We start from the raw sequence: 72,089 nt of genomic DNA on the forward strand, positions 1-72,089 counted from the left end.
CTATTTTGGTATTTTTTAAAGGGGGTAAGCTTGTTATTTAAGTTAATTTTTGGATTAAAATAAAATTATTGAAGGAATTTTTGGACTAATTTGGGATTTCTTGAAAAGAAATGAATTTAAGAAAGCCCGGGCCAGGAGTTGTGCTAGGCAAATTCTTGAAGGATTAACAGAAGGACTATTTATATTAAGCTTTTTTTTATATTGAGAGTTTTGTAAAGATTTGGTATTATGTTAAATTGTTATTGAATTTAGTTGTGCGGATAAGATATAAAAGGATTCGAAAAAAGTTCAATTAATTTGCATTGATAGTGGTTTTGGATTATTAGTTGGATGGTTCTGTGGCTATCCTGTAGTTATGCTTCGTATATATATGTGTTGTTTTTCATCAATCTTATTCCTTAGATATTAATTTAAAATGTAGCATCCCACATTGCTTCCTTATTGACTAAAAATAGAATTTTAAACACACCTCTCTAGGATTCTAAATTGAATCTTTCCTTTTATAAAATAAAGGCATGTAGAAAAAAACAAAATAAAATTCCTCATTACTGAACAAACATAGCAATTCAAATCACACAATCACCTTCATCCTTATTTCAATCTCTTAAAGAAGTAAATATTCAACCTCACTTTTCCATTATTATGTCATATTTTGGAAAGATTTTGAGTGTAAAAAAGAGTTAGATGTTTGCAAAGCTATTTATATTAAGTTTCTTTTGAGACTTTTTTTTTCATTATCGCTTCATTGCTTTGGCTAATGATTTATAATTTATTTTGTCTTTACTGCAGTTTTTTGTGGTGAGGCTCTTAAACCTTTTCTTATTCTCAACATATCTTTTTGTTGCTTGTTTTCTTTTAGATAATCTTCACTTTCTAATCTTCAATCTTCCATGCTAATTCTCCCCTTTGCACTAGCATCTATGTATTTTGCAAACTTGCTGACCTTTTTTGTTTCTATGTTTTTGTTGAGTTAAGTAGTGGTTTTTCTTTTATTTTTTTTATTATTTTTTTTTTCAGATGTTAAGTAGTTTTGGCAACCTTTCTTTTTTTTAGAGAATAACATCCAATCATGTTTTATTTTTCCGTTAGAATATTTCTAGAGTCATAACGATACTTTAGCTCTTTTTCAATTGTTTTGAGAGTCAAATTGTGACTTAGAAACTTTTAGGCACTCTTTACGCAGTCTTAAGGATTTTCTTGATTTTTTTATTTTCACTAAATCTTACTCAGTTCTTAGTTTCTTTTCATCGATGAAGTAGGATGGATATTTAAAATTTTGTTCAAAGAAGCTGATGAAGGGAGAGGTGTAACTCAATTTATTTATTCTGTTTAACATATGATTTTGCATCCATGATTTAATTGATTCATGGTCATGTTTCTCATTTGTTTGAGATGTTTTCTTTATTAATCATCTCATTGCCTTTAGATAAGGTAGACCAAAATAGCAAAGGAAGTAGATGGGTGTCTATAGCAATCAAGTGGACAAAAGCAAAACCAAGACAGAGTAACCAAATTTAAACCTACCGAGTGACCTTGCATTCACATCATATGCTTATGCTATAGTTACTTTAATATTTGGTTTTGTTGAAATTTGATATTTCCTAATCTTTTTGTTGCCTCATATTTTTATTTTTGAAACTTGAATTCTCTTAATGTAGAACAATTTGTGTTCTAGTTATCTTATTTTTATTAATGTTATTTGGTAGGATGTTGCAAAATTGGCCATTCATTTTTCTTATTCCATGAGTTTACAATTTTAACAATATCCCATTAATAATAGTTGTGCTATTGTAGATCATTTATGTTGGGATGCTTGGAGGATTTTGTTAGCCAATTGTTGATTTAAGTTTTTACTAAATAGATAAATAAAATAGTAGGAGATTGTTATCGTATCTCTAATTATGATCTTTTTATACAACAAATTTGTCTAGGTTAGTTTAGATATTTTATAACAATTGAAGGAACACTGAAATTTAAATGATTTCTTATTGAGTGAAACTTAAAATGATAATTAGAGATTATATTGCTTGCGATGAAGCGTTTTGATAACTTTCTTAATTACAGGCTGTATTGCTTTTGTTGAAGCCTTTTAGATCTCAATGTCAATTCCACCTCAAGAGATAATTTCATCACCAAATTCTCTCCCATTGTTTAGCTTAACTTGACTCATGATCCAACTTTCACTTCATCCAACTCGAGAACTCAAAGCTCTTTATCCATAATTTCAATCCAATTTGATTCAAAGATGGAAGCTCAATTCCATGATGACATAATTTTGAATGCTTGTAAATTTTGTATTTTGTGAACTTATATAGTTGCAAATTATATTTGGTGTAACTTTATTGTTGGATAATTTCATCATTGTATAATGTACAAATGGATTACAAATTTTTATTATTAAAAAAAAGTCATGATATTTGATGCATTACCAAATTTTTCATGTGTGTACTTAGCTAAAAATAAGTAATTCTAATGTAAATTGATTGTGAAATTTTGATGTGTAAGTTTGTTGTAGCATAAAATTAAACCTATATATAGGATATAATAATAGCATTAGGAAAATGACACTATATGTTAAAGATAGAATTAATAAAAAGTTGTTATATGGTAAAGATAGCACTAAAAAAAAGGTTATTATATGGAAAAGATAGCATTACGAACAAGCTATTATTCATTAACGATAGCCATAATAACCAAGGCTGAGAAATATTTTTATAGCAATGTATATATATGCTATATCTTCTTACTCTATTATAGCACTCGTTATAGCCATACAAAAACGCTATAAAAAGTCTTAGACTTTTAATAATATGGGTTGTTAGGACCTTCGAAAAAGGCTATAAAAGGTCTATCATATCGGTTATTTCTTGTAGTGGCTAATCCCTATTCCAATATATTAAACATCTGCTATCAAGAAGGAAACACAATTCTGCTTCTTACTGAACCAAGAAATCCGGTTATTCCCAAGAAAGAAATAGCCTATTGACGTACTCTTTCCATCCTCTAAGTTGTTTGCCCAATCAGCATCACAGTGGTCAACTAATGAGTTACTTGTGTCAAACGTATACAATAAACCATATTCGCTTGTGCCATTTATGTACTTGATTATTGTTTTTACACTAAGCAAATGACTATTTCTAGGACAAGATTATCTGGCACACACACCTATAGTAAAAGTAATGCCTGGCCTGCTGGCGCCCGATGAAGCTTCTGTATAGGCTCTCACCGACCTAAATTCCACTTGAGTCTTTTGACATTTTCACATGAGTTAGAGTAGGAGTTCTTTTGACACTAGCATTTTCCAAGCCAAACTTCTTCTCTAAATTTCTGGCATATTTGTTTCGAAAGTTAGAAATTCCCTTATTCATTTGCTTTATTTGAAACCTTAGAAAATAGAACGGTTCTTCTACCATGCTCATCTCGAATTATTCCTGCATTTATTTCACAAAGAGCTCGACCATCTCTTGTGACAACTCTTCGAAAATAATATCATCAACATAAACTTGAACAATCACAAAATTCTCATGAAATTTTATTTACCAAGAGTCTTATCAACTCCTTCTCGGTTGTACCTATTGTTGACAAGAAACTGGGTTAATCATTCATACCAAGATCTGGATGCCTGCTTGAGGCCATAAAAAGCCTTGTTAAGTTTATACACATGGTCAGGAGGAATAGGATCCACGAGTCTTTGGGATGAACAATGTACATTTCATCCTTTAGACATCTATTTAGGAATGCACTCTTTACATCCATTTGATATAGTTTGAATTTCAAAATTGCAAGAAATATCAAGCAAGAGTCTAATAGCTTCAAATCTTGCAACAAGAGGAATGTTTTATCAAAATTCATGCCTTCTATTTGAGTTTACTCCTAAGCCATTAATCTGGCTTTATTTATAGTGACATTGCCATTCTCATCTGTCTTATTCTTGAAAATCCATTTTGTGCCAATTATATTCATAGATTCTAGTCTAAGAACAAAAGTCTAGACATCGTTTCTCATAATTGTCCAAGCTTTTCTTACATTGGATTAACCCAACATTCATCTTCAAGAGCTTTTTTTACATTTCTTGGTTCAACAGGGGAAGTGAAACAAATATTACTGATCATCTCAAGATAGTTAACTTTATCTTTCTTTCTGGTTGTCACCCCTTCATTAAGATTATCAATTATGTTACTAGAGGGATGATTCTTGCGAACCCTACTGGAGGGTTGCCTGTTACTATCCTCCATCTGCTTAGAAACATCCAGGTTGTCCTCCATAAGGATTTTCAAATTCTTATCAGATGGCATGTCAGACGAGATGTTAGGGACAACAGTATTGACAAGAGGAGTAGTGCAAGAATCTTTTTCCTCTACAAAAGTAAAACCAAAAGAGCTAGCATCATCATCAATTATAACGTTAATGGAATCCATTATAGTGCATGTTTGTTTATTGTAGATATCATAAGTTTGACTATTTATGGAATATCCAAGAAAAATCCCTTCATCCAACTTGGAATCTCATTTCTGTCTAGCCTCTTAATCAACGAGAAAATAGCAAGTACTTCCATAAATATGAAAGTATTTCATAGTCGGTTTCATTCCACTCCATATTTCATAAATTGTGCTAGAGGTTCCTAGTCATAAAATAACTCTGTTGTGTAAGTAACAAGCTATGTTCAGAGCTTCTGCCTAAAACTAGAAAGGTATATGTCCGACATGCAACATCGTGCAAGCTATCTCCTAAAGAGTCCAATTTTTCCTTTCCACAACTCCATTCTACTAAGGAATGAGGGGCTGAGAATTCGTGGTGAATTCCAGCTGACTGGTAGAACTGAGTAAATTGAGAGTTTTTAAACTCCCTACCATGATCACTTCTAATTCGTATCACATTCATACTTTTACTGCATTGTAATTGAAGATAGTGAGCTAGAAAAACAGAAAATGTATATGATTTATCACGAAGAAAATGAACCCAGGTGTACCTGGAGAAATCATCAACAACAACTAAAACATATTGCTTGAACCCATAAGATCCATATGAAGAAGTTCCAGAACATAGGATGAACCCGAGTGACCTGCCTATTTATGAGGAGTATGAGTTTGTTTTCCTGATTGACAAATTCCAATTGTTGTAGCTAAAAAGGGGAGTCCAGATATAGCATTTTTGCTAAAAGCCTTATATATAGTTTTCATGCTCACATGCCCAAGGCATTTATGCCATAGGCTAGCTTCATCTTGCCTAGAGAGATGGAAAACCTGTGAAGAATTTTCAGAACTCCACAGATAACAGTTATTAAAAGAGCGTGTATAGGTCATGACAAGAGCTTTAACATCGTATGTAACAACACAATCATCTCTGGTAAAACTCACATTCAGCTCTTGGTCAAGATTTTTCGTAAGCCCTTCAACAAACATTACATCATTCCATTGAGGAAGACTCGAGTAATTTAGTTTCCCTTTCCGTATGATCTTACCACAAGCACTGTCACCGAAAATGACCTTTCCTGCATTGATAGATTTGAGATCAGACAAATAAATCTTTTCACCAGTCATATGACGAGAGCTTCCATTATCAAAGATTGGTACTCCTTTGGCATAAGATTTGAGGGAGGTCAAAACAACATTGCATCTATTCTGAACATTCTTCTCTTTCCAAACCTGTTTTATTTTTTCTGGCTTTGACGGTAATTCTAAGAGAAGTAGGAAGCCTATATCGGATAAGTGGGTCTTTGAATAACTTTCAATAACTTATAGCAAAAAGGACGTTTATGTCCTCCATTGTCACAATAGTGAAAAATCCACCTTTGTATGAACATCCAGTTGCCTTTCCTAATAGAATTGCTAGAGGAAGTACCTGTAAAACTATAGGACTCTAGTTCTTGAGCTTTAACTAACTCAATCTTTTGTTTCCCTTTAGTCTGATTATTATGCTGACTTCCTCCTTTTGAAAAACCAAGCCCAGAGTTGTCACCAGCTATCTTTCCTTTTGTCGAATTTTTTTCTAGAGACTCAATACCAGCACTTAACATTCTAACATTTTTTAACACGAACTCCTTCTCAACTTTAATTTGAGAAAGTTCTCGCTTCAATTCTGCAATAGTAGACATAAGTCTGTGATTGTCAACTATCAAAGTTTCAATTCTTTCTTTTTGCACATCAATGGCTTTCGATCGTCTTGCCATTTGAGAAACAGAGCATGATAAGAAGGATCTATAGACCCATGACTTGCAGCATTGTAAGCCTTTTCAGTATACACGTCATAATCAGAAATGTCTCATGAAGGGGTGTTAGAATAAGTCTTACTAACAAGTGCCTTGACATCTTCCTCTAAGTCAATGTTGTCTTCTAATTAAGCATTAGATAGAGTTAAAACATAATCTTTACTCTGTTTCTTCAGAAAATTAATACATTCAACCTGGATGTGACCATAACCACCCCACTCTTTGCATCTGATATACTTTTCTTTTTGAGGCACGAAAGTACCTGACTTGTCAATTTTCTACTTGCTATTTTGAAGTCTTAATTTTTTGGGAGGAGGCGAACAACTAGACTTGTAATTGTTATAAGTGGCAAACCTCTTACTGAACCTTTTGAGAACACGATTAAACTGATTTGAAAGTAACGATAAAGATTCAGCAAAGGAGTCATCTAACTCTCTATCAGGACCAACAAGCTCCTCTTTACCTAAAGATTAAAGAGCAATACCCTTATTCTTCTTCTTGATCTTTCCATCTAGAGATATCTCGAACACAAGCAAGGAACCAAATAATTCATCTACTCTTAACTTTGTTATGTCTTGAGCTTCCTCAATAGTAGTAACTTTCATATCAAATCTCTTAGGTAGTGACCTAAGCACCTTCTAGACGAGTTTTTCTTCTGAAATTTTTTTCTAAGAGCAAATGACTCGTTTGCAATATCTAACAGCCGAACATTGAACTTAGCAATGGATTCTTTATCATGCATTCTAAGGCTCACAAACTTCGATTTCAACAACTTCAGCCTTGACATCTTGACTTTAGAAGTTTCCTCATGAGCAACGGATAAGATGTCTCATGCTTCCTTAGCATATACATAAGTATTAATTAGTTTGAATATGTTGCGGTCTACATCATTAAATATGGCGTCCAAGGCACAAGAATCCCCAACGAAGCTTCATCTTCCTCTGCCGACCACTAAGACTCTAGCTTCAAGATTTCTTTCCCATCATCAACTTTGATGGTGGGATGAGACCACTTGGTTACAATAACATTCCAAGATTTTCTATCAATTGACTTCAAAAAGGCAGTTATTCAAGCTTTCCAATATGAAAAGTTCGTTCAATTTAGAATTGGAGGACGAGTGGTAGAGCCACCTTATTTGATCCCATCCATGATTGAAATACCTGAGGTAAAAGTGACTCACTTTGATACTAATTGAAAAGATGATAGGATGACTCGCCACTCGATATATGGATGTTAAATGAAAAACACTGACAACCATTGAAATAACGAAAATACTAACAGCAAGTAAACAAATAAAGATACAAAGAAGATGGTAACCAAATTCGGTGACGAACCACCTACGTCCGGGGGTCAGTGTGCCCAAGAAAGATAATCCACTAATATTAAATAGTTAAGCAGTTTACAACACAGTACTTATCTGTAGTACATAACCATTACAATGACTCACATAGAACTCAACTCACTGATCACCTAGGCTCCCCCTAAATGTGAGACTCCCTCTCAATTGTACTTAGGCTCCTCTAAGTTTGATAATATTAGTGTTAACCATCTTGGCTTCTGATGATGAGTGAGAGTCCTCTCACAATGATATCTTTCTTCAAGTCAGTGAACTCTCTCCAATGATAAATCTTAGGATCCCCATAAGATGGAGAACTCCTTCTCTAAAGTTGAGTCTTAGGCTCCCCCTAAGACTAAGAATCCCTTCTCTGGCAGTAATGGCTTGGGCTCCCCCTAAGACCATGATTTACTTAAAATTTTGTATTTCAATGGATGAAGAACTTGCACAACGGAATAATGAGAAACAAGCAAGAACACAACATTGCACAACAATTGTCGTCGAATAGAACACATCTTGCTTGATTAACAAAAGCGACAACCTTAAATGTTCAACATAAATCTTCTTAAATAATTGAATCCAAGAAATGAAACAAATTTTTATTTGGAAAAAATAGGTCTCGCCTCAATAAAGGGAAAAATTGGATGAAAATTACAGGCAGATATTTTCAGATAAGGAAAATATTCTACAGGAAAATAAACTGTTGTCTGAAACAGATGTTAAGACTTCATTTGAGACAGAAAATTATAAAACCAACTAATCAAATCTCCAACTTCGTTGAATTAGCAATTCAATTATATACGAGATTGATAGTTCAAGCATCATGTCAGTTAAGCTATGTTCATTTTGGCTTACTCTTTTTCTTAAAATAAACATAGTATTATACTTTTCTTCATAAATTTATTCTCTAAATTCTCAAATTTTTCATGAATTATTTTATATCACAATACTTTTCTTTTTTTTATTGTTAGCTATGAGATGATGGCACCAAGTAAATAGTATTTTATACCCCTTAATATGGATATGGACAATTGACATCCATAAGTCGGAGGTTTAGAGAGACAAAATTTAAAAGTTATAATTATTTGGAGGGAAACTTTGGTATAGATAATTTATAACATGCAATAATGATGAGGACAAAATGGTATCAATCTCAATCCCCAAGTGAAATTGATTCCTTTTGTGAAGTTTTCTAGAAAAATCTCCTTTTTGCTTAATATCATGGTGGTAATCATTTGAAATAACAGAAGTGAAAAAAAAACAAACACATTTTAAGAACAATTTCAGAAGCAACATAGGGAATTCGTTGCAATTTAGGTTAATGATTCTGATTTTAAAAGGGTTAAAATTACTTTTTTTTATTATTATTAAAAATATTCTTAAATATATTTTCAATTATTTAAGATTAATTTTTATGATATAAAAATTACATTTAAATAAATTTTAAATGATTAGAGACGTATTTAATAGGAATATGACAAATAATTTTAATAATTTCATAATCACTCTCAATCATATATTGAATGTCTACACGATCTAGACTTTTCTCGAATTATTTGGTTGATAGTATTGCTCTAAACTTGACTTTTATGTAAATACTCTATTATATAATTCTTACCCACGTAATAAAGTATTATTTTTTAATAAAGATGATGGATGAGGTTAAAAAAAAAAACATGGGTTTCTTCGGTGGGATTTAAATATGAAAAAAACAAAAGGAAAAAGCAAATTTTAGTTACAATTGAATGTTTGTCGCACACTTCACGTAGGTCGGAGATTTTGTTCATGAACAGCATTTAACTAGGAGTCTTAGGAAAATCCACAACTACACGTCAACATCATTACCAATGTTCCATAGGATTTATCAAAATTCAATATTTTAAAATTTAATTTGAAACTCCCTTTTGGACTTAAAGTAAGGTTTCTTTTGATTAGACCCACAAGTTAAAGCTTCGAATTGTTAAACCATAAATTTGTGCATAACACATTACTAAAGACAATGGGCCTTCTCACAATTAATTTCCAGATAATAGTTTGGTATGAAATAATTTTTTTTTCTTTGTCTAACCATCCATGACTTTGTTTCGGTTTAATGGAGATGTTGTTCATATATATATATATATAATGGTCTTATTGCTACGTATACAGAATTTTAATTGCATTCTCAATATACATTTTACTATGCATTCTCAACCTAATGTGTCTCAATAGTTCATATAACTTAAAGTTTTTTACGATTGCGGAATTTTACCATGCACATTTATTTACATAGTTTGTAACCAATTTGCTATTTATCATGTATTTTCAACCTGTAAAATGAGAAATTATTTCAGAAGACTATGACACACGCATATGATAAATTAACAGTTTTAAATAGTTGCAATTATTAATATGTATTATAGAATGTGGTTGTTCTTCTTGCCAACAAAACGTAAGTTTCAAGTACACAAAAGGCTACTTGAATTGGGCTTTGGGATTCCAATCTTGAAAAATATTATTGGGGTCATTGCTCAATGTAGTAATCTATAGATATGTCATTCATAATGGTTAATAAACAACTAATTAACAAATACCTTCCTCACTAATTTTTTCTTTTTTTTTTTTTTTTTTTTTTTTTTTTTTTTTTTTTTTTGAACAAAATACTAGAACTCAATTTTCATATTTGAATATCATCTTTGAAAAGAACCAATAACAGCACATATAAAATAACGCATGCAAAGTTCTAATACACATACCGATTAAACCCTAAAAACATAGATAATCTCAAAACATGATCATCTTACCAAATTAAGAACTTAATTCAGAGCACTACAATTCCTCCTAATCTCCCCTTCAGTTCCAGTCAAAACCTTCATATTCCCCACCTTCACCATTGCCGCCACAAAATCCGCCTTCCAAAGGCTCGGACTACTCCGATACTGCCTCACTGTCGCTGCCGTCAACGGGTCATCTTCCATCGCCTGATCGGAGCTCAAAACCCCCATCTTCCTCTTCAAATTCTCATAAAACTGAACGTCCAACAAATTTGGTGTCACATTGTCCAAATCCGCCGTCCGATCAAACTCCCCTTTAGGGCATTGGGTTTTCAAAAATGCTGCAAATTTCGGATCCAATGATGGATCCGTCTCGACCGTCTCATTGAACGAATAAAGGCGGTTGGAGAAAGCCCCACACGGCGTAAATCCGATGGAGTGTGCCCCGGATAGAGCCACCATGTCTTTTAAGGATAACCCTCTTGATTCAAAGTGTTGTTTGAGGTGAGTGATGTTAGGTGTTATAGGAGGAACATTGGTGAACACAGCAGAGCCGTTGGAGACTCGACCATCACGACGCCCGGCAGGGACAGCGTAGGAGAATCCACCGGTGGCGAGGATGCTGTCACGAGCGGCGAAGGCTAAGATGTCGGAACAAGAAACCGTTTGGGGACATCGAGATTCGAGTTTGGATTTGGCATTGTCAATGATTTGGAATCCTCGGAGTAAAGGGTTGCCTGGACTATGTCTTTCTATGTCAAAGGAGCTGGTAATGCCTGGGATTGAATCTAGAAGAATGGAACCATCGCAGCCCTGTGATTTTCATAATAATATATCAAATATCATGATATACGTGTAGCTTAAAGCACAAGTTTTTCTTCTTGAGTATATGTAAGAACATGATAGTTTAGTGCTGAGTATTTTTTCAATTTAATTAATTTCAGGCTAAAAAAACTCTCTCTCTATTTATGGCTGTCATTCTTGTGCACGAGCCATACTAATCTTCTTTCTGTTATGGTTTCAATTTTAACGGATGTCCCAACCAAAAAAAACAAAAAAAACTCTCGACCTTCAAATTTGTAAGAATTTAATCTTTGAATTTTGATAATTAATAATATAGTGCTTATACATTAAAAATTTTAACAATGTAATCCTCACATAAAAATTCCATCAAAATTAAGTGTCAATTTTTATTAGATATAGATTGAGTCTTTATAATTTATAACTTAAGATTGATTTATAACTAAAAAAATAAGCGAGGTGAGAGAATCAAACTTCAAATCTCAAAATTGATAGCATATGTTTATGATAATTAAGTTATTTTCGGTTATCTTTTTATTTTCTATCTTGAAACTAATGATATATTCACAATCAGAGGGAAAAATACATCATTGATTTCGTTCCAATGTCCTGAGTCTAGTTTTCATTTGGTCTCTAGGTTTCAAAATATTACACTATTAGTTCTTAAATTTTGAACAGAGATTAAAATGTCAATATCGATATTCAATAAAATATCAACAAATATTTCAGTAAGTCAAAATAATAAAATAACATAAGTAAATTTAAGATCTATTGAGAGGGCTGGACCTAAATTTGGACCATTAAAATAGTTTTTTTCTTCTTTAAGCAAGAAACGTAAGAGATCATTAGATGTACCTTAATATCTCAATTAGTTGACACATCTTTAACACTATCGCATACCGATTAAAATACAAAAACTAAAAGGTATGATTCTAATTAACCTTTAAAAAAGAGAAAGAAAATGGCGATGAGAGCATAAACACATACCCCAACAATGCAATCGTGGAAATACAATCGAATAATGCCAGCAGCTTGGCCAGGATCCTTAGCCACAGCTTTAGCAACAGAATTTCTCACAATTTGTTCTGCAGAAGGACATGTTTTACTATAAAACCCCACACTTAACCCTTCATCATCACCTTTTGTGACCCCAAAAATGGTAATTAACCCAAAAATTGTCCACCAAAAATAACCCTTTTCCATTTTTTTTTGTACCTAAGAATTCCCTTTCGACGAACAAATTAAATGCCTTATGGCTTATACCTTATTAGTTATATATATACACGCACACACACACACTAACACTTCATTTGTTCGTGTAAATAAAATATTAGGTTTTTATGATATAGGTAGATATATATTTTATTTAATTTCCATCATTGTTTTGTAATGGTTGTATTATAGCTTTCATATTCATAATATTTTCTTCTTATTCATTTGATTTTCATGCTTTCCCATGTCTCAATTTTTGTCTTAATAATTTAGTTTCTTAATTCAACCGTCCATGTTATACATAGTGAGTAAATTTTCAAAAAATGAGCCAAATTCAACTCGACATAATTTGATGGAATATCAATTTTGATGTTTTTTTTTTTTTTTTTTTTTTTTTGAAAAAAAACACTTAAGAAGGAATTCGAATATAGGATGGTATGGTGGGCACAACCAAGAGTCTGGATGCTCATTTACAACCTAGTCAAGGATGATTTGTGATATCAAATTTGATGCTAGAGGTTCAATTTTTCTTTTCTATACGTTGTTAAAAGTGAAAAAAAGTATAGGAATAAGCCACAATAAGCACAATACAGCCAACAATTGTAGATGTAGGTAGGAGTTAGAAATTTTACCTTTTAATATGTGAAAAAGGTTATTTTATTCATCTTTAACTAAATGAGGTATGCACTAAAGCGACGTTTATCAATTCATAATAAATATTGGCATAATCTAATGAAATTTCATTGATGGATCAATCATAATGGCCTCAATCGTAAATATAATTGGATTACTTTTGATTGCGTTTACTTATAATTATGAATTTGTCACATTTACCGATTACCGTTACCATTTGACCCTGGTAAATATAACAATCAATGTGCAAATTCATAATTCCCATATTGTTACAATGACAATATATGTAATGGTGATGGTAACAATAACCGTAAAGATAGTGGGTACCACGTAATTTTCAAACACAATCAGATTGAGCATCATTCATTCCTCAATTAGATTGCATGTTTTAATTATAGATTTATAGGTGGATTTCACATTTTATTACGATTACGGAATATGAGTAAACGATAACAAATGTAATCAAATGAAGTCCATTTTTCAAATTACTACTTGATGGATTACGTTTCAGCTGAGTAAACATGACCTAAAATGGGTATGACTCGACTAGCGTAAACTTGTAAAATCAACCTTAAGATTTGACATTCGAACCTCCCACGGTCCCACCCTACGTGACACATATTCTTGAAGAAAAAACTAAATGTGTTTTTTTTTTCATTCAACAACATGGACGAGTAAGCCTTTAATCTCTAGGTAAAAGTGTTTGACACATTCGTATAGATTGAAATGTGCGTCAACAATTTCTATGACTCAAATAAAACAAAAACAAAGTTTTATAGACCAAAATAGGATGTATATCATAAATCTTTGTTTTTAATGATCAAATCAACTGCTACGGTGTTTTAATTTGTGCTTCACTAATGATTGATTAATTAAATAGATTGAGAGTTTCCTAAGAATAAAACTACCTTGCCGGCACCATTGAATTACAATAGGATGAAACTTATAGAGATAAACAAAAGTTGATCATACAATTGATGATTTGATTTCCTTAATGCCTTAATTATATCGAATAGCTGCCATTCAATAATATTGTTCACCTCTTTATCCTTTTGTTTTTAATAACTTGTTCTTTGCTTTTTGTTTAATTTCGTCAACCAATCCAGTATTTATTAGCTTTAATTAACTAGTTTAGGCATTATAACATCAACTAATAAGTTAGAGGTTCAAATCCTAGCCTAACATATTATTGAAACTAATGTAATCTAGGGTAGTAAAAAAAAAATTATTAGCATGTATATGACATTAACCACGTCAAAGGGCAAATCGAGAAAATATACTTTGGGGGCTAAACGAATACTAATTGGTCAAATTACAAGTTTAGTTTTTAAAATTTTAGGAATTATGGCTAATATGCTTTTTTTAAAAAATAATAATTTTGTCTAATAAGTTGTTGAGCTTCAAAAATATTATAAAATGTTATTAAACATTCATTTTTGTCATGATAAATCTATGAAGTTTTAGTAATAATTAGAGACAAATACACTTTTAATCTCTAAGATTTGGAGTTGGTGTCTATTCAGTTCATAAGACGACAAAAGCTAACATTTCAATCCATCTATGTTAATTAATTTAACCGTTAGTTGACTAACGAAAAAATGATGTGACATACTGATTTAGCAAATTTTAAATGATGTGGAAATTCTATTCATTTTATTATGGTTAAGTTTGCACGTGACTTTTCTATTTTCATTTTTAAATTTTAAATTGATAAAATTCTCTATCTCATTTAAAATTTGTCACATCATTTTTTCATCAATCAACTAATGGTTAAATTAACATGAATTCATTCACTACAACAATTTTGGACTTCAATATTGATTAAAATAGTATTCTCGGATGTATAATGTCGGTTTAAATAAAACCGACATTGAAGATGGCCTACAATGTCGATTTAAAACCGATATTAAAGGCCTCCCATTATTTTTTTATATTTTTTTATTTTATCAAAATATTCATTTCCCTCTCGTGATCTTCTCCCAACTCGCACCCCTCACTAATTTACCAAAATTGAAAACCCTCGACCAGCTCTTACCCAAACAAACTCTCTCCTCTCTCAGCTGCTCGGCTAATGCCTTCAGGTGGGGTTGTTATCACTGGTGCTCTGAGCTTGTCGTGCGTTAGTTGTCCGGCTGGTCGCGTGGGTTTTGGTTGTGCGGTTGAGTATTATCCGGCTAGTTTCTTTTAGTGGGTTGTTCTCTGGCTGGTCGCGTGGGTTTTAGTTGTGCGGTTGGGTGCAGCGGGTTTCTTTCGGTGCGTTGTTCTTTGGCTTGTCGATCGCATGGGTTTTGGTTGTGCAGTTGGGTGTTCTCCCGCGGGTTTCTTTCGGTGGGTTATTCTCCGGTTGGGTGGGTTTCTTTGGGTGGGTTGTTCTCCGGCTGGTCGATCGCGTGGGTTTTGGTTGTGCGGTTAGGTGTTCTCCGGCGGGTTTCTTTCGGTGGATTGTCTGGTGGGTTTCGTGGGGTTTTTCCGGTGGATTTATTTCGTTGGTTCCGATCGTAAAGGTGGGTCACCAGCGTCATGGTAAGCTCGCCGTCTGTCAGATCTACCATCTCAACTCAGTTTGCAAAGGTCCGGTGCTCACCGGCGTTCCAATCTTCGAGCTCCGATTCAGATCTCTTCAAGTTTGTAGGTTTTTTAAGTTGTTTTGCTTGGAAAGGTATAATTTTATTTTCATATGAATTTTCAATTTAGAAATTTAAAGTTATTTAATTCATTTTATTTTTATTTTAATGATTAAGCTTATTGAAAGTTAGAAATGTTGGAATTAAATTAGTTGAAGAATATATACTTGTTTGGTAGTCTTGAAATCTGTTGATTATTGATTGGTGTGGTTCAAGTGTTACTTAGGAGTTATTTGAAATGCTTTTGGTTATGTTTGAGAGAAAAGGTGGTGAAGAAAACCGAATACAATGGTGTTGTCTAATGGAGAGCTTGTTAATGATATTTGGAGAATAAGGAAACATAAGGTATGTGAATAAATATAAGATAAAAACAAAAATGGCAATATTTAATGGGCTAAATTAATTTTATGTTTTGTTCCAATGATTAAGCTTCTTTAAATTTGTTGATGTTGCATATTTTACAATCATAATTTTATGCTTTTAAATTTTTCCTTGTTATTGTTTTTCTTTTTTATAGATTAAGTTGCATATTTTACAATCATGGATAAGTCATGGATGAAAATGAATAGAATGTCAGCTGAGTATGGTTTAGGGGTCGAGATGTTTATTAAAAATGGTCTACAACATTTAAATATACCGAATGTCATGAGTTGTCCATGTTTGAAGTGTGTGAATACAAAGACTCTAAATGTGAACAAAATAAGAGATCACTTATTTTTTAATGGTACAGATCAAAGTTATCAGATATGGATTTTTAAAGGTGAATCATTACCGATTAAGAGAAACAATGAAAATGTGTCTACTAGTGAAAGAGACAAAGTTGATGAGGATGATGTTGATGTTTTGACCAAAGCATTGGGTACAGAGGAACATTGGGGACGTGTTAGAAGAATAGGTGAGCCAAGAAATTGAAGGAGGCTCTAGTGAAAAAAATGTTCGACATGGTAAAGTATCAAGAGGAAGAACTCATAGCAGACAATCTCATCAATCCAAATCATCTATTGGAAGTGTTGTACTAAGTGCATCTAAAGAAGAAGATATTGAGAAAATTCCTAAAGAAGATTTGGAGGTAATTTATTTGTTGTGACTTTTAAATTTTAATCAGATTGTATGTGCTTAACCATGCATGACATAAGTTCTTTTAAATTTGTTAAGGGGACACCATGCCACTTGGCTATAGAAACTGTAGATAATATTGTTGCAGTAGCCACAGCATTTGATGATGATGTGTCATGCTTAACTGTTAAAGTTCTAATTGACATTATCATTGGAGAAGATTTGCCTATACCAATTCCTGTGAAGGGTAAAATAGAGTCCTTAAATCAAGCAATAGGCAACTTCGTAAAATGGCCTCGTGAACTTGTAGTTATGGTTGATGAGAAAGAAGTATGTCTCTTTTTCACTATATGAGTTTGGTTATTTATTATTTTTCCTACTTTGAATTTTTGTAACTTTGGTTATGGTAGGACCATTCAACAATTAAGAGCTTCAGCCAGTCCTCCAAATATACTGACGCCAATGGTACCATCAAACTATTGAACGGACATGCCATGTGTAACATGAACGATGTAGACATGATCTGTATCACTTTGGACAAGCATATATTTGGAAGAGACAAATTTATTTATTTAGGCCGCGATGATATGATCCAATATTGCAATATAGTTGAAATATGCTACATGTGTATTTTGACATACATTGCGTAAGTATTACTCATCTAGATTCACTTATGTATACTTTGTTTCATGTTTAAATAATAATTTTTACTTTGTTTAGGTATCTTTGGATATTGTTTAGGTATCTTTAGATGAATGTGGTCGTGATATTACGAAGAAGTTTTTTATAATTGATCAAGCAAGAATATCGCCACACGTAAAGTCTCAAGATATTCAATCCAGAAATTTAGCCAATCAACTAAAATTGGCTAATTCAGACCAATTAGTCCTTATTCTATATAATATAGGGTAAGTAAATACAAGTTCTTAAGTTATTTTTAATTTTCATTATACACGTACTAATATTTCAAAATTGTTGCTTATTATAGTTATCATTGGATATTGATTGTAATCAATCTACAAGAAAATAGTGTTTATGTTTTTTACTCTCTTTGAAGTAAGGTTCAAAAGGATTTTTATGGAGTTATAAATATGTAAGTGTAATTGAACTTTGTTAGCTCTTAATTGAAGTATTTATGTTTAAATAATGTTTTCAAACTATTTAGTGGATTGAAAATATGGCAAGCCAAGCACGATCTCCAACACCATTGGTCTTCTCCAAAATGGAAATCTGTAAAGGTAAATTTGCATTCATTTTTTAACAATTTATGTTCATTCGAACAGAAGAATAATTGTTTTCAACTTCTTTATATTCAGTGCCCTCGTCAATTAGATTATGTAGGATGCAGGTACTATGTGCAAAAGTATATACACGAAATAGTGCATAATCCTACTACTCCCATTACTAGCCTCATACATAAATTATTTATTTTTTATATACTAGCTTTAATTTAATAAATGGACGTAAACTTATGTTGAATTTATCTTTTTTTCCTCTTTGTAGTTCAATACAAAAAAATGCACATATCCAAAGAGAGATTGACGTAATTCGAACCTAATGGGCGAGTTTTGTTGGTCGATTTGTGTAAGGATGTAATTCTTTTTTTTTTTTTTTTTTTTTTTCAATAGAATGTAAATGCTAGCTTAGAATGAATGCAAATTTATCTAACCATAATCTGTTTATTGGAAGATTTATGTATAATAATTTTGTGTTCATGGGTATTTGGTGTTAAGTATTCATCGAATTACTACTAATTGATATTTATGAATGAGAGAAATGATGGCTTGGTGTAAGTATTATATGAAAGTCTGTTCTTGTTATGCAAATTTTGGTGATTAGTGTGTTTATTTCATATTTTGATGAGTATATATAATGGATTAGAAATATTGATTCTTGTTTGTGGATAAATTCATAGGTGGGAGACAAATATTGATGGCTTCCTATGTAAATTTTTTTATAGTTTTTAATAAAAAACAATGGTGGACATTTCCTGACCCAATACGAGACATATGATGTCTTTTTTTAACTTCTTGACCAAAAATATGGATTCGACAACGGAATTTTAAAAAAAAAAAAAACGGACAGATTCTGGGCTTCAATGTCGGTTTAGAGAGTTTCATTTGATTCTTGGTCTTCAGTTGCAACCGACATTAAAGGGCTTTAATGTCGGTTACAACTGACATTGAAGCCCTTTAATGTCTATTGGAAATATCATTAAATGTCTTTAATGTCGGTTGCAACCGACATTGAAGATTGTGTTATTAAAGCCCTTTAATGTCGGTTTAAAACCGACATTAAAGGGCTTTAATAACACTATCTTTAATGTCAGTTTAAAACCAACATTAAAGCCTGAAATTTTTCCAGTGATTTAGAATTACTAGTCAACAAACTTCACTAATAAAAAGAGATAAAGCAATTACAAGGAAGGTACGAAAGTCCAATTCCCAGTTTCAACTTAAGCTCCTCTAGGTTTGAGATTATTTCACTTCTATGAAAGTTCTTTACTCAGGAAATATTTGTGATACCCTCAAACTAATTTACTTAGGTTCTCCCTAAATATGAGCTCCACTCAACTTCTTTTGAACACTTCTCTCAAACAATAATGAAAAAGGTAAGGAAAATGTAGGTTCCTCTAAATAAATATTATGGTAATAGATGCCCATTAGATGCTCATGTTTAGTGTCCACTGATCCAATGTCATACCTCTATTTCCCAAATGTCTATGTAATCCACCTCCTACTTGCCAAATTGCCTATAAATAGTGGCATTTGGTAAGTTTTGAAACACACACATTGAGCAAAATCCAAAAAGATTGAAGTGGAGAAATCCATCTTTTTTATTTTATTTACTTTTGCTATTTATTTAATTCATATATTTATATATTATGTTTAATTTATTTAATATTTATTTATTTTATTATTATATTTTATTTTATTTATTTTAATATTATATTTCATTGGTATCCGTATTCCCGTTGTGCTTCTCAAGTTCACAACACGTTATCAGCACGAGCTCTTATCATTTTCCTTACTAAAGGTAGGCCCTAAATGTATATCGATTTTAATTAAATGTTGTTTTACATATTTGATATATATTAAATTTCTAATATAAATATAGTATTTTGTAATATGTTACTATGAAAATATTATAAATTTAAAATTTGTAGCATTTGATATTAATGGTAATAATTATTTTTCATTAGTGTTTGATGCCAAAATACACCGGATGCCATAAAAATGTGATCATCGGAAAATAATTTTTCTTCCAAAAGCACGTCGTAAATGGATATACTTGGGTTTCCAAGATTTTAAATCAATATGTTAGGGAAAACATTTTTCTACATTTCGAATATGCTCCTACAATAGTAATATCGAGAGAAATGTTTTAAACAGTATTCTGAACTAATTTCATTTCTTCTCTTGGTCGAACAAAATAACAAGTTATTAATAAAAAAAAATCATAAATCTTGACCAACTAGAACAACACGATTCTAGGAAGTGAATGCTATGAATGTTAATAATCGTGGTTGAGGTCATGGTAGCGGTCGAGGTCGTGACCGTGGTAGACGAAGAAATAATAATTATTTTCGTAGTGGTCATTCTAATCATTCAACTTTCAAAAGAACCACACAAAATGATGATCACAAAGGAAAAGGTCATCAAGATAAGAGTTCAAAAAGTGTTGAAAATAAGTACTTCTAATACAGAATGACTGGGCATTGGTCACGTACGTGTTGTACGTCAAAACACATAGTTGATCTCTATCAAGCCTCCCTGAAGGAAAAAAAAGAAAATTAAGCAAATTTTGCATACCAGGATAATGACATATTTGACCCATCCCATATGAAAATTTTGAATGTGGAGGAGTTCTTTGAATCTTTTGAAGAGAAAATCGGCAAAATTGCTAGAACTTCTAATGTTTCCTTTAACTTTGAAAATATCTAGACTTAATTTTGTTTTTTATTCATCGCCATGTTTTTTTCTCTTAGTAGATGTTAACCTTTGTTTATTTTAAATGTTGTTTTCTTATTTTGAATTATTTTCTTTTAATGAAAAAAACCTGGATCATTTTCATATGTTGGGTGACTAAAAAATGAGTAAAGAATATCTATGTCTGGCAGACAGTGCAACTACACATACAATACCTATAAGTAGAAAATATTTTTCCAAATTGATAGTGCTGGAATCAAAAGTCAATACGATATTAGATTCTGCAAATCTGATTAAAGGTTTTGGAAAAGAAAATATTATTTTTCCTAGATGAATAAAATTTACAATTGACAATGCTTTGTTCTCTAATCAATCAAAGAGAAATCTACTTAGTTTTAAAGATATACGTTGCAATGGTTATCATCTTGAGACTGATAAAAAGAACAATATGGAATATTTTTATATCATATCTGCTGTCTCATATGAAAAATGTATACTGGAAGAGTTGCTTGCTTTATCTTCTAGATTATACGACACTCATATACGAGTAAGTGAAACATATGCAACAATGAACCTGAAGTTCATGAATCCAGACATATTTACAATTTAGCATGACAGATTGGATCATCTAGGGTCTATGATGATAAGAAGAATTATTGAGAATTTAAATGGACACTTATTGAAGAGCCAGAAGATTCATCAATCTATAAATTATCATATGATGCTTGCACTCAAGGAAAATTAATCATTAGACCATCACCAGCTAAAGTAGGGATTGAATCATCTACATTTTTAGAACGAATTCATTGTGATATATGTGGACCTATTAACCCACCAATGGGACCATTTAAATATTTTATGGTATTAATAGACGCATCCAGCAGATGGTCACATGTGTGCTTATTATCAAGTCAAAATCTTGCATTTATAAGATTACTTGCTCAAATAATTAAGTTATACAATTAAGACCATTTTTCTTGATAATGATGGTGAATTTACATCCCAAACTTTTGATAATTATGGTGTGTCAATCGAGATAAGTGTTGAACATCATGTTCATATACAAAATAGTTTAGCAAAATCATTCATAAAACATTTGCAGTTAATTGTTAGACCATTGCTTATGAGAGCTAAGCTTCCTACATCTGTATGGGGACATGCTATTTTGCATTCGGCATCGCTTGTATGCATTAGGCCAGTAGCTTATCATAAGTACTCGCCATTACAATTAGCTTATGACCATGAGCCAGATATTTTCCATCTGAGAATTTTTTGATGTGCAGTATGTGTTCCAATTGCTCCACCACAACGTACTAATATGGGTCCTCAAAGAAGGTTAGAAATATATGTTGGATATGATTTCCTATCAATTATTAAATATCTTGAACCCGTGACGGATGATGTATTCACTGCATGATTTGTTGTTTGTCATTTTAATGAGACAAAAAGTCCAACATTAGGGGGAGGACTTAAAAAGTTAGAAAAAGAAATTACATGGAATGCATCGTTATTATCTCATTTATATCTCCGTAAATATCAATGTGAACCTGAAGTTCAGAAAGTGACTAAGTTATATATACCGGTTGCAAATGCTCTATTAAATGCAGTAAGTTATCACTAATGAGTCTGGGACACGCCGAAAGCATGATAGACCATTCAATTACAAAGATAAAAATCATCGAAAAAGAAATAGTGAATAATGACTCAGTTAAGAATATGGTTGTTCTAGAAGAAATCCATTGTATGATAGTTGTGGTACATGATGTCCTTACCAGATGCTATGTACAGAGGTGAAGTCTATAGAGTTCCTAAGGAAGAGCTTGTAATGGACCAAATCTATATAGTTTAAGTTATTACTCAACAAAGAATTTTTTCCAAAAGGATGAGATCAATTCAGAAGTAACATTTTCTTTATTATTAGAAATATAAGTACTCATAAAGATATTAAGTAAATGAGGATAATAATGAGATCTCAATAAATTATGGAACCATATATATTAACAACATTTTCATACAATATTACTCACGATATTATTTATGAAAGTGAATATAAAAAATATCGACATAGAAAGGATTGATTTATGTGGAAAGAAACAATCCAATATAAATAAACTCATTTTTCAAATTGTGAGGAGTAGTAGTCCAGACATCAAAGAATATCAAACATGTGGGATACAAGTGGAGTATTTGTAAAACAAATAGAGTGAAGTTAAAAGATATAAAGAGAGACAGATCCCATAATAATTCTCTCAATAGACTAGTATTAATTATGAGAAAACATATTCTCTAATGGTCTATATACAATACCATGAGATATTCAATTTATCTGATTGTATATGAAAAGTTTAATATAAATCTTATGGATGTATTCATACCACATTTTTATGAATCTCTTAATAATGATATTTATTTATGAAAATTCCTGAAGAGTTAAAGATACCATAATCTTATAATTCAAATATTAAAAATCATATATATATATATATATATATATATGATATTTATTTATGAAAATTCCTGAAGAGTTAAAGATACCATAATCTTATAATTCAAATATTAAAAATCATATATATATATATATATATCGTAGAGATTCTTAAAAAATATTCCTGATGAATGTGATATTATCATCTTATTCAATATTTGTTGGTATGAGGGTACAACAATAACCTTATTTGTCCATATCCTTTTATAAAGAAATCATAACCAGAGATTTACTATATGTTGATGATTTGAGTAAGGGTATACATGGGTTGGGTTGAGTTGGGTTGTGGCATATTTTTGAACCAACCCGACCCAAAAATTCAAGTTGTTCAAGTTGGCAACCCAAAATGATCCAAACATGTTCTCCAACCCAACCCTCAAAATTTGGATTCGTTGCCTTGGGTTGTTGGGTTATTGTTTGTTTTCCTTCTTAATTTAAAATACATAAATTTTATGTAACACATATCTAGTAACTAAAATCTCATAAAACTCAATTCTAACTAATAATTAAAATCTCATAAAACTCATTTCTTACATTCTAAATATCTATAGTATCTATTACAAACTTTATAAAAAATAAATATTTTCAAGAGAAAAACATAAAGAATTCACAAATTCATCAATTCTAAAATAAATATATATTTTTTTATTAGAATATATGTAATTCGCGTTGGGTTGGCTCAACCCAATTTTTTTTTTATTCCACCCTTGACCCAACCCAACAAAAATAGAAAAATTCAACCCAACCCAACCCGAAAAAGAAACTAACCCAACCTAGCCCTTATAGTTTGGGTTGGGTAGTTTGGGTTGTTCAAGTTGTTGGGTCATTTGAGCACCCCTAGATTTGAGCAAAAACTCCTAAAGATATTTCAAAAACAATAGAATTTCTGAAAAAAGAAATTGAGGTGATAAATTTTTCTTAGCTTGCAAATAAAACATAGAACAAATGGAGTTGCATCAATTTATATATTAAAGATCCTTTGAGGATTATGTACATCATTGAATACTCCTATGGTGGTTCATTCACTCAATGTGAAAAGGGTATATCATCTTATCTCAAAAAGATGATGAAGAATGTTAGGTCTTCAAGAACCATAAATTTTGAGAAATAAGCGCACTTATATAGCTTGACTAGTTTATACACTTATTTGAGAACTAGTTTAAATCGATTTATTTCATTCTAATAAATCTAATTATGATCTAGTTGGTTGTGAAGATGCAGGTTAGTTATCTAATTCATACAAGCTATATCTTAAATAGTTTACTTAGTACATGGAAAAGAAATTTTATATCATGATGATCAATGAAACAGACCATAATGACTACTTCCTTAAATGATATTGAAATTCTTGCAATTCACGAGGCTAGTCAAGAATGCGTATGGCTAAGATCAATGACTCATCACATTAGTGGAACATGTGGTTGTTCTTCTAGTAGAAATCTTCCAATGATATTATACGAAGACAACATAGCATGCATATCCTAAATTAAATAAGGATATATTAAAGGAGATAGAACAAAGCATATTTCATCAAAGTTTTTCTACACTCATGATCTTGAAGAAAATGGTGACATCACTTACAACAAATTTGATCGAAGGATAACCTAGCAAACTTATTTTCAAAATCATTACCAACCGCAATCTTTGAGAAATTGGTACACAATATTGGAATGCGGCGACTTAGAGATCTCAAAAGATGTTTCCATGAGGGGGAGTAAATATATTGTATTTTTTTAAGAGTTAGATTATATGAAATATGTACTCTTTTTCCTTCACTAGCATTTTTTTCCCATGGATTTTTTTCCTATAGCGAGTTTATGTCCTAAATCTCATGTATCTTGTGGTTTGTAAAGACAAATTACATATCTAATAAAGTAAGAGGTATTTTATTGACATTTAGACTGCATAATTCATCTAATAAAGTAAGATCCAAGGTTATCTGATGAAACTTAAACATATGTGGAGACATACAGGTAGATCATATTTAAGTGAAAACCTAAATGGTCTGTAGTATATGGATAAGGTTGGGTACCTTATCCTAGTGACACTACAAATACGACTCGCTTTGTAGATGTTACAATTATTATAAAGTGTTACAAATGATCTGATCCTGATCATTTAGGAGACATGCAAGCGGGGTATTCTATACAAAGAGTTTGTATAAGACCCGATCACGAAATGAATAAACTCTCTATATAACACCGTTAATATAAGAAACTTACATTTCACTAAGATGATCATAGGTGACTTGATTTTAATCCTGAGTGAATTGTGAACTCCTGTCTATGAGAGTGATTCTTTGATTTGTATAGGTGAGGGTGGCCAGATTAGCCGACTCAATGAGCTTACCTACCATTTTGGGAATTTTTCTGAGTGGGGAGCTGGGAACATAGCTACACAAGATGGAATTTACTCCTTACCGTCTTTGAGGGAAGTAGACAAGTTGCTCCCTTAATAGCTTATTTCGGGTCTTAAACATTAAGGCATTAACCCCTTACTGGCCCGAGAGGTGTTAGTTTATAGTTGGACTACAAACTATTTATTCATTAGAGGGATTAGTGGTACTTAAGGAGTGAGATGTAACTACAGGGATAAAATGGTAATTTAACCTAGTTGTAGTTATGAGCGATTTGTGAAGGGTTGACTCACTATTGATTGAGTATATCCGTGGACACAGAAATATATCTATTGTGCGAAGAGTACAACTATCGGTCTTTAGTGGAGTGCCTGGTAGTTAATAAATATTGATTAATTTAATTAAAGAGTTTAATTAATTAATCTCATATCATTGAAACTTCTAATCTAAAGATCCATAAGGTCCCCTTGTTAGCTCACTAAAGAAAAAGATAAATGATTTGAATTGTTCAAATCAATTGATGGAATAACATATTAATGAGATTAATGATATGGTTAGTTATAGATCTGATCTATAATTAAGAGAGAAATATTTGAATAGGATTCAAATATTAAATTGTTATGAATTTGATTCATAAAGAATTAATTAATTAATATCGAGAGATGGAGGAAAATAAACATATGATGTTTATTAAATAATTTAATATATATTAAATTAGATTTAATATTATTATTCAATTAATTAATTAATGGTTATTTAATTAAATTAGCCATAAGGGTAATTTTGGAAAGAAAAGGAGAAAGTCTCCAAATAAATTCATTATTTTGCCCAAATTAGGGTAATGAGATTTCATTTGATGAAACCATAGCTTCCAAATCATTTTCCTCTCAAAGTTTCTCTTCTCCATATTCTCTATTCTTCTTCCTCAATTAACGTATGAGAGACCACTCTTCTCCCCTTAGTTCCTAGAGAATAACGAGATCTCATTTACGGTGGTGTCTATTGTTCGTTGGAGAATCGTTCCGAAGAAGATGACGAGGAGATCGTGAAGAGTTTGGGAATCAATGAAGGTATGTGATATTCTTCTTCCCTTTTTCTCTTCTCTCTTCTAAGCATGTTGATCTAATATTTATCCTCTATTTTGTTATGTTTAGTTGCTATTTTATTTTCATTTAAACCATAAAGGTAAAATGCAAGGCGTTCACATGCTTCTGCTCGGGATTCGATCCCTTCAATTGGTATCAGAGCCAATTTTCTTACATTTTCATTCTTTATTTTTATTTTTTAAACAAAATCTAGCTTAGAGGTAGGGTTTTTGTTCTGCATTTTGAATGTTTGAGCATCAGTTTTCAATATTGGATGTTTACGATTTTTGGCAAGTAGAATTTTCATTTTAATTTGATTAAAATGTAAGAGTCAATTGTATTTTGGGAATTTAATGGACTTTGTCAACTTGAAGCAAAAATCACTCAAGAAAGGGCATTCTATCCAGCAGCGTCACGATGCTATGATGCGAGACAGAAGGTAGGCATTACAATCATTCGAGGTGGATGTGTTATGTGTGGCACTACAGATTCGCATATTTTCTAAACGCGTGTGTAGTAGGCATGACCTTGCTGGTTGTCGTGTTGGTTGTAGCTTTTACCAGGAATTTTTCAGGTCATGGATTTGAATCCTACCAAGTGTATTTTTTTTGTTTTCCTTTGTTTTTTTGTCTATATTTTTATATTAATTTAATTAATCTTAGAGTGCCAAAATTCGGTCCAATTAATCGTTGATTAATTTAATTATGCGTGAGATGTATGATTTAAATTAGTGTTGAATGGTGCATAATGTGTGCCATTTAGATTAAAATCTCACCTTAGGATAAACATGTTCATACATCATATTTAAATATAAATGTTATATTTTTTATGCATGATTGAATTAGCATGCTCGTGTATCTTAATATAAATGTTATATTATTTAGATGTATGGATATTAGCATGTTCATGCATCATGTAATATTATAATTTTTATAATGTATGATAGCATGATGGTTGATGATGCTTAATGATTGTTTAATATAAGAGTTATATTTTACAATGGAAAATAAAATGCATTGAGCATGACATTACTTAGATTAGTATAAGCGTTATATTTAAACAATGTCACAAATACAAATTTATAGATTTTATATTTCATTATTTTATAATGGTTATAAGGATAATGAAATTAGAATTAAAATCTGTAATCAAGAGTTGCATGTAAACATAGGTTCAAATTAATTTTAAATGGTTTAAAATTAATTCATATAGATGTATGTTAAACGCGTTTCTAATAATATTAGAAATAGGTTAATCTTTTAATTAGTTTTAATAGAATTAAAATGAACTCTGATTAAAAAATTAAATTTATGAAATTATTGCCCATAAGGGACCTTTGTCTAAGGAACATTATGTCTATGCTGAGGTTTTTAAGCTGACGGAAACAGAACACCTCTACCTGGGAATCGACCTGGAAGGTGAATTGGGCAAATATTTTATAAGCATGCAGTAAATGATCAATTTTGTTAAAGAGTTTAATGAATACGACCACATATTATTAAAATATTCAATATAAGCGTTATGTTGAGAAAATTAACAATGACTTAGATAAGTTGAAAATTAGTCGGATTTACCTAAGTATGAAACCCTAAAACTTTAAAATACACAATGAGAGGAAAAATATGTATATGATATGTCAATTTTTTCACTCATGTTCTCCCTAAAAGTTCACATCGTGAGACTCAAGTTTGGTCTCATGGCACCTTAGGAATGTCCCCCTTCAGATGTTGTTTGCATGGGTCAATATTAAGGTGTGGAGAGAGTGTTTATAGTAAGTGGGAGAGGAATGTGTGTCAACATGTCCTATGGTCTCCTTCATTGGTTTGTATCGTGAGACCTTCTTGCATAGCCTCGTGGTGCCCTGGGAGCGTCCTCCTTCGGATGGTTTGTGCATTAGGTCAATATTAGGGCAAACTCCAAAATAATTTCTAGATAGGATAGCTTTAGTTTTTGCCTCAATTGGCTTTTCCCTTCGGTTGGCTCATTGTGACGAAACTCTAGGATCTAAAATGAAGGGTCACACGCACAAAAATTAAGTGAGTTAATGATTTCTTGACCAAACCAATGGTAACTATTGTCATAGGAATAAAAGTTATTCTAGTGTGATGATTGGTTAGATGATTATTTAAGATACAGGTATCTTTACCTAATGCAATGCAAGTCTAGAGAACTTGAAAAGTTCAAGGAATATAAGACTGAGGCTGAAAACTTGTTAGGTAAAAAGGTAAAAATACTACGATCTAGTCGTGGTGGAGAGTATGTGGACTTAAGATTCCAGAACTATATGATAGAACATGGAATAATATCCTAACTCTCAGTCCCTGGTATACCTCAGTAGAATGGTGTATCGCAAAGGAGAAATATAACCACTTGGTTCGGTCTATAATGAGCTATGCTCAAGTTTCTGACTTGTTTGGGGGATTTGTAGTGGAGATTACTGTTTATATTTTGAACAATGTTCCATCCAAAATCGTTTCTAAAATGCCTTTGGAGTTGTGGAGAGGTCGTAAAGGTATTTTATGTCCCTTCAGGATTTGGGAATGTTCAGCTCATGTGCTTGTGATAAATTCCAAAAAGTTGACCCTCGTTCAAAATTATGCCTATTTGTAGGCTACCCCAAGGAAACAAGAGGTGGGTACTTCTTTGTTCCAAAGGAAAATAAAGTGTTTGTATTGACAAATACTACTTTCATGGAGGAGAACCACATAAGGAACCATAGACCACGAAGCAAAATAGTTTTAAGAACGATTTCTGATGATAATACTAAGACTTCAACAAGAGTTATTGAAGAGGCTAGTACATCAACAAGAGTTGTTGATTTTGGTTCATCCTGTCAAGCTAATCCATCTCAAGAGTCGATATTGCCTCGACATAATATGAATGTTGTGAACCCACATGTTCGTTACATAGATTTAACAGAAGCTCAAAAGATCATATCTGATGATGGTATTGAGGATCATTGTCTTACAAGATGTTGATAATGATGAAGAGATTAAGGCCATGAATCAAGAAATGGAGTCTATGTACTCCAATTCTATCTGAGAGATTGTAGATCAACCTGGTGGGGTAAAACCTATAGGTTGTAAGTGGATCTATAAAAGGAAAAGGGTGTAGATGAAAGGTACAGACCTTTAAAGCTAGACTAGTGGCAAAAGGTAAAAGGAGTGGGCTATGAAGAAACTTTCTCACATGTTATCATGTTAAAGTCTATTCGAATTCTCTTGCCCATAGCCACATATTATGTCCATGAGATATGAAAAGTGGATGTCAAAACTACTTTTTTGAATGGTAATCTTGAAGAGACCATCTACATGACTCAACCAGAATGATTCATTGAACAAGGTCGAGAACAAAAGGTTTGCAAGTTTAATCAGTCCATTTATGGACTGAAACAAGCATCTCGATCTTGGAATATAAGATTTGATACTACGATCAAATATTATGGCTTTAATCAAAATATTGATGAGTCTTGTGTCTACAAGAGAATCATCAATAGCTTCGTAGCTTTTCTTGTGTTGTATGTAGATGATATCCTACTCGTTGGGATGATATAGGCTTACTGACAGACATAAAGGAACGGCCAGTTTCCCAGTTCCAAATGAAAGATTTGGGTGAGGCGCAATTTGTTCTAGGGATCCAGATCATCAAGAATCGTAAGAACAAAACGCTAGCCTTGTCTCAGGCTCGTATATTGACAAGATGATTGTCAGCTATTCGATGCACAATTCCAAGAAGGGTTTATTACCTTTCAGACATGGAATTGTTTTGTTTAAGAAACAATGTCCTAAGACTCCTCAAGATGTTGAGGAAATGAGACAGATTCCCTATGCATTGACCGTTGGCAGCCTTATGTATGCAATGTTATGTACCAGACCTGACATTTGCTATGCAGTAAGGACTGTCAGTAGATATCAATTTAGTCTAGGATTAGATCACTGAACAACGGTAAAAAAAGTCCTCAAGTATCTACGAGGAACGATGGTCTATATGCTCGTGTGTGGGGTAAAGGATTTGATCCTTACATGATACATTTACTCTGGCTTTTAGACAGATAAAGACTTGGGAAATCCATATCGGGATCAATGTTCACTCTAAATGGAGGGGCTATAATTTGGCGAAGCACTAATCAAGGATGCATTGTAGACTCCACTATGGAAGCTGAATACGTAGTTACTTGTGAAGCAGCAAAAGAGACTATTTGCCTAAAGAAGTTCCTTACTGATTTATAAATCGTTTCAAATATGTCTTTGCCCATTACACTTTATTGTGATAATAGTGGTTTCATGGCAAATTATAAGGAATCTAGGAGTCATAAAAGAGGAAAACATATTGAGTGCAAGTATCATCTCATTAGGGAGATTATGCAACGATGAGATGTGACTATCACACAGATTGCCTCGAAACACAACATTGCTGATCCATTTACAAAGGCTCTCACAGCTAAAGTGTTTAAGGGTCACCTAGAGAGTCTGGGTCTATGAAATATGAGTCACCTAATCTAGGGCAAGTGAGAGATTTTGTTGGGTATATTGCATGCCATAGTTTATTGTATTGTATTTGATACTGTACATCCCACCTGTGGTATTTGATACTATTTATACTTCATTTCATTGTAATATATTTAATACAGTACAACCCATTCGTTTTAGGACAAGTGGGAGATTGTTGGATTTTATGTTCTTAATCTTATGTATCTTGTGGTTTGTAAAGACAAATTACATATCTAATAAAATAAAAGACATTTTATTAACATTTAGACTGCATTAATTCAATCTAATAAAATAAGATCCAAAGTTATCTGATGAGACTTAAACATGTATGTGGAGACATACAGGTGGATCATGTTTAAGTGATAACCTAAATGGTCTCTAGTATATGGATAAAGCTAGGTACCTTATTTTTGTGATACTACAAATATGAACTGCTTTGTAGATGTTACAATTTTTGTAAAATGCTACAAATAATCTTATCCCGATCATTCATGTGGTGACAAGCGAGCGGAGGTATTCTATAAAAAGAGTTTGTATAAGACCGGACCATGAAATGAATAGACTCTCTATATAAAACCGTTGATAGAAGAAACTTACATTTCACTAGGATGACCATAGGTGACTTGACCTTAATCCTGGGTGAGTTGTGAATGAAGGATCCAATTAAGGGTCCTTGAGTGGAAGTGGATCGTCTCAATTTTTCCAATTTTCATAGAATATTAAATTTACAGCAAACATAAACAAAATTATAACAAATAAAATAAAACATGCTAGAAAAATTAAAAAGAGAAAGAAGAAAGGTTCAGAACCGTAACCTTTGAAGATCTAATCTTCACATGAAATTCCCTCAAACGAACACCTCCACAAACGACTACCTCGGTATTCTCTAGATGTGAATCCAGGAGGAGTGGGGCTCTAGCTATTTTTGGTGAGGAAATATGAATTTAGAAATTTGAGAGTGCAGGGAGAAAGCAGAGCAAAAACCAAAACCCACCTGCATAACTTTTCCGTGTTTTTTTGGATGATGGAAGAAGAAGACCTCTCTGGAAAAACTAACTGCAGCCCCACATACGTTATGGAGTGAAAGATGGTATGAAATAAATAAATTAAATTTATTTATTTATTTAATAAATAATTTAATATATATTCATATGATAACTACCTTATCATATAATATATATTAAACTATATGTTATATCAAATATAACATATAACCTATAGCTTTAATAATGTATCATATACACTATAACCTATAGTTTCCTTTCTCTCATCAATGACTTTTAATATAAATCACGTTTATATTAAATATAACCATGTGAATCCAATTCATACAATTAATATTTGAATCATATTCAAATATTTATATCCTCTCATAAATACTTAATAATATAATGTATCAAATACATTATAGTAATTATATCATATATAATTAAAATTAAATTAATTATATCATATATAATTAATTTCCTCAATTAATTTGAACAATTCAAATTAATCCAAAAACTGATTCTCATTTCTTTCTGTTAAGACCTCATGGATCTACAGCTTGAAACTCCAACGGTACGTGAATAATTAATTAAACTCTTTAATTAAAATATTCACCATTCATTAACTGATTGGCACTCCAGTAAAGATCGCTAGCTGCATTCTTCGCACTACATATATATTTCTGTGTTCATTGGATATAGCCAATCAATAGTACGATGACTCTTCACAAATTGTTCATAAGTACAGTTTGACCAAAATTACCGTTTTACCTCTATAGTTACATCTAACTCCTTAAGTACCACTGATCCCTCTAATGAACAATAAATCATAGTCCAACTATGACTAAACCCCTCCCGGGCCAGGAGAGGGTATGACGCCACATTGTTTAAGCCCCAAAATCAACCTTTAAGGGAGTAATTTATCTACTTACCCTGACATATGTGTAGCTGTGTTTTTAGCTCCCCAATCAGATTAATCCCCAAAATAGTAGGTTTATTGAGTCAGTGATTTGGCCACTCTCACCCATACAAATCAAAGGACCGCTTTCATGAATGAACTTTAAAATATAGAGGACCTTCGAGCGAAAGCAAATCGTTCCAAACTCCATTGTGAAAGAACTCAAACATTTACAATCATACAAAAACGATTATGCATTGATCAATAATTATAGCATGCTTTGAATCAAATTACAAGGGATCGAGAAGAAAATACCTTTGAAGACCCCTTTCTCCACGTATTTCCCTCGATCGTTTAGCAATGCAGCAAACAAGCATGAATGCAACGATCAACTGGAACTTCCTCGATCACCAGCGAGTAAAACTCGATCCTCGATCGACAAATAGAACTAGACACCACCACAAGATTACCTTGGTATTCTCAATGTGAGAATCCAGGAGTTGTGGGCTTTGTAAAATTATGGATAAAGGGATGGAGGAAGTAAATGATCGAGTATCAAGCAGCACTATTTGTAAAAGAAGGAAGTCTATCCCATAAACTCGATGCTCGATTGTTTAGTAAACGAGTATCGTATAGACTCGACGCTCGATCGTTTAGGCTATGTTAAACTATCGTATAGTAGAACTCCTTTTACTCGATAGTGAATTCTGTGAGTTATTTTTCGATTGAATGATTTGAAAAACTTTTTTTCTTTTTTATCTCATAGATACCATAAAACCGTGTATAACCATCCACTAAAGTCGATTATTTAGAAAAATAAATATTAAATATCATATAATTAATAAAGTATAAATAAATACAATAACTAAGTTATCATATTATATTTATAACCTATAGTTTTAATATTGCATCATATGCAACATATAAACCATAGTTCTTTTTCTATAATATGGCATTAAATATAAATCATATTTATATTAATTCCTCCAATTTAATAATGTTACATTATATCAATTATATCATATATAATTGAATCAATTTAATTATATCATATATAATCAAATCCCCTCTTGTTAATTTGAACATTTCAAACTAACCCAAAAACTAATTCTCAACTTGAATCCATTGAGCTACCAAGGGGACCTTATATGGACTTGTAGCTTGAAGCTCCAACCGTACGTGAATAACTAGCTAAACTCTTTAATCACGATATCTACCATCCGTTAACTATCGGGCACTCCACTATAGACCGACAGTTGCACTCTTCGCACTACAGATATATTTCTGTGTCCATTGGATATACCCAATCAACAGTGCGATAACCCTTCACAAATTGTTCGTAAGTACAGCTGAGCCAAATTACCATTTTGCCCCTATAGTTACATCTAACTCCTTAAGTACCACTAATTTCTCTAATGAACAATAAGTCACAGTCCCACTATGACTGAGTCCTCTCTTCCCAGAAAAGGGTGTGGCCACTAAGTTCAAGACCCGGAATCAGCCCTTAAGGGAGAAAATTATCTATTTACCCTTGCATTAGGGAAGGAGTGAATTCCATCTTGTGAAGTTGAGTTTCCAGCTCCCCAATCAGATGAATCCCCAAAATGGTAGGCTTGTTGAGATGGTAATCTAGCCACTCTCACCCATACAAATCAAAGGACCACCTTCATGAGCAGAAGTTCACAACTCACTCAAGATTCAGGTCATGTCACCTATGGTCATCCTAGTGAAATTAAATCTTTATTATCAGCGGTGTTATATAAAAAGACTAATCATTTCGTGGTCCGATCTTATACAAACTCTTTGTATAGGATACCCCTGCTCGCATGTCTCCACATGAATGATCAGGATCAGATCATTTGTAGCACTTTACAACACTTGTAACACCTACAAAGCAGGTCGTATCCGTAGTGTCACTAGGACAAGGTACTCAACCTTATCCATCTACTACAGACCATTTAGGTTATTGTTTAAACAAGATCAACATGTATGTCTCTACATACTTGTTTAAATTTACATAAAATAACCTCGAATCTTAGTTTATTGGATTGAGTAAATGCTTATAAAATAACACTTATTTTATTAATAACAATATATTTATACAGATTTTACAAACTACAAGATTACAAAGAGATTTAGGACACCATTCCCAACACTTCATAGGCAGAAGTTCACAAACTCATTAAGGATTCAGGTCATGTTACCTATGGTCATCCTGGTGAAATGTAAGTCTTAATTATGAACGGCGTTATATAATGATACTAAACATTTCGTGGTCTGGTCTTATACAAACTCCTTTGTATAGAATATCACCGCTCACATGTCTCCACATGAATAATTAGGATCAGATCATTTGTAGCACTTTACAACAATTGTACTATCTATAAAGTGGGTCATACTCGTAGCGTCACTAGGATAAGGTATCCAACCTTATTTATCTGCTACAAACCATTTAGGTTATCACTTAAACATGATCCACCCGTATATCTCTACATACATGTTTAAGCTATAAGATAACCTTGGATATTAGTTTATTGATTTGTGGCTAATGTAACTAAATAAATAAAATAAAACATCACATATTTCATTCCATAAATAAAATGTTTGTACGTTTGAATTACCAACTATAGGACCCCACAAGATCTAGGGCAATCTTTTTATTTGTATAGGTGAGAGTGGCAAATTAGCCAACTCAACAAGCCTACCTAACATTTTAGGAATTTGTCCGAGTGAAGAGCTAAGAACACAACTACACAAGATGGAATTCACTCATTCCCGTCTTCATGGGAAGTAGACAAATTACTCCCTTAATAGCTGATTCTGGGTCTTGAATATTGAGGCATCAACCTCTTATTGGCTCGAAAGGTGTTAATTTATAGTTGGACTAGAAACTAGTTATTCATTAGGGGGGTCGGTGGTACTTAAGGAGTTAGATATAACTACAGGGATCGGTAATTTGACCCAGCTGTAGTTATGAGCGAATTGTGAATGATTGACTCACTTTTGATTGGTTATATCCATGGACATAAAAATATATCTACAGTGCAAATAGTGCAGCTATCAGTCTTTAGTGGAGTGCCTAGTAGTTAATGAATATTGATTAATTTAATTAAAGAGTTCAATTAATTAATCTCATATCATTGGAGCTTCAAATCTATAGGTTCGTAAGGTCCCCTTGTTAGCTCACTAAAAGAATGATTTGAATTGTTCAAATCAATTGATGGAATAACATATTAATGAGATTAATATGATATGGTTAAGTATAGATCTGATCTATAACTAAGAGAGAAATATTTGAATAGGATTCTAGTATTAAATTCTTATAAATTTAATTCATAAAAAAAACAATTAATTAATTTTCAGAGGTGAAGGCAAATAAACATATGATGTTTATTAATTAATTAGATATATATTAAATTAGATTTAACATGATTATTTAATTAATGATCTAATTAATTAAATAATGATTATTTAGTTAAATTAGCCCTAAGGGTAATTCTGGAAAGCTATGGAGAAAGTCTCTATATAAATTCATCATTTTGTCCAAATTAGGGTAATGAGACTTCATTTGATGAAATCATAGCCTTCAAATCATTTTCCTTTCAAAATTTATCTTCTCCATATTCTTTATTCTTCTTCCTCAATTAAGGTGTGAGGAACCACTTTTCTTCCCTTGGTTCCTAGAGAATAACAAGGCCTTACTTATGGAGGGATGACAACGGAGTCGGGCTGGGGTAGGGAGGGATGGGGATGTCCCCGTGAGGATTTTTAATCCCCGCCCCTGTCTCATTCCACATTTTGGGGGGTTGGGGAATCCCCGATTTTATTATAATTTGTTTCCTAATTTTAATAATTAAATATATATATATATATATATATATATATATATGTTAATAATTAAAAAAATCGGGGGGTTGGGGGGAGGGGGAGGGGGAAGGGGCGAGGATCGGTTCGGGATCGGGGATGGGGTAGGATCCCTTCCTCGCCGCTGCCCCGACTTAAATCCCCAGTTTGACCCCATACCTGGTCAAACTAGGGGTTCCCCACCCTTGATTGGGGTCCCCGACCCGTGGAAAATTTTGTCATCGTACTTATGGTGGTATCTATTGTTTGTTGGAGAATCGTTTTAGAGAAGACGACGAGGTAATTGTGAATTGTTCGAGAATTGATGAAGGTATGTGATATTCTTCTTCTCTTTTTCTCTTCTCTCTTTTAAGCTTGCTAATCTACAAGTTTATCCTCTGTTTTGTTTTGTTTAGTTGCAACTTATTTTCAATTTAAACCAAAAAGGCAAAATGCAAGACGTTCACATGCTTTCGCTCGATATTCGATCCCTTCACTAGTGTTTTAATGAGGCATTATATATATATATATATATATAATGAACATTTAAAGGGGAGTATTATAAATATTATGATAATAGATGCTCATTAGATACTTATGCTTAGTGTCCATTGATCATGTGTCATGTCCTCATTTTCCAAAGTATAGTCCATGTGTCTCAACTTTACACATTATTAGTTCATGTAATTCACCTCTTACTTGCCAAATTGCCTATAAATAATGGTATTTGATAGTTTTTGGAACACACATTAGGTAAAATCTAAAAAGATGGGAGAAAGTAGAGAAATTCATCATTTTTATTTTGTTTATTTATTTCATATATTTATATATTATGTTTAATTTATTTTAATATTTATTTATTTTATTATATTTATTTTAATATTATATTTTATTAGTATTCATATTCTCACTGTTTTTTTTTTTGAAATTTGTTCCGTAGAAAAGAAGTGAGAAAATTATCACTCTCGTCAATTCGACGGTGGAGAAAGTTGAAGCCACAAATTAGGCATTTTTCAAAAAGCAAAAGCAAAAATTATAGATAACACGTATTACAAGGAAATTGCACATGGAAGGACAGGAAGGTGGAGATTCCAAGAATTTGACTAAATATCCAGCTCATCTCCAACTCATAATATTTCGATACCCTTTTAAATAACAAAATAATAAGCTCAAGCAAAATATCAATTTATTCCCTTACAAATTAAGGTTGTATCAATTTAATTCATAAATTAATAATTAAAAAGTATATTAACTTACACCCTTAATTACATTTCGTTTAAAAGAATTTCGTGTAAAATTTATAATTGAATCAATTATACTCTAAATATTCATAAATGAATTAATTCAAGATTCTTGGACAAAATTTCCTTTGAAAATAGTCCTTACATTTACTCTAATCATTCATTTTATAAAAACGACATTTGGATAAGTCTATGTACATTTGATAATTCAAGCATGAATGATTTTCAAAGTTGATAGTAATGAAAGGTCTAAATTGATTGGCTTGTGAAATTTTAAGAATATAATTGATTCAAATTATAAGTTTTGTACAATGATGGTAAAACAAAATTTGGATGTGAGTATAAATTGATAGTTCAAATTTTAAATCGATACAATTATTAAGAGTATAAATTGATACTTTTCATTAATAATTAAAACAATTGTAATTAGTATCATGTTTCTTTGTGTTGTTAATTATCAATTTTTACAAGTATTTTAAAGATTCAAGCAACAATTTTGAAAACTAAAAAAAAATAAAGTTGATCTTGTTTTTTAAAATTGATTAAGAAATCAAAAGAAAGTTGAAAACCTTGCAGAGAAATTTATTGGAAAATAAAAATAATTTTTAAAAATTAAGTCTTCATTGGATAATCATTTGATTATTGAAAGTTAAGTAATTTTGTATCCGCCTCTTGATTTGATTTTGTTGTCTACATTTTAGGAATGTTCCAAAAATTCAAGCTAAATTTTAAAAATTATTTTTTTTAAAAAAAAATTGTTTTTCATTTTAACATTTTGATAATGGTTAAAGTCTTTACTTATAAACAAAAATGAAAACATTGAAATTCAACAGACCCTCCATTTTCTTTATTTTTCTTCTTGCGAAATAACTGAGTCCATATTCCAAATGAATGAAAACGTGACTGAATTGGTCCCGGTCACTCTTCGGGACGGAATGCTCTTAGACTCTCGAATTTGGAGTATCCTACTTTCACGCAATTTACAGGGTTCAATAAGCAATCGATATTTCACAATCAAGGGTGTAGAGAGTGTAATAGGAGCATCCGTCGACAAAAGGATTACCCTAAGATGATCATTGACGAATCTTGTATGTGTTCCGAAGAAAAGTTGTTCATTTTTTGGGGTCTCGAAGGAGTGTGGAAACACATAAAAACTCTAGAATGAAAATGGAAAAGAGATAGCACGTAGGTTCAGGGCCAGACCAACTACTCCAAGAGCACTCATCCACAAACCAGTTACTGGTACAAATAACATAAAGAAATGTAACCAACATTTATTGAAAAAAGCAATAATTAAAAGAGAGTGAGGAGAAAAACACATCTAAACACAAATTTTGAAAGAAAACCAAATAGTTATCAAATGAAACTTAAATATCAATTGAGGCCTAAGTTTTTCATGTTTCTTTAAAATTATATATAAAAAAGTTATTACTTTATCATTTTTAACTTCTAAAATACAAAATAAATGTAACATATAAGTTTTAGATATATATTTCATTGTATAAACTTTCTTACAAAAATTTGACCTTTTCATATCAACTTTAAAATAAGAAACTCATACACCTAAAAATACACTCAAACTTAACCACAAATTTAAAGAGCAAAGAAAAAGATGTTTAAGCTTAAGACATCAACACAACCAATTATAAGAACATAACATATCCTCATCACAAAAATGAAAAACATAGCTAAATCTAGAACATTAATCACACACCACTTATTCAAATATAGAATTTAAAATTCCGTTAAAAATATCCCCGTTATGTTGGAAATTTCAAAGGGTAGAATTGGAATTAGTAGCAGCACAAACCACAGTAAATCCACCATCAATTGCTAAATTATGTCCACTAACATAAGCCGACTCATCGGACGCCAAAAACAAAACAGCCTCAGCGACATGTCGACAATTCAAAACAATCCCTTTCAAATTCGCCAACGCACTTGTACTTTCCTCCGCCTCCTCCACACTCATATTATAACTCCGACACGTCATCGGCGTCGCTACGCCGTACGGCGAAACTCCGTTCACTCTAATCCCGTATTTCCCTAACTCCCCACACGCCGCTTTCACCACTCCCACCACCGCATTTTTCGCCACCGTGTACCCAAACGGCCCCACCCCAGCCAACGTGGCCGCCACGCTGGAAGTGCAAATAATCGACCCACGTTTCTTGCTTTTCACCATCGCACGTGCCGCGTGTTTTATCGTGGCTGTCACGCCTTGCACGTTGCTTCTCATCGTGTTCTCGAATTCCTCCATGTTTAGTTCCAAGATTCCGGCGAGTGGGCCCATCACCGCCGCGTTGCTGAACAGAATGTCTAATCCGCCGTGTTTTTCCACCGTGAACTTCACGGTTTTTTCTACGTCTTCCTCGTTTCTAACGTCGCAGTGGTGGAAACTCGCGTTGTTTCCGCCGATTTCTGCCACGATTCTTTCGCCTAAATCGTCTTGGATGTCGGCGATTACTACGATCGCGCCGTTTGCTGCGAATACTCTCGCCGTTTCCTCGCCGATCCCGCTGGCGCCGCCGGTTATAAGAGCTACTTTTCCATGCAATCTATGAAATTAATTAAAGAGGAGGAAATTAATTAAATTTTTGAAGAATTTGGGTTTAATTGATAAAAGTTAAGAATATTACCTCGGATTCGACATCGTTGTTGAGAAATTGAAAAATGAGAGATTTTTTTTTTTTGTTTGATTTTGATGGGGTTTGAGAATTTGGGTGGAACGGCGATCTGTTTGGATGTGGGATATATTAATATTATATATAAAAGATAAATCCCTTTGATATCTCATTGTTTTATTTTATGATCATGTGGATTTGTGTCATTAATTACTTTTGTGTACTCGAAGAAAATGTTTATTTATTAAACTTATCTTTTGTATATTTTATTAGTGTAAAGGGTAAACGTCAAAACTTCGATTTGTTATACAAGTTTAAGTTTTTGTGGTTGATTATTTTCCTAAAAGAACAAAAAAACAAGAACAAGGGCTTATAGAGGATGGTTATAAATATAATTAAGGGTAATTGCAATTTGCATCGAAGGAACTTGAATTCGAGCGAAATTGTATGATTGTTTTCTTTAATTTCTTGAAACAACTAAAAATACAAACAAACAAGAACAACTTGAGAACCATATCATTTCTGATACGTGACCAAAGCCTAAGAAGCACAGACACATATATGGTTACATGATACAAATACGATACGATGATAAATTAATTTTAAAAAACTAAGATATGGATACATTGAAAATACGTTATATATATATATATATATTTAATATCTAATTAATTACTATACCACTTATTTCAAGTTAGATTAAAATAGATTAAAAAAGAAAGTGAAAACTTGAAAAAAAAAAATCCAGTAATGTTAAGCGATTGTTGACGACTAGAGTAGACGGTAGGAAAGAAGTAGAAAATGAAGATTGAAGAATGAAGTTGAGGATGAAGGAAGTGTGAATCATGGTTTAAATAGTGAGAGAGAAGGGAAGCATGCAGATTTAAATTACATTTTAGTTTTTTTTTATATATATATTTTTATCATTTTTAATTTATTTTATTTTGGAATTCTCAATTTAAGTGGACTTTTACGTTTGGAAGTAATTTTAAAATGTTTGAAATCACTTTGTTATTTTCATAATCACCATGAAACATGTTTAATCCTTCAAAACTAATTTTGATGATATGAAAATTGCATTTAAAAGTGTAAATTTAAAAACTCAAATAATTTTGAGTAATTAAAAGTGTGTTTTCAAGTGATTTTAAAAATGAAAAAAAGTAATTTTTGATAATTTCAAAATCACTCCTAAACATACACTAAAATAAAATGGGTTATGGGTTGTGCTTTTTAAGTAGTTGGGCTTAAATTTGAAAAACAATTGACCCACGTATCTCATTCACATATCTAGAAGCAGATAAGCGTATCTGAAAATTAAAAATTAAAAAAAAAAAAATAGATACTTTAAATCTCAAACATGTATCTACCATGTATCTGGACGTATCCGTATCTAATGCCGATTCTCTGCACAATTAGAAGTATTTGTGCTTCTTAGACCAAAGCAAAATCTTCTCCTTGAAATCTTCCTTTGGGAGGGGATGGGGAAGAAAATTTTTTCTAGAAATTTTCTAAGAAAATAGGGAGAATTTTTCTAAGGGGGAATCTCTATAGAGTAATTGTAGAGATTTATGATGTAGAGTATGTTCCACAAGCACTCCTTAGGGCCATATTTATAGAACTCTATGAAGGGATCAAATCTCGCAACGAAAGTGCGTGAATGTGTATGCTTTTAACTTACATTTCGAAAATACAGAAAAAAACAAATAAGTATAAATATTTTAATCAAGTATGCTTTACTGTGAAAAAATTCAAGGAGAAAGAAAATATATTTCAATACTTTATCTTCCTTTGGGAGGGGATGGGGAAGAAATTTTTTTTAGAAATTTTCTAAGAAAATATGGAGAACTTTTCTAAGGGGAGAATCTCTATAGAGTAATTGTAGAGATTTATGATGTAGAGTATGTTCCACAAGCGTTCCTAAGGGTTGTATTTATAGAACTCTATGAAGGGATCAAATCTCGCAACGAAAGCGCGTGAACGTGTATGCTTTTAACTTACATTTCGAAAATACATAAAAAAAAAACAAAGCAGTATAAATATTTTAATTAAGCATGCTTTACTGTGAAAAAATTCAAGGAGAAAGAAAATACCTTTCAATATTTTCTTCAATATCTTCTCCAAATCTTCACTATGATCACGATCTTAGCAACTCTTCTTTAGTCTCAAACAGACATCACCACCAAGATCTTCCCTGCTATTCTTTGATAAGGAAAAAGTTTGTGTGAATCTTTTTGGAAGATTAGGAAGAAGTTTATAGAGAAACCTTTTCTCTGTGATTTTAAATGATGAGAGACTGAGAGAGAGTTGAAAGAGAATTGAGCATGAGAGAGAGTTCCAAGAAGAACCATTATTCTCTATGTCTTTCTCATTCAAAATGGAGAACCATTTTGCAAATCAAATGAGAGGGGAGATAACTCCCCACATCTCACTTTAACTTCCCTGTAACTATAGGAGAGTTAACATTTAATTAAATTACATCATATTTGTTTTATATTAATAAATTTAATTAATTAATATTGATTAACTATATATCATATATTTAATTAATATTGTATTTGAATCATATTTAAATGTATTTTCCTCTCATAAATTAAAGTATTAATATGAATCTCATATATAGTTTTAATATGAATCTTATTTATATTAAATTTAACTTATAGTTATAATACGAATCTCATTAATATTATTTAATATTTGAATTTTATTTAAATATATTATTCTATCATACTATATAATTCAATTTTGAATCTCATTCAAAATTAACTTTATAATATATTGTAGCTATATACATTTTATTAATGGCATCATATACAATTGATTTAAATTCCCTTTAAATTTGAACAATTCAAATTCTTTCAAACCTTTATATTTCTTGTTTTACCCTTAGTGAGCTACCAGGGGGACTTGATGAACTTGCAGATTAAAAACTCCAATGATACGAGATTAATTAATTAAACTCTTTAATTAAATTAACAATATTCATTAATTGTGAGTCACTCCACTAAAGACCTACACCTGCACTCTTCGCATTGTAGAATATTTTTGTATCCATGGATATAACCAATTATCAATAAGTCAACCCTTCATGATGTTGGAAGTCCTAAAACTCGCAGTTCGTAAATATTGTTAACATATTCTATTTATCAATAAAATTATTATTGCGTATTTTACTCAATAAATTGTTATTGATATTGCATTCTATTATAAAAATCCAATAAACGAATCCATGGCTATAATATGAATACTTTAACTTTATGTGGCGACATAAAAGAGGATCAAGTTAGTATATAGCCAAAATAGTCTATAAGAATATGGATGAGATTGGATACCTCATCCTAGTGACACTATTGGATGCGGCCCATTTTGTATATTGATAAAAATGATGTGATCTCAAAAGTCATTCATGTAGAGACATGTGAGTGGGGCATCTTATGCAATGAGTTTGCATAAGACCGGACCTCGAAATAGTCACTTTTCTTTATAACGACCGTTTACTGTTAAAACTGACTATTTCAAATTCAAAGACCTAGGGTAACTCGATCTTAATCCTGAGCTAACTATGAATCTTGTTTATTCGGGATCCTTTGATTACATAGATGAGAGTAGGCCAACAACACTCCTCAATAAGTCTCCTATTTTGGGGATAAGATTGGATAGATAGCTGGGGACATAGTTCTGCAAGATGAAATTCATTCCTACCCGATTTAAGGTTAGCAGATAGGTTGTTCTTTTAAGCGCTGAATCCTGGTCTTGAACAATGGCACTCCACCCTTCCATGATCAAGAGGGTCATGGTTTATAAGTTGGACTATAAACTAATTGTTCGATGGAGGATCAGTGGGAGCTTAAGGAGCAAGATGTATTTACAGGGGTAAAATGATAATTTTGACCTAACTATAAATATGAACAACCTGTGAAGGATTGATTTACTAATTATGGTTAAAATGGATAGAAATATATCTACAGTGAGGAGAGTGCAATTATTGACCTATAGTGGTATGTTTCGGTAGTTAATGAATATTGATAAATTCACTCTAAAGAGTTTAGCCAATTAATCTCAAATCGTTGGGGCTCATGATCTGTAGGTCCATAAGGTCCCTTTATGAGCTCGTAAAATATATCTTCGATTAGTGAATTGAGTAGATTTGGATTTCAAATTCAATTAGGATTTTCATTAATTGTAGTTGATACAATTAAAACCTTTAATTTTGTTGAAATTAAACGAAATTGGAGAGTTAAAAAATATTTAAATAATGGTTTAAATATTTGATGAGGTGAAATATAATATTTAATATTTGATATTCAATTAAATTAATTAAATTAGTTTAATTAATTATCCAATTTTATTCAATTTGAATTTTTTTTCAAAATTGGCAATTTGATTAATTGATTTTTGGATTTTTTGAAATTCAAAATTATAAAACATAAATTAAAAATTGAATTTTTGAAAATCAGTTTTAATTAAGTTTTAAATTAATTAAATTTGTTTTAAAAATAGAAAGTGGGAAAATCCAAAATTCGATTTTTCCACTCAAAATCCACCTCATACCACTTCAATTGCAATGGAAGTTGAAGCGGCATCAACTGTTTTAATCAGATATGCATGGTCTTAATGTATATATTGAAGTATTGACTTCAAATTTCTAGCTATACAAGTTTCTCCAAACTCTCAACTCTCTCTATCAAATTCACTTTAATTTAGAGATTCCACCTCTCAATCTGAGTTAGAGAATAGTAGAAAAGGTCTCTGTGGTGGTCCATAGCTGATATGAAGTTCCAATTCGTGGAGATAAGCTGGTATTACTGAGATTCATCAAAAGTTGTAGTTCTTGAAACCTTTTTCTCTGAAATTCTGTTTTAATGCATGTTTTAAACTTAAATTAAATGTAATTAAGTTGCTTATTGAGGGCCCCATGGCAGCCCCGCGACACCCCAACAATGCATGGCGACACCCAAGGACCCCGAGGGCCGATTGGGGCACTAAACAAGCTCCGATCGCAAAACCGTCTGGCACACGCCTGTTTTTCATGGTTCTTAACCCCTGGGTCCATTTTCGCGCATTTTCGCGCTGGAAGGTTCGGGAGCAAAAAGTGGGTCCCATGGCCCCGGGGGCCATTTGGGGCACCAAACGAGCTCTGTTCGCAAAGCCGACTGGCACACGAATTTTTATCAACATTTTTAACCCCTAGGATTGTTTTCGCAATTTTTCGCTCCGGAAGGTTCGCGCACAAAAAACGGCCTCCCGGTGCAACCCGCGGGGCCCCAGGGGCCGTTTAGGGCACAAACGAGCTCTGTTTCCAAAACTGTCTGGCACACAATTTTTTTCATTGTTCTTAACCCATAGGTCCGTTTTCACGCTTTTTCGTGACAGAAGGTTCGCGCACAAAAATTGGGCCCCATGGCAGCCTCGCGACACCCCAACAGTGCATGGCAACACCTCAGCAGTGCTTAGTGACACCCCAGCAAGGCCCTGTGACACCCCAGCAAGGCACCGCGATATTCCCTGCGGGCCCCGAGGGCCGTTTGGGGCCCAAACAAGCTCCAATCGCAAAATCGTCTGGCACACGCCTTTTTTTCATGGTTCTTAACCCCTAGGTCCATTTTCGCGCATTTTTGCGCCGGAAGGCTCTGGAGCAAAAAGTGGGCCCGACGACCCTAGGGGCCGTTTCGGGCACCAAACGAGCTCCGTTCGTAAAACCGTCTGCACACGACTTTTCATCATCATTCTTAACCCTTAGGACCATTTTCGCGCTTTTTTGCTCCTAAAGGTTCGCGCACAAAAAAGGCCTCCCGGTGCAGTCCGCAAGGCCCCGGGGGCCGTTTGGGGCAACAAATAAGAACCGTTCCTAAAACCATCTGGCACACGGATTTTTTTCATCGTTCTTAACCCTAGGTCTGTTTTCACGCATTTTGTGCCTGAAGGTTCGGGAGCAAAAAGTGGGCCTCAGGGGCCGTTTGGGGCACCAAACGAGCTCCGTCCCCAAAACCGTCTAGCACACGATTTTTTTCATAGTTCTTAACCCCTGGGTCCGTTTTCGCGCTTTTTTGCGATGGAGGTTTGCACACAAAAATTGAGCCCTGTCGCAGCCCCACGACACCCCAGCAGTGCATGGCGACACCCTAGCAGTGCCTAGCGACACCCCAGCAAGGCACCGCGACACAACCGCGGGTCCCTGACGGATGTTTGGGGCACTAAACGAGCTCCGATCGCAAAACCATCTGGCACATGCCTATTTTTCATGGTTCTTAACCCCTGGGTCCGTTTTCGCGCATTTTTGCACCAGAAGGTTAGAAAGCAAAAACTGGGCCCCACGGCCCCGGGGGTCGTTTGGGGCACAAAACGAGCTTCGATCGCAAAATCGTCTGGCACACACCTTTTTTCCATGGTTCTTGACCCCTGGGTCCGTTTTCGCACATTTTCGTGTCGGAAGGTTCAGGAGCAAAAAGTGGGCCCCATAGCCCCCACGGCCGTTTAGGGCACCAAACGAGCTCCATTCACAAAATCGTCGGACACATGACTTTTTATCATCATTCTTAACCCTTGGGTCCATTTTCGCGTAGCCCGCGGGGCCCGGGGGCTATTTGGGGCACCAAACGAGCTCCGTTCTCAAAACTGTCTGGCACACGGCTATTTTTCATTGTTCTTAACCCTTGGATCCGTTTTCGCGCTTTTTTGCTCTGGAAGGTTCGCACAGAAAAAATGGCCTCTCGGCGTAGCCCGAGGGGCTGTTTTGGGCACCAAACGAGCTCCATTCCCAAAACCGTCTTGCACACGGCTTTTTTTAATTGTTCATAACCCTAGGTCCATTTTCGTGTATTTTCGTGTCGGAACGTTCAGGAGCAAAAAGTGGGTCCCGAGACCGCGGGGGCCATTTGGGGCACCAAATGAGCTCCGTCCCCAAAACCGTCTGGCACACGGCTTTTTTTCATAATTCTTAACCTCTGGGTCCGTTTTTGTGCTTTTTCGTGATAGAAGGTCCGCGCACAAAAATTGGGCCCCGTGGCAGACCCGCGACACCCTTGCAGTGCATGGCGACACCCTAGCAGTACCTAGCGACACTCCAGCAAGGCATTATGACACTCTAGCAAGGCCCTACGACACCCTAGGAAGGCACTGCGATTCCCCCATGGGGCCCTGAGGGCCGTTTGGGGCAGCAAACGAGCTTCAATCGCAAAACCATCTGGCACACGCCTTTTTTTCACGGTTCTTAACCCCTGAGTCAATTTTTGCGCATTTTCGCGCTGGAAGGTTCGAGAGTAAAAAGTGGGCCCCACGGCCCTAGGGGCCATTTGGGGCACCAAACGAACTCCGTTCGTAAAACCGTCTGGCACACAACTTTTTATCATCATTCTTAACCCCTGGGTCCATTTTCGCGTTTTTTCGCTCCGAAAGGTTTGTGCACAAAAAACGGCCTCCCGGCGCAGCCCTGGGGGCCGTTTGGGGCACCAAACGAGCTCCATTCCCAAAATCATCTGGCACACGACTTTTTTTCATCGTTCTTAACCCCTAAGTCCCTTTTTGCGCATTTTCGTGCCGGAAGGTTCGGGAGTAAAAAGTGGGTCCTAGGGTCGTTTGGGGCACCAAACGAGCTCCATCTCCAAAACCTTCTAGCACACAACTTTTTTTCATAGTTCTTAACCTCTGGGTCTGTTTTCGCGTTTTTTCGTGACGGAAGGTTCGCGCACAAAAATTGGGCCCTGTAGCAGCCCCGCGACATCCCAACAGTGCATGGCGACACCCTAGCAGTGCCTAGCGACAGCCCAGTAAGGCCCTGTGAAACCTTAGCAAGGCCCTGCGACACCCCAGCAAATCATCGTGACACCCCATGGGCCCCCGAGGGCCGTTTAGGGCACCGAACGAGCTCCAATCGCAAAACCATCTGGCACACGCCTTTTTTCATGGTTCTTAACCCCTGGGTCCGTTTTCGTGCATTTTTGCATCGGAAGGTTCGGGAGCAAAAAGTTGGCCCCACGGCCCTGAGGATCGGTTGGGGCACCAAACGAGCCCCATTCGTAAAATCGTCTAGCACACGACTTTTTTTAATTATTCCTAACCCATGGGTCCGTTTTTGCGCTTTTTTGCTCCGGAAGGTTTGTGCACAAAAAACGGCCTCCCGGCATAGCCCGCGGGGACCCGGGGGTCGTTTGGGGCACCAAACGAGCTTCTTCCTTAAACTGTCTGACACACGACTTTTTTTTCATTGTTCTTAACCCCTAGGTCCGTTTTTGCGCATTTTCGTGCCGGAACGTTCGGGAGCAAAAAGTGGGTCCCGGGGGTCGTTTGGGGTACCAAACGAGCTTCGTTCCCAAAATCATCTAACACACGGCTTTTTTCATCGTTCTTAACTCCTGGGTCCGTTTTCACGCTTTTTCGTGATGGAAGGTTTGCGTACAAAAATTGGAGCCCGTGGCAGCCCCGCGACACCCCAGGTAGGCCCTGCGACAACCCAGCAAGGCACCGCAACATCCCCGCGGGGCCCCGGGGGCCGTTTGGGGCATCAAATGAGCTCTGATTGCAAAACCGTCTGGCACACGCCTTTTCTTCATGGTTCTTAACCCCTGGGTCTGTTTTTGCGCATTTTCACACCGGAAGGTTCGGGAGCAAAAAGTTGGCCCCACGGCCCCACCAAACGAGCTCTGTTCGTAAAACCGTCTGACACACGAATTTTCACCATCATTCTTAACCCCTAGGACTGTTTTCGTGCATTTTTGCTCCGAAAGGTTCGCGCACAGAAAACGGCCTCCCGACATAGTCTGCGGGGCCTCGGGGTCGTTTGGGGCACCAAACGAGTTCCGTTCCCAAAACCGTCTAGTACACGGCTTTTTTTCATCGTTATTAACCCCTAGGTCCGTTTTTGCACATTTTCGTGTGATAACTTGTAGTAATACAAGTTATTTATGCTGTTTTATTTAGATATTGCGGCAAAAAGAATGGAAAGTTGCGTCGATAGTATAAAAATTGGCTAAGAAATACGAAAATTATGAAATGTGGTAAACACACCCACTAACACCATCGTGATGGCGAAATAGAATGTTTTAGTCTCTGTTTTGCAGGAAATAGATCACCGCATGCGTTAATGGCTCGAAGATAAAATGTACAATGCATCTACATCGCATGCGCCTATCAATCAAGAACGAAGAAAGGATCAACGCAATGACTGCGCATGCGATAATCGATCAAGAGCTTTAGAGATCAACGCATTTCAACCGCATGCGGTAATAAAAAAAAACACCGCATGCGGCTATAGATCGAAGATGTAAAGAGCAACGCATTCACGGGCGATTTTGACAAGTGTAAGACTTTTTGTTGTGCAATTCTAATGGATTGATTGTGAAACAGAAAGGAATTTTCCATTCCGCCGTTGCAGGAATAACCATAATTAGACAGTGGGGACCACAATTTCAAAGAGCCAAGGTCTTGCCTATAAATAGCTTCCTCAAATTCGTTGAAATACACACATATAGAGATATACACACATACAGATATAGATATATACATAGAGATACTGATACTGAGAAGGGAGAGAGAGAGGCTGGTTTTAAGAGACTTACAGAGTAAATCAGGGAGAACTACGAGACAAAGCCGAAAGATGAGTCTCCGAGCAAAGAATTCTTCCAATTCCCGAAGCTGAAGCTTTGTGCAAAAGATCAATTCTACCGGGAAAGCAAGCCTGAGAGGGAAGCTTTCCTCTCCACCATATCCATACGCCGGCAAGTACAAGTCTCTGATCGAGATCTGTGTCAAGACATTGACACTCTTTCCGTATTTGTTTCTATTCTCTAATTCATCTTCTGTGTTCATCTTCTTTAATCTTTCATTCACAAACATGTATCAAACGCTTAATTTTAGAATTAAATGTTATCATCGTCATCGTTATCATCTCTCTGTCTCTTTCCATACATTTATCATCCATTTTCTCCATGATGTGTTCTTAATCCCGGGGTAAATAGCGAGAATTAAGCGAGTGAGTTAATCTGTGTCAAGGAATCAATTAAGTTTAGCTAAAGGATGATCGACGACATCTTTAGTGCCATGAAGTTTTCCATCATAAAAAGCTCTCATTACCATTGGAATTATGATAGATGGGCATTGGTAGAATGTTTCCCACCCATGCTCCAGCACAACACTTGTAATTAAATCTGGTAGTGGCGTTGACGTAGGAAAGAATTTCCATCATCATGTCATCATTTTCCTTCTTCTTTGATGGGTGCCCTTTGGTCAATGCAGGCTCACTGCTTTCAACTTTCGCTTTGCCCTTATCTTATGCTAACGCAAGGCGGGACCTTTGTCTTTGTTTCCATTCCCATTCCTTGCACTGATCTTCTTCTTCCCTTTTCCACTCCGCAACTTCTTTTCTTTTATTCTCTCTAATGCGCTACACATTTGCTTTGCGCTGTTTCTCCTTCTCTTCCTTCTTCTTCTTTTCTTCCTCTTCTTTTTCTCTCATTTCTCTTTCAAATTGCTCTAAGGCCAGCAAAATGCGTTGTTCATCCTCAAGCCTTTTTCTCTCTTCTTTTGCCGAAATTGCGTTGTTACGACGCACTTCCTCATCTTGGAGTTTTCTTTTCAAATTTCCTGCTGCGATAATTTGTTGCGCTCGTAACATCTTTTCTTGTTTTTCCTCTTCTTCTCTTTTTCTCCGTTCCTTCTCTTCTGCTAGACTTTGGCAAAATTGTGGGTCACTTGTTGACCTTTGCGATGCATTCTCCTTGCGACGCCGCATTAGAGGGGTGATGTCTGGATCCTCTCGGTCTTCAGTCGCAACTGTCCTGATATGCGTTGATGCCTCTTGAGGTTGCGCTGATTCTTTTTCTTGCTTTGACACCCCCTCTTCCACCCTTGCGATGGTCGATTCTCCATCGATATCCGGGCTTTCAGCCCTCTTCCTCTTTTCTTCCTTCTTCAAGCGATTATCTTCTCGCCTGCGCTTCCTCTTCTCACTCGACTTCTTTTCTTTTCTTTCCTTCTTTGGCCAGGTCTCTTCATCTCCTTTTGCCCGCTTGCTTTTGCTTTTTCTTTTCTTCTTCCCTTCATCCGTTTCCGACAGCTTCTTCGCTTCCACCTCCTCCAAAGAAACCCTGATGGGTCCTTCATAGGATTCTATTTGAACAGTTTCCTTATGATCCAAAACGGCCAGGGCGCTTCTTCGTGAAGCTTCTGCCTTCTCCTCCTCAGAAGGTAAGGGCTGATTAATAACTCCGGCTTCGGGTAGCCCTCCCTCCTTCTCCATGTTGCTCAGGATGCTCCCAAACATTTCTTTGTCATCTCTTCTTTTCTTCTCACTTTTCGATGATAGTGCTGGGAATGGGGCACTCTCCGTGCTCGGCCCTTCTCGGATTTGGAGTGGTTTGGCTACAAAAGGTTTTCGCCGAGGTTTTCCGACGATTCTTTGGATAGGCTTCGGTTGGGCGGCGAGGCGACGACTTACTGCGAGGAATGCCGCCTCCCTTGCGGTGACTTGGGCTGGGGAAGGTGATGAAGGTAGGGAAGATGAATGTGAGGACTATTCGGCCATGCTTCCGGTGAGTGATAGAATTGGAAAAAAAATTCTTTGGGATTTAGAAAGAGATTTCGAAGGTTGGGTATGCAGAGGATTCTCTTAGGGTTTTCTTTTTCGCAAAAAAAATCAAATAAACTTCCTCAGACGAAGGAGGAGAGAATTTATAGGTTGGGCCTTGATGGGCCCAACACAAATTCTGCGTGGCAGGCCTCGAGATACTCAAAAAGCCTGCTCGCCGCACTCCTCACATTTATGAATTATCAGAGAAAGACGTCCTTTCATCTGCTAAGTCATCATTTCCTTAGAAGCCTAAACGATTAGACTACTCTCTCGCAAAAAGAATTTATCTTTTGTGTTTTATTCGGATGGGCGCAAGGTTAAAGATTAACGCAATGCATCCGTTAATGTAAATGCATATTTGCAGAGGACGGGCAACAACGCATGCATTAATGCAACACACCCCTCAACTCAGTGCATTTCTGGAGGATAGGCGCACGGTATTTCTACTGACGCAACACTACCTCGACATAGTGCGCTTTCGCTAAGGACAGGCGTAAAATACATACGCACGCAACACACCCCTAACCGCAATGAATTTGAGTAGGATGGACGCAAAGTGTATCTTGTCAGCACAAGATGCACCCATCATCGCAATGCACACCAGATGTTTATTAAAGTTTATTATTATTATATTATTATTTTTATTTTTATTAATTTTTTTTTCATCAACAATGCAAGTTGCTAAGACCTTGCGGTGTTCATTTTCTTTTAGTCAGTCATTCACAGAGATTTAAAAACAACACAACTAATGCAGAAAAGTAAGTAAATTGAACAAGGCATGGAAATAACACAATTGAATTAAATTGAAAGTAAATTCATAAAGCAGTAAAGGCTAATTTTTAGAAAACAGTAAATAACACAATGCAGAAAGCAGTAAAGGAAAGCTGTAAAGAAAGCAATTAAACATAGATTTTAGTGATGCTGATTGAAAGAAATTTCTCACGATTACCGCAATCCACACCCCTGTAGGCGGTCAAACTTGCCTGCACAATGTCATCAAGGATATTATTCCTTCCCATGAGATCCCGGGGCTTCTAAGTTACTTGGCAGCATTCCTGGTGTTCTATTGCGAAGCTCGGCTGCCAATTGCCCAACTTGGATCTACAAGTTCCTTATTGAAGATGTCTGCGACTGCATGATAGCATCATTTTTCTCAATATATTGTTTTAGCAAGGACTCCAATGAAGACGAATTCACAGAGGTGTTCGATGAAGACGGTTGGTTATGCGGTTGCCTTTGATGACTCTGATTCTGATTCTGGTGAAAATATTGAGGATTTCCTCGATTCCTCGAATTGTTGTTCTTATGGTTACTTTGGCCCCCTTGGTTGTGATTCCCTCCCCAACCGAACTTAGGGTGATTCTGCCAACCTAGATTGTAAGTATTGCTGTAAGGGTTGTTTTGGATAGTAAACACTGACTGCGGGTTTGATGGGCACATCTCTGTAGCATGGCTCACTTCGCATTGGATGCAACTTATTGCGGCCACTTGCGCCGGCGCATTGGGTTACGCTGAAATTTGAGAGAGAGCACCTTGATTGATTGCTCGTTTATAGGAGAGAGGTTACCGCGGCCATTTGTGCGGCCAAGGTTGTCATTGTATCTGCTGGTACAATGGCGTTTTTCAGTTCTTCTCTCGGGGCCTCTTCCCCCATACCCATCATCCACCCAGTCATCTATGTTTCTCAAAATGCGATCAAGTATGACCTTGGCTTTCGTGTAGGTCCTATCCATCAATCCTCCTATTACGGAGGCGTCAGCAACGGCTTGCGTTGATCGATTCAGGCCGTTATAAAATGTTTCCATCTGAACGCAATCGGGAATCCCGATATGCGGACAATTTTTCACCAACCTTCTGAAATGCACCCAAGCGGTGCTTAGAGTCTCATTATTCATCTGCTCAAAATTCAGCACATCCTTTCGTCTCTTTGCGTTGACGGCTGGAGGGAAGAATTTCTTCATGAACCGCCCCACCAATTGGTCCCATGACATGATTTCATTTGGCTCCAACGAATGAGCCCACCTCTTTCTCATCCCTCAGTGTATATGGGAAGAGGTAAAGTCTAATTCTTTCAGGGTGACGCCAGGGATGGAGAAAGTGTTGTACATCTCCGCAAGGCTGGTCAGATGGACGTGTGGGTCTTCACTTTGTAGACCTCTAAATTGCCCCATGTTTTGTATCATCTAGAGCATGACCGACTTTATTTCAAAGCGTGTGTTCTCCTCAACAATTGGTCATGAAATCTCGGGCGAGAAGTCGTAAAGATTTGGCGTCGCATAGTTCCTCATGAGGATGTTGCAGTCAGCAGTAAGAAAGACAGGATCTTGCGCTGGCCGATTTGCCCCTTGATTTCCCTCGGGCCTCTCGTTTTAGCCATATTTACTCTTCTTTGCCTGATTCTGTTCTGGTGTGCCCTCGCGCAAAAAGTACGCTCGATCTTTGGGTTAGCTTCGAATTTTGGATCAGTTCCAGTACTCATAAACCGTCAGCCTACTCTTCGTGATAAACAGACAGTACAGGAGAGATATGTCTTGCAAAATACCACAAAAGTATTCAACACTAAACGTTACCAATCCCCGGCAATGGCTCCATAAATTTGTGAGGATAAAAATTAAGTGTTATGCTATGTTATGTTTTGTATCGCTTATACACATTACTGATGGATGAATGTAATACAAGTTTATGTTGCCATAAACTTGTGAGGATAAAAATGGAGTGTTATCTTTATCTATTGCACTGATGAATGAATGAATGATGCTCTATATGCGCTCAAGTGATTTGCGATAATTTTATGCAATACTACGTTCTAAGTGTATGCGTTGATAGTGATATGCTCGTAGTATGTGATGAAGTAGTGTGTGTCACAAGTTTCCTTGCGCTGAAACCAAGTATAATTCCAACGTAATTTTCTCAGAGTGATTCGAGGTCGAACATGGGGATTGTTGTCGTTAAATGCGATACTTATGTGATACATGCGACAGGTTATAATAATGAATAAAGAATTTTGGTTTGTACAAAAATATAAATTGCGCTAAAAGTAAAAATGCGTTGAAAAAATAAAATGCGTTGTAAAGTAAAGAAGTGTCGATAAAGTAAATTCCTAATCTACTATGATACATGATACAGGGGTTGAGGACTGGCTGTGAAGTTGTACAAAAATATCTATGGATGCGATGGCAAGTCTTATGAATGAGGCAGAAAGAGAAAGAGTATAGAGTAAAAACATCGTAAGTTCATCAATCGTGTTAAGGACGTAACTAAGGTTCTGCTTTCCCTTGGCGTACACCTTTCAGTGATCGGCCGTGTTCCCATATGTCTATGGTGAAACAGAGATGAACGTGATGAATGCAAGGTTGTTTCCATCTCTGGAAATACTTCTCGCTTTAGGTAACGCATTCTTCCAACATTCTCTCGATAGGTGGAATAACATCTTCACTTCTGCTCTCGCAGGTGAAGATGCCGTCGAGTATGCTTTAGCTAAACTTAATTGATTTCTTGACACATATTAACTCACTCGCTTAATTCTCGCTATTTATCTCGGGGATTAAGAACACATCATGGAGAAAATGGATGATAAATGTATGGAAAGAGACAGAGAGATGATAATGATGACGATGATAACATTTAATTCTAAAATTGAGCATTTGATACATGTTTGTGAATGAGAGATTAAAGAAGATAAACACAGAAGATGAATTAGAGAACAGAAACAAATACGGAAAGAGTGTTAATGTCTTGACACAGATCCCAATTGGAGGCTTATGCTTGCCAGCGTATGGATGTGGTGGAGAGGAAAGCTTCCCTCTCAGGCTTGCTTTCCCGGTAGAATTGATCTTTTGCACAGAGCTTCAGCTTTGGGAATTGGAAGAATTCTTTGCTCGGAGACTCACCTTTCATCCTTGTCTCGTAGTTCTCCCGGATTTACTCTGTAAGTCTCTTCAGACCAACCTCTCTCCCCGTATCAATATATCTCTATATCTCTGTATCTATGGATATCTCTATTTTTTTTTTTATGAATTTTAGCGAATTTGAGGAAGCTATTTATAGGCAAAACCTTGGCTCTTTGAATTTTTGGTCCCCACTGTCTAATTATGGTAGTTCCTACAATGGCGGAATGGAAAATTCCTTTCTGTTCCATGATCAATCCGTCAGAGTTGCACAACTAAAAGCTGTACACTTGTCAGAATCGTCCGCGAATGCGTTGCTCTTCACATCTTCGATCTATCGCTGCATGCGGTGTTGTTTTTTATTACCGCATGCGGTAGAAATGTGTTGATCGCGAAAGCTCTTGATTGATTGTCGCATGTGCCGTCATTGTGTTGATCATCTCTTCGTTCTTGATTGATGGGCGCATGCGATGTAGATGCGTTGTACATTTTATCTTCGAGCCATTAACGCATGCGGTGACCTATTTCCTGCAAAATAGAGGCTGAAACATTCTATTTCGCCATCGCAATGGTGTTAGTGGGTGTGTTTACGACATTTCATAATTTTCGTATTTCTTAGCCAATTTTTATACTATTGATGCAATTTTCCTTTCTTTTTGCCACAATATCTAAATAAAACAACATAAATAACTTGTATTTCTACAAGTTATCACACCTCCAAATTTAGATATATGCTTGTCCTCAAGCATATCTTGTACTAAGGAAATTTTGCTCAATTCCTATCCTAACTTTGCGTCAATTGGTTGCTCTAAATGCTCTACCTCTACAACATTACTTAACAACGCAATTTCCTTCTATCCTTTAACAATTCATCAACATGCTCTATTTTATTCTTTTATACAACAAATCTCTACTAAAAAATTCCCTTCTTGTTTTGAGAAGAATGTTTACCTCTTCTTGCAAAAACAACTAGTTCTATCTTTATACGGTGGCCTGGTTTGCTACATTTTATTAGAGACTATTGATCATGGTTACACCCTTCATTTTGGCTTGCTCCCACGGGTGTCATGCGAGTATCAAACTACGGTTGTGTGCCAATCTCAACTTCAACTCTTGATTTTCAGCTAAGTTTTACTTTTGCTGGTCAAAGGAGTTTTCTCTTGTATTCTTATTTTTCTCTTATTTTTCTCTTTTCATATTGTGTCGATCTTGGAAACCTACCTTTATTTTGGCTTGCTTTTATGGGTGACATGCGAACATCCAACTACGAGCAGGTTCCTTTCATGACTTAACTCTTATCAAGTTGGGATTTTCCTTGCACCGACATTGGAGTTTTTATGATTTTTTTTTTATAATGAATGCATTTTCTTGATAATGACCGCATCTGCTCAGACCTTCCCCACCCCCAAATTTAGAGATGCGCAAGGTCCTCATTGCATTGTTTTGGACAGAAAAGACGAAACACTTAGTCAAAATTTTGTAAAGAAGGTTTGAGCAGAGTCTTAAAATAGAAAAGGTAAAGTAGTATTATTGCTATGAATTATCTAAGTGTTAGTCAGAAAGTGAAAAGTATAAGAAATATTGCTAAGGGTATGCATATTACTCATCATGGCAGCGCAATTAATAACGCAAAATTAAAGACAAGGAATATCGCAATGATTGACAAAGGATGATAAGTAAAGAGGCTAACGCAAACGAAAAGAATAGTTACTCAGTTGTATTAAAATTAACTAAGTATACAAAGAATTACAATCATCGCTACACAAAATTTAAGCATGTACAAAAAAATCAAGGTATAGCTTCTATACATAAAAATAATGAAATGAATTTATCCTTTGTATTTTATTCGGACGGACGCAAGGTTAAAGATTAACATAATGCATCCGTTACCGCAAATGCATATTTGCAGAGGACGGACAACAACATTGGACGGGCAATAACACATGCATTAGCACAACACACCTCTCAACTCAGCGCATTTCTGGAGGACGGGCGCACGGTATTTCTACTGGCGCAACACTACCTCGATATAATGTGTTTCCGCTAAGGACGGACACAGAACACATACGCGCGCAACACACCCTTCAGCGCAATGCATTTGTGTAAGATGGACGCAAAGTGTATCTTGTTAGCGCAAGATACACCCATCATCGCAATGCACACCGGATGCTTATTGAAGTTTATTATTATTATTTATTATTTTTTTTCTTTTTATTTATTTCTCATCAACAACGCAAGTCGTGAAGACTTTGCAGTGTTCATTTTCTTTTAGTTAGTCATTCACAGAGACTTAAGAACAACGCAACTAATGCAGAAAAGTGAGGAAATTGAACAAGGCATGGAAATAACGCAATTGAATTAAATTGAAAGTAAATTCATAAAGCAGTAAAGGCTAATTTTTAGAAAATAGTACATAACGCAATGCAGAAAGCAATAAAGGAAAGCTGTAAAGAAAGTAATTAAAAATAGATGTAGGGATGCTGATTGAAAGAAGTTTTTCAGAGTTACCACAATAGCATCCCCGCAAGCAGTCAATCCTGCTTGGCTAAGTCGATGGTCTCCACGTGTCGTTCTACATTGCCCCCATAGTAGGGCTTAGTTCTTTGACCATTAACTTTGAATGCGTTGCTTCCATCTTCAATTGTTAGCTCCACTGTGCCATGGGGAAAGATAGTCTTGACGCGGAATGGCCCAGACCAGCAAGACTTCAACTTCCCTGGAAATAATCGCAAACGCGCGTTAAATAGAAGCACCTGTTGACCCTCGAAGAATGTCTGGTTACTTATGCAGTCATCATGCCACTTCTTGGTTCACTCTTTATAACGCTTGGCATTTTTGTAGGCATTCATTCGCCACTCGACCAGCTTGTTTAACTGCAACTTCCGGACTTCCCCCGTGCTTGACAGATAAAAGTTTAGCTTTTTACTTGCCCACATTGCTTTGTGTTCCAACTCGAGAGGCAAATGACAAGCTTTTTCGAAGACCAGAGCATATGGGGACATGCCGATTGGAGTTTTGAAGGCAATCCTGTATGCCCATAATGCTTCATCGAGCTTGGGTGACCAATCCTTCCTGGAGATACTGACTACCTTCTCTAAGATAGTCTTGATCTCTCTGTTAGAAATTTCTGCCTGCCCATTGGTTTGTGGGTGATTTACGGTTGCAACTCTATTGCTGACATTAAATTTGGTCAACAGGTTGGTGATGATGCAGTGATGAAATGTGAGCCTTCATCGCGGATTAAGGCACGGGGTGTTCCATATCGAGTGAAAATGTTTTTCTTCAAAAATTTCGCCACTGTGGCCGCATCGTTCTTAGCGCATGCGATGGCCTCAACCCACTTCGATACATAATCAACCACGAGCAGAATTTATTGATGACCTTTTGAAGGCGGAAATGGACCTATAAAGTCGATTCCCCATAAATCAAATAATTCAATTTCCAAGATTGAAGTCAAAGGCATTTCACCCCTTCTGGACATGTTCCCTGTTCATTGGCATCTGTCGCATTGAACAACATGGGCATGGGCGTCCTTAAATAGTATTGGCCAAAAATAGCTACTCTTTAGGACTTTTGCGATGGTCTGCTACCCCCCAAAATGTCCTCTATAAGGGGACTCATGACAAAGTTCCAAAATGTTCTTGGTCTCAGAAATAAAATATGATCAGGTTCAAGTCGATAAAGAAGGGGTCATCCCAGAAATAAAATTTGACTTCGTGTCTCAGCTTCTTCTTCTACTGATATGAGTAGTCTTCTGGTACTTGGCTGCAAACTATGAAGTTTACAATGTCCGCGTACCAGTGCCCTTCCGATCTTTAATCTCTAGGTCAAATTCTTAACCCCTGAGTCCGTTTTCACGCTTTTTCATGACAAAAGGTTACCGCACAAAAATTGGGCCCCGTGGCAGCCCCGCGACACCCAGCAGTGCATGGCGACACCCTGATGCGTTATTTTAAGGTGTGGAATTGTGGATGTAATGCGATGATGAAAATGCGTTGAGCACTCAAGTTTTCTCAGTGGAATCCAAGTGTACCCAGCTAAGTTTCCTGGTAAGTTCAGGGTCGAACTCAGGGACTAGGGAAAGCAATATGCGGTGGTAATTTTTAGGAAAACTTTGCGGTAACCGGTAACTCAAATAGTTGTTGGTTTTGTTTGTTGTGGTAATGAAAATAAACAAATGCGGCGGAGTTCGAAAAGAGTTGATAAAACGAAAGATACGATGAGTATGCGATGAATAGGTTGAGAAGGGTTTCGGCTAACACTTCCTAGGATGCGTTCAAGCTATGCAATCATGCAACACACATACAATAGTAAATCATCTCTCAATGTGAATGCTACGGCGTCTAAAGCTAGAACGCATGCAATATATGCGATAAGTCTATAGGACCTACACATAAGCCTCTATTCTTATTTATGCGATGACAAAATGGCACACACACAAATCAGACAACCACATAATATCATACTTATCTCTAGGATGCATGCGATGCAAATTGGCAAACAGAGGTTATCTCTAAGTCTCTATCTCTTGTTTATGTAGTTCTAATCTTGCTCTCTTGAGTCTAGATTCTAACCTAGCTCTCTCAAGTCTTAGGTTCTTTCTTTAGACTCTCTCTCGAGTAGCTCTAAAGGAATGTTTGGCACAACATAAAACAAGATAATCGCAAGCAATGAACATCCTAGGTCATGTTAGCTTAGTTTTTCTCAACCCATTCGACAAGTTTAGCTATTCATGTGTGTTAAGAGAGTGAGCAAATGTAGAATAAGAAATTCCATTGTATAAATATAAAGATGAAGTACAAAATAACAATGCAAGAAGAGAATAAAGAGCTTGTTAGCAATCTCTGGCTTCCTAGGCTTTTTATACTGTCTTTTCTACTCGTGTTCAAAAGATAATATCGCTCTCCGAGAGTCAGCTCGCTCTCTGCTTCTACGCCTCCGGGTTCTCTATCGAGTTGCCCTAAGCGATCTTCCAGCATCTCGGCTCTTCTCTTGCTCCACCTTAAAATAAAAGGAAAACTATTGACAAGGCTAAGCTATTGAATAGGTGAACTTGTAAACTCTAGAACCCATTTTCTGAAGGATGCCTTTGGTATTTATAGAGCTTCGGGGTGAACGGTGGCTTCTCTCTTATGATTGCACAGATGGGATGGCTTTAATTCTCTGACTGATGCGCTGAATATTTGTCACCAGAAAGCTAGGTGTACTTGTTATCGTTAGCGGCTATCAACTTAATTCGGATTCAACAGCCATCAGCTTTCTGTCTCATCATGATTAATTATGCCTTTCATTCAGATGCGCCCACCAAGTTGCGCCGACTCTATGCGACAATACTTATTGAGCAAATGTTTGCAAACACAATCACCGTAAAGCCTTGCGGTAATGCTGCGCTCGACCATTGATTTCTTGTGATCGCTCTTACCGCCTTGCGTCAACGTATATTCTGCATAAAAATACAAAAATCAACTGTTTCTATGCGATGAATGCATGCAACCTCAATGTTATAAACTTAATGCTTTTAGACGCAATCTAACCTATTTTTATCAATGCAATCCCTCATTTTTTAATAAATTAGCAATGTAATAACGTGCATTTCTGCTCGTTATCACATCCCCAAATTTAAACAATTCTTGTCCTCAAGCATAAGCTAAAGATTTCCTTTAGCAAGTCGACCACAATGTTCTTTTCCTAGATTTCTCAAGGATTCTTCATTCAACTCCTATACACCAAAATTTCCTTATGTCTTATTCAAGTCTCTTCTTAAGATATTTCTAAGACCTAGGGATCGCAAGCTTAACCTTCAAAAGGACTTTACTCAATTCTGGGACATTGCATGATTTATTTCAAAAAGAAAACTTTTCCATCGGGATGTCAAATGATTTTTATCCTTGCATATTTCTTGACATTATTATTATTTTTTATTATTTTTTTTGACTTTGCGCTGATCCAAGTGCCTTGCCTTCGTTTTGGCTTGCCTCCACGTGTGTCATGCGGACATCCAACTACGAGCAATGCGCTCTTTCTCAGACTAAACTCATACATACTTAGCATCGGAGTTTCGGTCATTTATTTAGGCGTTGATCCTGGCGACTTACTTTCGTTTTGGCTTGCCCCCATGTGTGTCATGTGGACATCCAACTACTGGTAAGTGCCCTTCACAACTTAACTCTTGTCAACATGGGTTTCCCATTGCGTTGACAGCGGAGTTGTTATTCTCAAAACTTTCCTCTTTTTCCTTTTTTTTTCCAAAATAGCAAGGTCGAAAATAAATACCTCACCCCCAAATTTAAAATGAAGCAGTGTCCTCATTGCCAACGGATTGAAAGAAGTCATGTGATATTCTTAGAAAGCTTCGTAAAGAGATTTTGAAAGAAAGCTAGCAAACCCCTAACTTTTAGAAATATTTCATGAGGTGACTATCTTAAAATTAAGTTGACTCTAGTATATACGGAAGACATAAAAGCATGTTTTTCATCATTGAAATCATAATTGGCAAAGAGACAGCATGCAGCAGCTGACTAAGTTTATCAACGTTAAATGATTGCGGTCATCAAAGAGGATGTGGTGATAAAGCTTTCAAAATCAAAATGCGATGCGATAGTGCAAAATTTGAAATAAAGTTAAGGAAGAATACAACCCCCAAATTTGCATTGTCGCCCGCATTGTGTGTTGATGCATCCTACTTTGTGGCGATCTATCTTCTTTGGATTGCGGTGAAGGAATAAGATAAGCTGCGTCTTTGTGTAACACCTCCACAATCCGACGCCTCGTTCGTTGCAAGAAAAACAGTGAGAGGGTCAAATAATTTTAAACAAATCAAAATTCTTATACCTCAATCTCCATTTTTTTTGGATGTAGAATAAGAATAAATAAAGAACTGGGAAGATACAGTGGAATGAAAATTCTGAGTAGTAGGGAAAAGTTGAAGGTTTCATGCTTCCCAAAACTTGATTCCCTGATGAATTTCGATCGTCTAATAGTGCAGGGACCACCTACTTCCTTCTTTATTCAAAGTTCCTCAGTTCCATGGAGTCGACTTGGCGATGCCAGCCTTCTCCATGATACAATTTTACATGCTGCCGATTAACTTTGAATATGTTTGTTCTGTCATCATTTGATAATTCGATCGCGCCATGCGAAAATACCTGTCTAACTATGAATGGTCCAGACTAATGTGACTTTAATTTTCTAGGGAAGAGTCGTAGTCGTGAGTTGAATAGTAAGACCTTCTGCCCGACTTGGATGTTCTTGCCGCATATATGTTTGTCATGCCAGTGCTTTGTGTGCTCCTTGTAAATCTTTGCATTCTCATATGCGTTGATCCTCCATTCCTCTAGCTCGACGAGTTGAAGTTTTCTTGCTTCTCTTGTTTTCCTCAAGTCAAAGTTTAGCTTCTTTACTGGTCACAGTGTCTTGTATTCCAGTTCCAGAGGCAAATGACATGCCTTACCAAATACCAACGCATATGGGGACATACTTATGGGTGTTTTAAATGCAGTCTGGTATGCCCACAATGCATCATCGAGCTTTGTTGCCCAATCTTTTCGTGAAGGCCTTACTACCTTTTCGAGTATCAGCTTGATCTCCTGATTGGACACTTCGGCCTGACCATTCATCTGTGGGTGGTATGCGGTGGCCACTTTGTGGAGAATGTTATATTTGCGCAGCAGCTCCTTGATAGTATGATTGACAAAGTGAGACCCTTCATCACTTAATATGGCACGTGGAGTACCAAAATGAGTGAAAATGTTTTTCTTCAGGAATTGAGAGACTATCGCCGCATCACTTGCGGCGCATGCCACTGCCTCTACCCACTTGGATACATAGTCGACGGCTAAAAAAATATAATTTTTACCATTTGATGGATGGAATGGTCCCATGAAGTCAATACCCCATATGTCGAACAACTCAAGCTCCAAGATAATGTTCATTGGCATTTCATGTTTCCATGAAATGTTATCTGTGCGTTGGCACCAATCACACTTCATCACGTAGTCAGCTGCGTCCTTAAAAAATGTTGGCCAAAAGAATCCACTCTGTAAAACCTTGGCTGCGGTACGCTGTCCTCCAAAGTGCCCACCATATGGTGAGTCATGACATTACGATAATATGCGTTGTTGAGTAGCATTTGGTATGTATAGTCACAGAATCTGGTCTGCCCCCTTTTGTACAGATTCGGCTCATCCTACAAATATGATCTACATTCGTGCTTGAGCCTCCTCGTCTGGTGGTCATTATATTCCTTTGGAAATTGATCAGAAATCAGATAGTTGACTATGTTAGCATACCTAGGTCTGTTTTCGCGCATTTTTGTGCCAGAAGGTTTGGGAGCAAAAAGTGGGCCTTGAGGGCCGTTTGGGGACCTAAACGAGCTCCGTCCACAAAACCGTCAAGCACACGACTTTTTTTCATAGTTCTTATCCTCTGGGTCCATTTTTGCGTTTTTTCGTGATGGAAGGTTCACACAAAAATTGGGCCCCGTGGTAGCCCCGCAACACCCCAGCAGTCCCTAGCGACACCCCAACAAGACCTTGTGACACCCCTGTGTGGCCCCGGGGGCCATTTGGGGTACCAAACGAGTTCCAATCGTAAAACCATTTGGCACACGCCTTTTTTTCATGGTTCTTAACCCCTGGGTCCGTTTTCACGCATTTTCGAGTCGGAAGCTTCAGGAGCAAAAAGTGGGCCCCACGGCCCCGGGGCCGTTTGGGACATCAAACGAACTTCGTTCGCAAAGCTGTCTGACACAGGACGTTTTATCATCATTCTTAACCCTTGGGTTCGTTTTCGTTCTTTTTCGTTCTGGAAGGTTCGCGCACAAAAAACAGCCTCCCTGCGCAGCTCGTGGGGCCTCGGGGGCAGTTTGGAGCACTAAACGAGCTCCATTCCCAAAACCGTCTGGCACACGATTTTGTTTCATCGTTTTTAACCCCTAGGTCTGTTTTTGCGCATTTTCATGCCGGAAGGTTCGAGAGCAAAAAGTGGTCCTCGGGGCCCCCAGGGTCGTTTGGGTACAAAACGAGCTCCATCCCCAAAACCGTCTGACACACGACTTTTTTTCATAGTTCAAAACTGCTAGGTCCATTTTCGCGCTTTTTCGTGATGGAAGGTTCGCGTACAAAAATTGGGTCCCGTGGCAGCCCCGCGATACTCTAGTAATGCATGACGACACCCCAGCAAGGCCCTGTGACACCCTAGCAAGGCCCTGCGACACCTCAGCAAGGCACCGCGACACCCACGCGGGACCCCGGGGGCCGTTTGGGGCACCAAACGAGCTCCGATCGCAAAATTGTCTAGCACATGCCTTTTTTACATGGTTCTTAACCCCTGGGTCTGTTTTTGCGCATTTTCGTGCCGGAAGGTTTGGGAGCAAAAAGTGGGCCCCACGGCCCCGGGGGCTGTTTGGGCACCAAACGAGCTCCGTTTGCAAAACCGTCTTGCACATGAATTTTTATCATATTTCTTAACCCCTGGGTCCGTTTTCGCGCTTTTTTGCTCCAGAAAGTTCGCGCACAAAAAATGGACTCTTGGCGCAGCCCATGGGGCCCCGGGGGCCGTTTGGTGTCCAAACGAACTTCATTCGCAAAACCGTCTGGCACATGGCTTTTTTCATCGTTCTTAACCCCTAGGTTCATTTTTGCCTATTTTCGTGCCAGATAGTTCGGGAGGAAAAAGTGAGCCCCGAGTCCCCGAGGGCTGTTTACTGCACCAAACGAGCTCTGTTTGCAAAACCGACTGACACACGACTTTTTATCATCATTCTTAACCCCTGGGTCCGTTTTCACGCTTTTTCGCTTTGGAAGGTTCGTGCAATAAAAACGGCCTCCCGACACAACCCGCGAGGCCCCCGGGGGCCGTTTGGGGCACCAAACGAGCTCCATTCCCAAAACCGTTTGGCACACTGATTTTTTCATCGTTCTTACCCCTAGGTTCATTTTCACGCATTTTCGTGCCAGAAGGTTCAACAAGGCTATGGAAGTTCGCGCACAAAAAAGGTTTCCCGACGTAGCCCACGAGGCCCCGGTGGCAGTTTTGGGCACCTCTCAAAGCCGTCTGGCACACGGCTTTTGTTCATCATTCTTAACCCTTAGGTCTATTTTCGCGCATTTTCGTGCCGAAAGGTTCGGGAGCAAAAAGTGGGCCCTACAGGCCGTTTGGGGCACCAAACGAGCTCTGTCCCCAAAATCGTCTGGCATACAACTTTTTTTCATAGTTTTTAACCCCTGGGTTCGTTTTCGTGCTTTTTCATTACAGAAGGTTTGTGCACATGAATTGAGCCCTGTGGCAGCCCCGTGACACCCAGCAGTGCCTAGTGACACCCCAGCAAGGCCCTGTGTGTAAACCCCGTACTCCATTTTTCCTACAAAGTGAGTAACAAACATGTTAAGTAAAATTATGAAAAGAGGTAAAGAAAGTAGGAAGATGGAGGAAGAAAATTCTAAGTGTTAGAAATACTTAGTCGGGTGAATTTTAGATAATATAACAAGTAAAAATTGGCTAAGTATGGAAGCAAAGTGTAGGCATGCTTTGATGGAAAAGTGTTGTTCCATGCATTGGCCTTGCTCATTTAGAGGTTATTTAGGCGTTAAAGGAAGCCAAAGTGTGGCCAAGAGAAACGCATGCAGTAACCAATGTCGTGAGAGGCTGGCAAAGCGTGCGGCAGCCTCAAGTTGTATGGACTTAGGCACTAGGCATTGGAGTTGCGCGCGTTGGTTGATCGGGTAGTAAAAGGAGCAATGCTACGCGATGGTGGTGTATGGCAATACTACTCGATGGTATGCGAAAATGCTATCCGATGGTATGCTGTAATCCTACCTGCTGGTGTGCGGCAGTGCTACGCGATGGTGTCATGCGGCAACGCTATGCGATGATGCTATGCGGCAACGCGATGTGATGGTGCTAGACAGCAACGATATGTGATGGTGCTATGCGGCAATAGTACTAGATGATGAGCTAGGCGATGAAACAAACCATGGTGGATGCATGGTGAAACGTCTTGCGTTACTAAGGCTTAACGTATAGTTGATATGATAAGACAGCTATGCGTGGGCTAGGACATGCGTCTTAACCCCTGGGTCCATTTTCGCGCGAACGAGTTCAGTTCGCAAAACCATCTAGCACATAATTTTTTATCATCATTCTTAACCCCTGAGTCCATTTTCACGTTTTTTCGCTCCAGAAGGTTTGCGCACAAAAATTGGCCTCCCAGCGCAGCGCGCGGGACCTTGATTGCTGTTTGAGGCACAAAACGAGTTTTGTTCCCAAAACCGTCTGATAGACTATTTTTTTTTATCGTTCTTAACCATTAGGTCCATTTTTGCTCATTTTTGTGCCGGAAGATTCGAGAGCAAAAAGTGGGCCCTGGGGCCTCGAGGGCCGTTTGGGGTACCAAACGAGCTCCGTCTGTAAAACCGTCTGGCACACGACTATTTTTCATAGTTCTTACCCCTGGGTCCGTTTACGCGCTTTTTCGTGACAGAAGGTTCGCGCACAACAATTGGGCTCCGTGGCAGCCCTGCAACACACTAGCAGTACATAGCGACACCCCAGCAGTGCCTAGCGACACCCCAGCAAGGCATCGCGACACCCCCACGGGGCCCCAGGGCCGTTTGGGGCACCGAACGAGCTCCGATCGCAAAATCGTCTGGCGCATGCCTTTTTTTCATGGTTCTTAACCCCTAGGTCTGTTTTTGCGTATTTTCATGCCGGAAGGTTCGGGAGAAACAAGTGGGCCCCACGGCCCCGGGGCCGTTTGGGGCACCGAACGAGCTCCGTTCGCAAAACCGTCTGGCACACGACTTTTTATCATCATTCTTATCCTTTGGGTTCGTTTTCGCGCTTTTTCGTGCCAGAAGGTTCGGGAGCAAAAAGTGGACCTGGGGCTCGTTTGGGGCACCAAACGAGCTCCGTCCTCAAAACCTTCTGACACACGGCTTTTTTCATAGTTCTTAACCCCTAGGTCCATTTTTGCCGTTTTTTGTGACGGAAGGTTCGCACACAAAAATTGGGCCCCGTGGCAGCCCCGTGACACCCCACCAGTGCATGGCGACACCCCAACAGTGCCTAGCGACACCTCAGCAAAGCCCTGTGACACCTTAGCAAGGCCCTACGACAACCCAGCAAGGCACCACGAAACCCCCGCAGGGCCCGAGGGGTCGTTTGGGGCACCAAACGAGCTTCGATCCCAAAACCGTCATACACACGCGTTTTTTTCATTGTTCCTAACACCTGGGTCTGTTTTCACACATTTTCGCGCCGGAAGGTTCGGGAGCAAAAAGTGGGCCCCACGGCCCTGGGGGGCCTTTGGGGCACTAAATGAGCCCCGTTTAAAAAACCGTCTGGCACAAGAATTTTTATCATCATTCTTAACAACTGGGTCCGTTTTTGCACTTTTTCGCTTCGAAAGGTTCGCGCACAAAAATCGACCTCCCGGCGCAGCCTGCGGGGCCTTGGGGTCGTTTGGGGAACCAAACGAGCTCCATTCCCAAAACTGTCTGGTACACGACTTTTTTTCATCGTTCTTAACCCCTAGGTCCTTTGTTGCGCATTTTCGTGCCAGAAGGTTCGGGAGAGAAAAGTGGGCCCCTGGCCCCGAGGGCCGTTTGGCGCACCAAACGAGCTCCGTCAACAAAACTATATGGCACACGACTTTGTTTCATAGTTCTTAACCACTGGGTTCGTTTTTGCACTTTTTCGTGACAGAAGGTTGGCGCACAAAAATTGGGCCCCGTGGCAACCCCGCAATACCACAACAGTGCATGGTGGCACCCCAACAGTGCCTAGCGACACCACCATGGGACGTGGGGGCCGTTTGGGGCAGCAAACGAGTTTCTATCACAAAACCGTCTGGCATACGCCTTTTTTTCATGGTTCTTAGCCCCTGGGTCCATTTTCGCACGTTTTCGAACCCGAAGGTTGGAGAGCAAAAAGTAGGGGCACCAAAAAAGCTATGTTGCAAACCGTCTGGCACACGAATTTTTATCATCATTGTTAACCTCTAGGTCTATTTTCACGGTTTTTTGCTCCGGAAGGTTCACGCACAAAAAACGGCCTTCCGACGCAGCCCGCGTGGCCCCGGGGGCTATTTTGGGTAAACTTCTTGAATGCTAGGATTGATGCTAAAATGCTATGCTATGCTATGCTCAAAATGATGTGATACTACTTTTAGATATGCGTTAATTATGAATGTTCTTGTAGTATGCCATGCGTTGTCACAAGTTTCCTTACGTTGGAGCCAAGGGTAATTCCACCGCAAGTTTCTCGGTATGATCCGAGGTCGAACACATGGAGTGTTTGAGGTTATTGTGGTATGTTTGTGATATATGCGACCATGTTTTTCAATCTTTAAAGAGTGTTTTGTACAAGTATATAAAAGTGCAGTAAAGTAAAGGACAACAGTAAAAAAAAAGCAAAAATAAAATAAGTACAGTAAACCTAAGCTAGATGATACAAGATACAGGCTTCATGATACAAGATGCTAGGGTCCAGGCTGGTCGTGAAGGTTATGCAAAGAACATAGAATGCGGCGACAAGTCTTCTGTACAACACAAAAAGAGAAAGATAACTAATATAAGTAGTGCAAGTTTCTTAAATGCGTTGAAGCTATAAGTACGGTTCCGCTTTTCTCTTGGTGTACACCTTTCAGTGATCGGCCGCACTCCCGCATGTCTGTGGTGAAACAGAGACGAACGTAATGAACGCAAGGTTGCTTCCATGTCTGGAAGTACTACTCGTTTTAGTTAACGCATTCTTTTAACCTTCTTTCGATAGATCAGAATGACATCTTCACTTTTGCTCTCACAGGTGAAGATGCCGTCTAGCATGTCTTAGCTAAACGCATTTACCTCTTTAACACAAGTTAAGTACTCGTTTAATTCATATTAACTACCAGGGGATTAGGAAGACATCATGGAGAAAGTGATTAACGGAGGAACGGAAGTAGACAGAAAATTGGATATGAAAGCAATCGAAACATTTAATATATATATTAAGTGTTTGATACATGGTGTGAATGAAGATATAAAGAAGGTGAAATACAATGATGAAAAGAGATAGAACTAATACAAACAAGCGCCATTGTGTTGGCACCGATTCGAGTGGAAATCTGCTTGCCGAATTGGATGGATCAGATGGATGGATGAGCTTCCCTCTCAGGTTTGCTCAACTGGTAGCAGGGTTCTCAACACAGAGCTTCTCGGCGGGTATTTGGCAGAATAGAATTGAGACTCACTTTTCGGCCTTGTCTCGTCTTCTTCCCGGATTTCTTCAGTTAAGCACTCAACTCAACCTTTTCTCTCAACATTTTAGCAGCAATTAGCCTCGTATCCAGTAGCATATTTTTTTTCTGAAATCTATGGGGTATTTATAGGTGAGGATCTTTGACTTCGACCTTGTGGTCCCCACTTGTTGTTATGAAAATTCCAAAGATTGAGGGATATTATTCCTTCTGTTATGGAATCAGACCGTCAATTTTGCACAACCTTTAGTTGTATACGTGTCTCAATCCTCCGCTTTTGTGTTGCTAAGCTGTATTTTTCGATCGTGAGTACGCATGCAGTGTTGTTTTTATTACCACATGCGGTTGAAAGTCAGCTCTGGATTGACTGTCGCATTGTGCCGTCATTTTGTTAATCGTCTTTTCATTGTTGATTGACGGGCGCATTATGACAGAGATACGTTGATAAGTTCTTCTTGAGCCTTGAGCCCAAGCGGTGACTTGGTTTCTTGCAAAACAAAGTAAAATCTCATTTTCTTCCATCTTAAAGATGTTAGTGGGTGTAATTGCGATAATTTATAATTATTGTATTTCGAAGCTAATTTTCATACAATTGGTGCATATTTCTCTTTTGGTCGCAATATCTAGATAAGACAGTATAAATAACTTGTATTTCTACAAGTTATGACACCCCTAAATTTAGATATATGCTTGTCCTCAAGCATATCTTCTACTTAGGCAATAAAGCTTAATTTCTATCGTATATTTTTGCGACTATGGTTGCTCCGAATGTTATACCTAGGCATAGTACTTGATATCGTAATTTCTTCGTATCCTTGCTAATTCTTAACAAGCCCTACTTTATTCTTCTATATAACAAAATTCTGCTCAATGATGCTTTTCTAGTTTTCAAAATAGATGTTTATCTCTTCTTTATCAAAACCACTTGATGTATCTATATGCAGTGAACAAAACTTTGCGTCATTTATTTAGAGACTGTTGATCATGGTTACACTCTTCGTTTTGGCCTGTCCCCATGGGTGTCATGCGAACATTCAACTACGGTTGTGTGCCAATTTCAACTTTAACTCATAATATTCAGAGAAGTTGTGTCTTGTATTTATTTTTCTTTTCTATTTCATATTGCGTTGTTCTTGGAAACCCACCTTCGTCTTGGTTTGCTCCTACGAGTGTCATACGAACATCCAACTACGAGCAGGCTCCTTTCACAACTAAACTATTATCAGGTTGGGAATATTTTTTATGTTTTCCTTTACGCTGGCATTGGAGTTTGGCATAAAGAAAAAAATTATTATTATTATTATTTCCTATAGAAAATGGACGCATTTTCTTAAATACTGCATATTCTTGATCTCATCTGCTCAGACCTTCCCCACCCCTAAATTTAAAGATGAGCAAGGTCCTCATTGCGTTGTTTGGAGAGACTAGACAAACACTTGGAAGAATATTTCAAAAAGAAGGTTTGAGCAGAACTTTGAAAGATAAAAGATAAAGTACTGCTAAACTAAGAATTAACTAAGTGTTAGTCAGAATTTACAAAGTATGGGAAATGTTTCTAAGTATAAACATATATTACATCATAGCAACGCAATGAAGAACACAAAAGTAAGAGATTCAGAACATTGCAAGTATTGACAAAGGATGATAAAGAAAAAGGCGTAGGCAAAAAGTAGAGTGAATATGTGCTCCTTGTATTGAATATTAACAAAGTATGCAACAAATTACAAATTAACGCAATAAAAAAATTTGTGCTTGTACAAGAATCAGAGAATTGATTAACTTATAAAAGAATAAATGAATTTAAAAGAATACATAATGGTCGAATAGAAGAGAAAAAATATAGGAG

General features: G+C 36.3%; 1 protein-coding gene, 1 long non-coding RNA gene, 1 other non-coding gene and 2 pseudogenes across 3 annotated transcripts; 2 read left to right on the forward strand and 3 right to left on the reverse strand.

Moving 5' to 3' along the window:
• Positions 1 to 10,339: 10,339 nt before the first annotated feature.
• LOC120084580 (peroxidase 5 pseudogene) lies at positions 10,340 to 12,301 on the reverse strand (annotated as a pseudogene).
• On the reverse strand, positions 11,245 to 11,350 carry LOC120087447 (U6 spliceosomal RNA). The gene has a single exon (XR_005484587.1). It is a non-coding gene; the product is annotated as a U6 spliceosomal RNA (small nuclear RNA).
• A 4,816-nt stretch (positions 12,302 to 17,117) lies between the features above and the next one.
• LOC150033660 (uncharacterized) lies at positions 17,118 to 18,211 on the forward strand (annotated as a pseudogene).
• An 18,592-nt stretch (positions 18,212 to 36,803) lies between these two features.
• On the forward strand, positions 36,804 to 37,947 carry LOC150033661 (uncharacterized). The gene is made up of 2 exons (XR_016531704.1): positions 36,804 to 37,026; positions 37,636 to 37,947. It is a non-coding gene; the product is annotated as an uncharacterized LOC150033661 (long non-coding RNA).
• A 1,457-nt stretch (positions 37,948 to 39,404) lies between these two features.
• On the reverse strand, positions 39,405 to 40,831 carry LOC120086294 (short-chain dehydrogenase reductase 3b-like). The gene is made up of 2 exons (XM_039042856.2): positions 40,576 to 40,831; positions 39,405 to 40,494 (listed from the first exon to the last, which is right to left on the reverse strand). Exons 1-2 carry the CDS (start codon positions 40,731 to 40,733, stop codon positions 39,711 to 39,713), a joined length of 942 nt encoding a protein of 313 aa, XP_038898784.2. The 5' UTR covers positions 40,734 to 40,831; the 3' UTR covers positions 39,405 to 39,710.
• Positions 40,832 to 72,089: the final 31,258 nt, after the last annotated feature.

This window comes from Benincasa hispida, chromosome 9, assembly GCF_027475165.1.
Source record: "Benincasa hispida cultivar pf3 chromosome 9, pf3_genome.v1.1, whole genome shotgun sequence".
NCBI lineage: Eukaryota > Viridiplantae > Streptophyta > Magnoliopsida > Cucurbitales > Cucurbitaceae > Benincasa > Benincasa hispida.

Bases quoted from the DNA above. Each gene is read 5' to 3' on its own strand.
- LOC120086294 (XM_039042856.2), bottom strand. From the start codon at position 40,733: ATGAGATATCAAAGGGATTTATCTTTTATATATAATATTAATATATCC. The intron at 40,495-40,575 runs GTAATATTCTTA...TTAATTTCATAG, and splicing joins ACAACGATGTCGAATCCGAG to ATTGCATGGAAAAGTAGCTC.